The 72,089-nt window shown below is 36.4% G+C and overlaps 1 long non-coding RNA gene across 1 annotated transcript; it reads left to right on the top strand.

Moving 5' to 3' along the window:
- Positions 1–31,380: 31,380 nt before the first annotated feature.
- Positions 31,381–61,125, top strand: LOC142052931 (uncharacterized). Its single transcript, XR_012659035.1, has 4 exons — positions 31,381–31,426; positions 34,480–34,545; positions 45,952–46,258; positions 59,829–61,125. It is a non-coding gene; the product is annotated as an uncharacterized LOC142052931 (long non-coding RNA).
- The last annotated feature ends 10,964 nt before the right edge of the window (positions 61,126–72,089 follow it).

The following is a 72,089-nucleotide window of genomic DNA, read 5'->3' as shown; positions in this document are numbered from 1 at the left end:
AGAGGCTTGGCCAGCAAGTCAAGGGAGGTGATTCTCCCTCTCTGTTTTTGTGAGATGTCATCTGGAATACTGCATCCAGTTCTGGTGTCCCCAGTACAAGTAAGACATCGACCTGTGAAAGCAGGTCTAGAGGAGGGCTACAAAAATGATTGGAGGGCTGGAACACCTCTTCAATGAAGAAAGACTGGCAGAATTGAGGTTGTTCAGCCTGGAGAAAAAAGGCTCCAGAGAGACTTTATTGTTGCCTTTCATTATATAAAGGGGGCTTATAACAAAATGGGGGCAACCTCTTTAACAAGGCCTGCTGTGACAGGACAAGGGGAAATGGTTTTAAAATGCAAAAGGGTAGGTTTATGTTGGACATAAGGAAGAAATTTTTTATGGTGAGGGTGGTGAGACACTGGAACAGTGTTGCAATATAAAATGTGTTATAATATGATAGGGTCGTAATACAGACTACATCATGGAGACCAGTTCAGAGTTAATGACATCTTTCCCCTTAAACGTATATATTTCTTAATTTAGTTTCCTTAAATACATTCTTAATAGACTCAAATTTAGTTGTCGTCTTCTAAGCTCATAATGATAGGCTTAATGAATGCATCTCCTCCATAAAACCTCAATTACAAAGATAGTGCTGCTGTCAGAAGGCTTTTACCAAATGTACTCTACAGTTGTTGGACTGAGTACTCAGGTAACAAAATCATGAAGTTTTATACCTTACTTTGTTCATAGTATATTTAATCAGCAAGAATATTTTCAATTTAAAGATTAAGGTTTGGGTAGGGTTTATTTGTCTTTCTCTATTCCCCCTTACCCAAGGGAAGTTTCTATAATGTGTTGTAGATTTCAAGAGCATGCCTCTCAAGTGCTCATAGTCTGCAGAAATGGGAACCGCAACTCTGTTTAGTAGAAACCATGTAAGATAAGACAATGGCAATCTGATTGAACTACTGAAATTTGAAACAGATGCCAGAGCTGTGAGCATGCACATGCTTGTGAGTTTTGTAGCCTCTAAGAGGCAGCTTCCCACATTATTCTGTGGTAGCTCAGGTTATATAAAATGTTTTTCTTAGATTTTAAATCAGATTTAAATTTCATAAGTTTGATGTGCTTGTAGAAACATTCCCCATACCATTGCTATGGCTGAATCTAAAAAAAATCTTTTTCTGTTTTTTACTGCTTTTGTAATCAAGTGTTTTGTCCATGTTAATTGTACAGATGACTAGGGAGTGCTCTGCTAACCTGTGAAATTAGTAGCTTTCCAATAGAATCTGGTAGTTATATCTCAAAACAATGAACTTAATTTTTATTTGATGGTGTTGTGTCTCTGTATTAAAATTTGAGGAAAAGAAAATAACTTTACTGAAGTAAATAAGTGTTATCAAATGTGCTGCTTATTCCTTATGTCTCAAACCAAATACACTATGATGTTATTACACATGTTGTGGGCAATATGCTTCGCTTCTACGGATTATAATAATGGGATTTTTCTGGTTTCAATGTCTTTGTAACATTTCTTAATATTCAAACATATGTCATTCACACCTAAGAGTTTTGACTTCGCTGTCTGTAAAAATCCAAATCTGAAAAAGCTGTCCCTAAGTTAATGACATATCATTTTAGACATGTCTGATTTCTAAACCTTTATTTTGGGTATCTCTTATGTTTTGGAAAACTATGTAAAATGGAAATTAGAAGAAACATTTTTCAGAAATATCTAAATGCAGTTGCATTATGACTAGACTCTAAGATATGCAGGTCTAAAAGGAGCTGTATTGTCTTAACAGACCTGCTCTCAGGCTTCTTATCTTAAAAGCCATAAAACTAACTGGAAAAGTATAGATCAGTAGTAGAATCTGTGTTCTTGTCTGTTTAATGGGAGAGTTCAAAAGATATCTGAAACTTCAAATACCCTGCTAAAAATATTTAAAAATAACCTAAAGTAAGGACTGGTTAAAAATCACATTTTTTTTTCTTGTGAGCAGAGTTGTTGGTTTATATGAAATCTGTAGTCAACTGAGAATAAATATTTTGGAACAAAGTGAGGGTATTTAAAAGTTAATGTTGTTTTACAGATTAATGCAGGGGGAATTTTGAATGTGCATTTCTACTCCATCTATTTCTTGTACAAATAAACTCTGCAAAACCTTCTCTTGACATTCTCTTGGGGAACATTAGAGAAAACATCCTTATTACTTCTAATTCTAATCTATTTTTAGTTATGACCCTCCACATTTCCCTTTTAAAGACAGGACAGGAAAAGCAATTAATTTTCATTAATTAGTTTCAAGACATGTTAACTGATCTCTAAGGGATTTTTCAGATTTCTTGCTTGAGAAAGTAAGTTTTAATTTATGTGAATTACAGTAAGTTACACTTACTGTCTTTGCCATTCTCAAAAATTAAACCAATGTTACCTCTGACTAATTTTGACTACTCTATAACTTATTTGTTCAGCCAAAATGGTTGCTGCATACTGCTGGAAAAAATGGTCATATTTCTTGGTAATTGCTCAGGGGAAATGTTAAATTAAAAAATCAAAAGCAATTTGATAGACTTGGTGATTGTAATATTGTTTATGGGTATACTCAGCAAACACGCTACATATGTGAGAGGGTAACGAAGACTGCCAGCTAAAGGGCATGACAGTTCTGGAAAGGGGAAAAAAAAAACCTGCTTTCTTTTCCACCTATGGCAACAGCTATTCAATCTCAGCAGGAACTTTCTTCATTTAATATTTAACAAAGCAAGATGTAGTGTACCTTCAGGAAAGAGGAGGGATTGGATGTTGTTTCTTTTATTTATTTATTCATTTAATATGATGTTTGGCTCAGTGGACAAAATTTAATGGTTTTGAATTTTCTCTGAGCAGATTAATATTTGGAGACAGGTCACCCATCAGCAAACTGGCTATGAGAAAATCGTTTATGTGAATCTTCCTTCTTTAACTTTTTTAGCTTGATATTTTTGAAAATTCCTCAGAGGAAGCAGCTGATTTAGACTTGGAATGTTGGTCATTCACTTTACATATTACCTCATTGAAAGATTGCGTCCACATAAACACAGGTGTTGATAACAAGTTTTCAGTAGTTTCAGGGAAAAATTAAACTTTTGTCCTTTTAAGTCAAGTGTGTTTTTCTAAATAGTCAAGTACCTTCAGTACTTCAGTCCTTTCAGCTCTAAGAAATACCAAATATGTCAAAATGGAATTTTAGCTTATTCTTTCTAGTGAGCTAGTCCCATAGGAAGGTTTGATAATTGCTATATGCAAAAAAGAATATTAATATAGAATGTGCAAAAATATTATGTTGTGAATAACGTTTTGACTGAATGCAGGGCAGCAGTTGCATTTAAATTGATTATTTCAAATGAGGTTGTTTAAAGAATTACAAATCCAGTACTTGCACTGAAGATGGGGAAAGAGAAGGAAGTAATATAATCTGGGAACTATACCAAAATTTGCCTAACCTCAATAGGATGCAAATTTCAGATCAATTATGAAGGAAATATTGAAAACACACCAAAAAAATGCAGTACAACTTCACCAATTGAAAATCACTACATATGTGGTGAGCAAATTATTTCATTTAAAATGTCTGATCATCTGTAGCCAAAAATCTGGGGAAAAAAAAAATTAGACTTCTCTTTGGAGTTTTTGTGATGCATCTGGCATTCAGCACCACAGATGAAACTATCATGGAGGATGGGGAATAATGAAATGGTAAGAAAGATCCTCTGCTAGCAGAAGTTAACAGTGTTAAGTGTCAGATGCTGGCTCATACTCAGGCTGGCATGAGTTTATAAATGGTGAACCTGGAGGAAGAGTTTTGCAAACATTCGTGTTTCATAGTTTTGTTAATGACCGTGGCATTTAGAAAGATAAACACCCTGATTAAACTAGTTGTCGGTACAAGGAGCTAATTAGCATGACTGAGGATTGATGTAAAAGAAATGGGTTAAGATAGGATATGATAAAGCCGTTTCCTTAGAGACTAGTACTAAGAATATCTGCTGTAGGCTTAGTTTCAGAAGCAAAAAATAAGAAAAATCTGTTTGTTCAGCATAGACTGAGTGTGAGTAAACCATGAAAAAGTGATTTACACTTTACTGGATAGGACACTTCTAATAGAAATTAGGAAGACAGTAATCCCATTATTCAAGGCTGTGTAAAAGCTGTGTGCAATCTGAATGACTCCTATAGAAAATGCGTGCCATGTGAAAAAGTGGTATGGGTATACTTATTAGAATGATTAAGGGAATGGAGAGATGACTATAAAAGAACAGAGCAGGAGAACTTGGCTTGTTTGGTATGGCAAAGCTAAGGCAAAGAAGGGGGGATATATTTGTGAAGATTAGAAAAAGACTTAGTGGGGCATACACCATAAAAGAAAGATATTTAAGCTAAAGGATAGATTAGCACAAAAAGAAATAAGAAAACTGGCTACTAAGGCATTTATCTCAAAAACTTTAAAAGCAAAGAAGTCGTAACCTCATTGTAAAGCAATTAGGTTAACTCCTAATTGGAGTGACTACTTTTAATATGTGACTCAGTAACATTATGAAGGGAATTCTATAGGGCAATAATTGCAAAAGAAAGGGATTGGGCTATAAGAACTAGTAAGTCTTTTCTAGTATTGCGCTTATAATTGTGTCCAAGAAATAAGTGGTGTTCTTAGTGTGTTATGTAACACATTTTCAGTTTCCAGCATAATTCAGATTAGTGATAAAGGAAGATAGACTGATTAGGATGCCCACCCTAAGAAAGTGTTGCGGAGTTTTATGTATGCTTTAATTTTTACTTTTACTTTTTTACTTAACTCATCTATATGTATGCTTTTTCTGATTGCACCATAATCCATTTTGATATAAACCACCTTGTTTTCATTTTAAGTTGATTCTTTTTGCTAATTTTGGGAAAAAAGAATATGCGTATCTATGTGTAGGTTTGTGACAAAATAACTGAAAGAAGTATGAACCATATATGGAGTTACTTTGGTTCTTGATAAATCATAATTCAGACAAACCATAATGTTCAAAATGTCCTTGCCTGGTACCATGCTACCTCAATCAGCAGCCATCATAAATCGAAAAGATAGCAATGCCAAACTGTTTTGAAATCATTCACTTGGTATCCTACCATAACCAGATCGAAGAAAAAACCTATGGGGAAAAATGTATTGTGATCTGGGAGATTTTAGAAAGTTTCTGAAGGAAACCAAAACATTTAGCCTAAGGGAAAATATAATTTATTTTTCTTTTTTAATTACGTGTCAGAAACCAATTAGATAGCTGTAATTTTAACAAATAAGATAATCTATTTACTGCATTCAGCTTTCTATTTGTTGAAGAAACAGTTGTTCTTCAACTGATTAATGCAGTAAACTTAGTACTCTCTCAAAACTCTTCATGAGTTCTGCTTCACTAAAGGCATAATATTGACTTTACATATAGATATTCTCCCATTTCCTAGAATAATTTTAGAGAAAATTAAGCCATATCCAGATGGCTTTTGAAGATCTCCAAGAAGGGAGACTCCACCACCCCACTGGGCCTCTGTCCTCTTTGCACCCTCCACTCAGTATTTATAGACATTAATGAGATCTTCCTGAGCCTTCTCTTGTCCACACAGTCTTTCCTGAATGGAGAGATGCTCCCTTGCCTTAGTCATCTTTGTGACCCTTCACTGGATTCTCTCCAGTTTGTCCATGATTCTCTTGTACTGGGGAACCCTGAACTGGACACAGTAATCCAGGTTGTGGCCTCACCAGTGCTGGGTGGAGGAGAAGGATCACCTCCTTCAACCTGCTGGCGACACTTTGCCTAAGGCAACCCAGCATACCATTGGCCTTCTTTGCTGCAAAGATACATCACTGGCTCACGTTCAGCTTTATGTCCACCAGGACCCCCAGGTCCTTTTCTGCCAGGGAGCTTTCCAGCTGGGTGGCCCCCAGCATATACTGGTGCATAGCATTGTTCCTCCCCAGGTTGAAGAACTTTGCACTTCCCCTTATTGAACTTGTTGAGATTCCTCTTAGCCCATTTCTCCAGCCTGTTGAAGTACCTCTGGATGGCAGCATGACCCTCCCCTCTAGTGTATCAATGTCATCACGGATGTTCATATAAAAATATAAAATAAATATTTATGCTGCTTTTCTTTTGTAAGAAAGAAATTAGAAGTTATTTAAAAATAGCCTTTTCTATTGTAAAATAGTTGTCTCTCAACTCAGCTACAAATAGGCTTTATTAAATTATCATATACCATAAAGATTTGCAAAATCCTTGTGAAGGTTTGAGAGATCAGTCCACCTTGTCTAACTATAAAGGTTATTATCAAGATGAAAAATTAATTGGTCAAATATCAGGGATGGTAGATTTAGAAGCATTTCTAATAACATCAGAATGAAACTGAGGGAGTTTACAGATATGACTGATGTTTTGTCTTCTGACCTCTTAAGTAGTGTTCTTAGGTGCATTTTTGACTTGCATCAAATGTATTGAGGATACTCTTCCATCTTAGTATGTTGTGGGTGAAATAGGTTTATTTCTGATACTGTAACACACATTTACACATATCAGTATATAAAATACTTAAACTTATTTGAAAAATGCTTGTTTATGGTTAAGAATTGTCTCCTAATTATTTTATAGATGCTTAATAAAAGATCTTTAAAGCTCATTGATAAGGTTTAATGAATAGAAACTGACTTACCAAAGGCTGCAGGGAGGCTGGGTGAGCAATCTACATTAAATTTTTAAGGTGTAATGGAATTCTTCCAAAACTATTTTCAACTTCCTGCCTTTTATTTGGACTCAAAGTTGTATAGTGGCTATAGAACCTACAAACACCTGAGTTGGAGGGCCTATAACTATTATGCTGTGGTGCCCTCAATTTTCAAAGACCTGCTGTTTCCAGATTTTGACTGCAGTAATTTTTCTCCTGGAAAATAAACCTACTGTTTACTAAATTACTCCATACTGTTAGTTTTTTTGGGTATAATTTTCTTTAGTGACCCCATTGATTCTCATCTGTTCTGCCTGCTTAGCGGACTGAATTACTTAAAATCCCAATATTATTCAGGAACATGTGAACACATAGTTATATGAACAAATTAAAGAAATGTCAACTTTATTCAACACTGATAATATTTTCTCTAGACAACTGCTTCCAGGTTTTGGGAAAGTTATGCCATTTACTTTTGCAATGTCATTTAACTTTGGCAGCCATAGTTAACTTCGGGGGTGCAATGTCAGAGTTATTATTCCTTCTTTTCTTCGGGTGTATTTTGTCTATTCAGCACAAAATTTGTTTTCTTTTGTGCAAGATGATTGCTTCCTTCATTGTTGTAGAAGCATTATAGACAAATTTATTTCTGGGGGATTTCCACTTTGATAATAAGTGTTGTATTCTGGTTTTTCCCCCTTGTTTTTGGCCAATCTTATCAAGAAGCACTGTGATTCTTCCTCAGCACCAGAGACCAGTTAATGTCTTCTTTCTTTTCTTCAACACTAATCCCTTTTATGACCTTCAGTTTTACCAGTTCTCAAAATTCTATGCTGTTTTCAGCAGAACTCCCCCTCCCTTTTTTTTTATTCCCAGATGCCTTTCATCTATCTCAGTCTGTAAATTTTTCCTTGAAGGCTTAATTACTTAACCTTTATATCAGACCTTTTTTCAATTACTTATTCAAACCTTGGCTCAAGTGTTCTTTTTAGAATTATATTTTCAATGTAACTTTTTCTCAGCTGCTCTCCTTCACTTTCCTGACATTTGACCAGCATTCTGCATGTAAAACTATATATACAATCTCCTTCCTAACATGCTATCTCTTTATAATTCACAAGGAGTACAGTTCTGAATCATTTCCCCCCTCTTTTGCAAGTCATTTTTCCCCATTCTAACGCCTTGTTTTTAATTGAAAGGCTAAAAATTAATTCATTGCATGGATCTCTCTGTTGGCTTGTGGGATGCATGCTAAAATTAGAAGCAGAGACACACTAAACACCTTTGAGGGAAATTACATATTCATTCCCCTACAACACTTCAAAAAATGGAGGACTTGACTAAAACAGTCTTTCTGCTCTAGTGGAACATTAAAAAAAAAATGTTATGTGATAGACTTCTGACTTCATTTTCTTCCTCCCAGTTCCACGCATGAAGTGTAAATGGTAGGTAGATTATTCAACAGTATTCTTTAGTAGTGTCCATATTTTATACCAAAAGCTTTTTTAGTGCTTACAGCACTTCACAAGTCACATGTTAATCCCTTTATTTATGGACCATGCAATTCCACTGACCTATGATGATGTCAATAAATCCTAATCCCTCTGATTAACGTTGGATGATGTAAACTTCTGCTGGCACATTCAGTGACGTAGTAGGATGTTGAAAAATTTAGTCACCAATGAAGCAAGAGAAACTTGTTTTAATTATTCATATGTATAGATGATTTCATGAAGCCCTTGAGGATTTGCAGACTTATTGTACTGTCTCCTAACCCCACTTCAGACACAATACTTCAAATATTAGTAATCAATTAAGATTTTACTTTAGAGACAAACTTGCTTCCTACTCAATTATTCTTAGCTCATAAAAATTGTGCTGACAAGTGGCTGAGTCATATCTTTTATGAGCCTGCCAAAAGCTGTGCAGCAAGCACAGGGAAGGAAGATATAAAGTGAAACCATGTGCACTAACTCCACAATATAGTTAATTATCCAGAAAACTATTGGTATGAATATACATTGTGAAGCAGTAGGTGTCACACTATGGATATTCATGCCTTGCAAAAGGGTCTGTTAGGCTCTTGGAAGTAAAGTCAAAGGCCTGCAGTGCTGCCATGGTGACATTAAAACTGTCTGCTAGTCACTTATGGCCTTGAGGAACTTGGATTTATGTAAGAGCATTAGAATTTCTTAATAGCAGTCAGAGAAGAAGCAGGACAGGAGTCTCTGAGGTAGACCACACATAGACTGTAAGCCTGAGGAAGACCTCAGAATAGTTCATGTTGATTGGTGTGGATCAAGCCCACATAGGAAACTTGTGAGTGGCATCTTTGTGTGTTTCTTCCCAACAACGTGACTAGAAATCTGTTGCTGATGATTAAAGGGAGTGCTGTACTGGATACAGTTATTGTAGCTGCCTTCACTTTTTCTGTGCATCTGAGGAACTGTAGCTTTCCCCATGAGATCCACAGACATGGCTTGCAAATTCAGATAATCTCTGCTGCCTCAACTTTCCTCTCTCTTGATTATGCAGTTGCTCACTGCATGCAATGAATTTAGTACAAAGTTCAGGCTGGGATGGGAAATGCTATATTTAGTAACACACATTCAAACATACAGTATTCTTCTCGGTTTTGTGGTATAGCAAAATGAGTTGAGGGGTTGTCTTTTTAATAAATACTGATATAGCTTATCTCTTTGGTTAGAGAACCATCCAAATCTGCTCCAACGTTAGCCCCACTATGTTCCACCAAAAACAAGAAGTCTTGTCGCAGAGGAGATAAACTGCTTGCCATGTTTCTCATTATTAATAGTCACTCTTTCTTTGGCAGATCACAACTTCCTTTCCTTTCAAATAACCCAATCAAACAGTGTATCATAGAGAAATTGTTCTCAACATATTCCACTTTGATTTTAGAAGTTTCTATTTTTAAACATATATCTTTTATTTTTTTCCAGTTATAGCAGAATCTGTAACAGATAAGAATGCATGTAAACCTTAACTTTTACAGTTCCTTATGCTGGACTACTTGCCTATGTAACTTCAGCATCAACAGGGTTTTGGTTTTTTAGGCGAGTTGGGTGTTGAATGAATTTGTATTCCCTCTTTGCTAATAAAATGTTTGTTTTCATAAAAATGCATAATTGAAAGTGACTATATGAATGCATGTAATGGATTTGTCAACCACTCTAAATTCAACTGAGTTCACAACAAAGCTGAGGTAACTTGAGGGGGAAGCTGGTTGCTTTCTACTCTTCATAATTAGGTATAAAGTAAGATCATTAATATCTTGACTTTATTTTTAAATCAAGTTTATAGTTTTATGATTGAAAAAACCCACAATATTTGAAAATTCAGAAATTAAAGATGAGTATGAAATAAGCTTTCAATAAAATTTAGCCTTTAACAGGCTTCTATATTTTTATAAACTTTATACATATACTTCATTGCAGTTGATAACTGTTTACATATATACATATACACACACACCCCCTCAACATAAATCCATTTAAAACACTTTGGAGTCATCTTGTTCTTACCTGGTTTAGTAAAATTTCCAGGCTTAACACATATTGTACAACATAATAGCTCTGGCTATTGAAATACATCTGCAAAGAAAAGTCTGCTTCCTTTGTGGCAAAGCTTTCTCAAAGAGAATTTCGAACAAGACTGAGAGCTAATAAGCCTAACCTTGTGGTTAATGGTGGGTCTTTGTGGCTGAGTCTGGTATCTACTAAAATGCATTTATATAGGCTTTTACTGTCAATTCTTTCATGAATCATGGAACTGAATTTTAGATCTTTGAAACTAAACTTAAAAAGCCCATACAACAGTTTAAAGTATATGTTTCATTCAGCTTGAATTCTCATTGACAATTATCTCTGTCAGATAAAGGGGAAAGAGAATAAACTGAGTTTTTTCAGTGAGGTAGTCACACATACACAGCTGAGTAATACTAGGGTTGTAAAAATGAGTTTGATTTCAAATTTTTGAGCAGGGAAAACCCCTTTTAGGCATATAAAAAGCACCTTCTGCTTCACTGTTGCCGTTGTATTTTTATTTTGAATGTTTTTCTGTAAAAGACAAGGAAAGGATAATGTAAAATCACAAATTAGTCAGAGGACACCATGGACATGCTAGCATGATATCTTCAATATATCAGTCCAGGGATCATGGCTATCCTGTTTATCTCAGCCATGACATCACAATTTAAGTCATTTTTCAACCTGTTGAAATGTCAGCATACATTTCTCTTCCTAGAAAATGGCCTACTTGCTGTTCTACAAGGCACATACAAAAGAAGGTTCTGAAAACTCCTCCCTAAATATTACTCCATTTCTACTCTGTTTAAATGCTCATTTATCCATGGGTTCTTTATTTTTATTGATATTGCTGTTGTGAGATCATAGCTATAATCTGGTTTTGGGTCAGATTCAAGTTTCTTCTTCCAACCAATATCCTACGAGTGTCCCAATCATGGTTATTAAGTCACTGTTCCCCTTGCTTGCTTGCTTCCTATTCCAGTCATCAGTTAATTTTCTTTTTAGATGTTTCTGAAGAATATTAGCAATGATTTTCAGAAGAAAGAAATATACTGAATATCAGAGCAATTTATTATAATAGATTTAGTCTTTGAGGGGGGAAATACTCTTTCAGTAAAGGGAAATTTCTTTACAGATTCTTATAACTTGTAAAAAAAGTTTTAGACTAATATTCTGGAGAGGGGATATAGGAAGTCTTTGCACCCAAGGTAAGAGATGTTAATTCTAACACTTTCAGTTTTCAGACCAATTTGTTGCCCTTTTCTGATGTTTCTAGGGAAGATAGTTCTGTTTTACTAGCCCTACTGTCAATATAAATACACAAAAATTACCTTCCTTCTCTTCAATTAGACTGTCATTTTGATTTCTTCATATACCGTATACGTAAATTTAGTTTCAAATTCAATATTGTATCACCAGGTTATCAGCTCTATTGAAAATATACAAGGACATGTAATCAGTAATTGGCATCTGAAAAATTTAAGGGAAAAAAGTTCCAAAAGAATTTCTTACAGCCATAGTTATTTCTTATGATTTGTTTTATTTTTATTTCCTAAATCAATACATGAGAAAAAAAGTTTCAAATTGATTTAACAAACTAAATATTTACTAACTGCTGTTATACAGACAGATACGTATACAGTGCCATATAGGAGGTTAGTATTGCATACTCCTTCTAAAGTATATGTTTCTATAAGCCTGTTAACACAGGATTCATAACATTTTCTAAATGGCAATTTTCTTTCTGGTTTACTATTCCAAAGAACTCTGTCTATTGCAAGGTTTTAGTCATCTGTCCTTTTCTGCAGAAGGATTAGCTATTTAAATAGAAGGTTGAAAACATTTCTTATAATACTTGTTTCCTCCCACTGCCTTTCTATCTAATAGATTTATTTTTGTACTTCAAATCAAGCTGGGTAATACTTTACTTGATGATAGTACTACTGAAATGAATAGTGGCAGGCGTATTATAAACAGATTATTTGAAAGGGAATAATATTTCAGAGTATGACCCAAAAGACTGACCTTTTTATGGCTCAGCTTTGTAAAATTTCACCCATGAGCAGACACTAGGCCTGTAAAATTAGGCATGAATGCTTAATTTCATAAGAGTTAAATGCAGTTTTAATAGCTGTTTTAAAATGAAATACATAAATGAATTTAGGTAACATTTCACACTCTGGCTGCCTCAGTGGAAACAAAAAATGAGAGTATCTTTTATGTTAGAGAGCATTTTATGGTACTGAATTTTTTAAGTCCTCATTTATCCATGAAAAAAAGCTATAAGGAGCAACAACTACAATGAGGAACAAATTATACTTGAAACTTTTATTGAAAACAGACTGAGTTATTGCATAGAGTAACTTGTAATTGGATGGGTTTTCTTCGTATTTTTGTGGTATTGTGAGTACAGCTACTGTGAATATATGTCTCCCGCATGGCTGTTAGGCATGGAGCTGTGTGTAATTTCTGTATGGGACCTCAATATGTTTGATAGGCTGTCCGACTTTTTTTTAGTAAGGAAAATGCCTGTTTTATTCACACTCATGTCTATGGAAGTTTTTCAGGGCAACAATGAGTGGATTTTCATTTTTATATGTTTTTAAAAAGCAAAGAGAAAATAGAGACTATGGTAACCAACCATTGTATGTTATCTGTCATCCTAGGACTGAGAAACCCATTTTCCAGGTAGAACAGGGCTTTTAAGTTATATTTTCAGAGCTGTAGGAGAGAACTTTGGCTCTCTGTTCTTTGGCCTTTTGGGACTTCTCTTGCTTACCCTTAATAATGTTGGTCCCGTTCTGATGCTGAATGGAATAATGTTGAAATGTTCTCATTTTTGTAGACTGGTAAAACCATTTCCTGCCCACTCCTAGCCTCTAACTTTGTTCGTAGAAGTTGGTGCTCCACATGTTCTCTGTGAGGAAAGATCATTGATGTATTAAGAACAGTCTGGTAAGAACAATGTATCCCTTTAACCAGTGGCATATGCAGTTTATTGTTGTTATATTGTAAGGATTTTAACCTTTAAAACTCATTGAGTCACTGCTAGAGTGGTTGCAGATATTTCCATGATAGGCCTCAGGACTAATTTGAGCCCAGAAGAGCAGTGTGGGTAAATGCCTTATCTGCTGCCTTGTTACGTTTGTGCCACTGGAAAATCAAAACAGAAATAAGGAGGAAGCAGATAAGCTGTACAGTGCATATCCTGCATGTGCTTTTCAGCCTGGTACTGTGTGCATGCTTGACAGTTATAATCTAGAAATGTCAGTGAATTTTCTTGTGTGTTGATTTTCCCATGATGGAATGTCTTAACCTCCAAGTTTGGATTTTTGAAATATGGCCAGGAAGAAAAAAAAACAGCAAGGAAGAGAAGTAGAAGCTATTGAGTTTCTTCTATCAAGTCTTTTCTTCTGCTGTTTTGGCTTCTGCTTTGTGGCACTTCCAGTTGCTGAGCATTTCTTAAACAAATAGCATTTACACTACTGCTAGGTTCTTTATTCTTCAAAAGTGGAACTGGCCTTTGCCAAAAAAGACTTGCCCTGGTCACAGTCCAGCAAGCAAAACTTTAGTAATGTGGGAAACACATAATCCAAAAGATGCTATTAGAAAATTGACGGACTTTAGGCTCATAATTTTGAGTCTCCATTAATCTGGAAAGTTAGATTGTTGTCCATTAGGACTGGGTATGTCTTCTTTCCCGTATGAACTGAGCTTCACTGTTCACAGGTCAGTGTGAATCTTTTGGATTTTCTAGCTGTTTATTTTATGATAATTTCTTAAAACAGGATTGGTAACTATATAGACTTTTGTGCAGTTTAATCTTATGAGAAGCAGGCAACTCAACTTCACAGAGATACAGTTCACAGTATCCAAACCGTGTAAATTTAAACCCTTACTATCATCACAGAAATAGTTAGTAGAATAAATAGTTTGGCTATGCTTTGCATATCTGTGCCTGCAGCTAATGACTGGTAATTCCACTTCAGATTCATTCCCCTCTCAGCATGCCCTCCAAATCTGTGCATACTCTCTTGATTGTGTGGCTGTGTGCTGTGTTTACACCACAATATATCTGCAGTAATGATACCGTTGTTTGCTGTAAACATTAAACGATCACACAATACAGCACTTCACTCTTTCCATGTAGTTTTTATAATTTTTCTTGTGTGTGTAAAGCAAGGAGTTTTTTTCATCATGTGCTGATTTGGAGTTCTGGCATAATATACTGATATTATCCTTGCCTCACCTCTTTTTCAAGATTTCTGGTGACGCTTTGAATCTAATCCAGAACTGTTGTTTCAGGGGTTTGTCATCACGTTTTAGGAGTGCAGAATTAACAATGATATCTTTGTTCTACCACTACTGTCAGTTTCATTAGGTACTAAAAAAAAAAAAAGTCCATTATTTCTCCTTTTGTTCAGTTTTGTTAGTCACAGCTACTTAGTCTTTGTTTTAACTTTTTTTTTTCTCTCCTCATTCATCTGTCTCCTCTTTCCAGCCTAATTATTACCACATTTCTGGGAATTGAGAGGATTCAATTATTCTAGTGACATAGGACTTGAAAAACAATGCAGCTAGAACCTATTTGCATGATGACTGATTTCCAGTCTTTGTTTTAAGTTTTGGGAGCTGAAACATGCTTTATACTTACACTTGTACAGAAAGGAAGAGGCCTTCCTTCTCAATGAGTGCTTACAGGAAATGTATCCTGAATATCTTGCCCTGCCGAGAATAGGAAACAGATATAGGGATTGACTTAGTTTGGGTAGGAGAACACTGGGGGAGTAACAAATTATGACTCACCCTCATCACACATGCAGTGTGAAATGTGGCTGTGAAATGTCTCACAGTCAAGGGGGGTGATTCCAGGACAGGGATCAGAAGAACAAACACCAGCAAGAATCAAAGTTGTGTGGAGAGCAAGCAGATAGGGTTGACGATCGCTGTGATGCTGGTAGTGATTTTTTTCATGAGGGAGCAAGACAAGGGAAACCTGCACAACTACTGTTTTCACTAAATAATCAGGCTTACTGTTTCCAATTGTTAGCTATATTCTAATGTGTTGTGAAATTATACAGCACAAGCCAAATTAAATTCTGTGATTATATTCTAAAAACCAACTTTCATCTTGTGTTAGTTAAATGCATAAATACGTATACCATTTCTGTAACAGCATTTCATGGCTTTCATCTCAATGTTTTACCAGTAGAATTTAAGAGGTACATTGTGTGTGTACACTTTCTATATGTAGGTACAAATATATGGTTGAGAATTTTTTAATTAAAATTTATTTTCACTGGGAAAATGCTGATTCCTAGAAACTAGAAGTTTGGGCACATATCACCTCTGGTAAAGGGTTTTTTGGGAGGGGGGAGCAGGCAGGCAGGTGGGGAAGAGAATTCTCATTTGCAGACAGGAATGTCTGATCTCCCCTTTTATGACCTGTTCTCCCCTTTTATGACTTCGCATACACTATCATGAGCTGAGGCAGATCAGGCTTGATTGAATACACACACATACACATACATAATAATATTGACTATGATAATAATAACAATAATGATAATAAAATAAAAAGGGAAAGGGAAAAAGGGAAAAAAACCAGAAACACAAACAGTACAACTGCTCACCACCCACTGACCAATGCTGCCTGTCCCTGAGCCGTGATTTCTGCCTCCCTCCCCTGGTCAACTCCTCCCAGTTAACATACTGGGCATGACGTTACATGATACGGAATATCCCTTTGGCCAGTTTCAATCTGCTCTCTTAGCTGTGCCCCCTCCCCTCCCGGCTTCTTTTGCACCTGGCAGAGCATGGGAAGCTGGAAGAGTCCTTGACTAGTACAAGCACTACCCAGCAACAACCAAAACATCTGTGTGTTATCAACATTGTTTTCATAATAGGTCCAAAGCACAGCACTATGCCAACTGCAGTGAAGAAAATTAACTCTATCCCAGCTAAAACCATGACAATATGTAGTGCAAAGCATTATGTAGTCATGTGTAAAGCACTTCAGAAAATGGAAAAGTAGACAAGTTAATATTTAATTTGATGGAAAGTTATGTTTCAACCATTTTGATAGAAATTTTCTCTACTAATTTGGTAGAAATCCTTCACACTGAAAAATCAGTTTAGGTGCAAATGTACAGACATTTTGTTCATTTCTGGTCACGTTCTATCTACAGCCAGCAAAGTGTCTTTCATTTGTTACATAAATGGCTACTATCTACAACAGTTAAAACAATACATGAAGAACTTGTTTTGTGGGGTATTTTCCACCCAGAGCAGGGGGATAAAGGAGTTTCAGTGGGATAAACCTGTAGAAATGAAGTGTACTTTCTGTAACTATGGGATGAACCATCTGATGTGAAAACGTCCCTTTTTGTAATGCATAGCAACTAAACTTGTTCTCTTAGCATTTCAGGTTTCATTTTCTCATTGAAGAACACACCAGTTCATCTTTCCTGGCTTCCAGATTTCCATGGCATAACACATTTTGACATAGGTTTTTGACTAAGCTTTGCTGAGTGAGGTCTCAGATATTAACCCCTTCAGTCACGTGTCATCTCCCCCTAAATAAAAAGTATCTGCTTAGGGCCACTCCTCTGTGTTAAGAAAAAGCAACGACTGGGCCAGTATAGAAGACATTTTCCCCAAGTACTCTTCCAGCCTCTGACTGTTTTCACTTCTTGGAATTTCCTGATCCTGTTCTGGTTTGGTAGCTCTCACTGGAATTCCTTTCTAAGTACTTGTCTGATCTCTTCTGCAACCCATGAAAGATCTTTCAAAACCACAGTATATTCAGTTGCAGAAAATTCCACAAGTCTGCTGCCTGTTGCATGAAGAACAGCTTGATTTTTATTTGCTCTGGTGTTCTTACCTGATTTTAACCCAGACCTGTCAATACTCCTGTTGAAAGCTTGGGAGAAGGAGGAGACCATCTAGACACATAACCACTTTAGCCAGCTTTGCTGCCCAATAGGACATGTAATATAATTATGCTTTTCTGATCCAATATTAAATACTGTGAACCACATGCAAAGTTAGATGCTTGACATATCCAGGAGGCTTACTGCTTGAGCAAGGGAAAAATCATTATTACCTCCATTCAAACTTTTGATTTGGAATCGCCTATGTTTATTTAGTGGATAGATACTGAAACTGGGACTAAAGTTTTCCTGAAAACTGAACATCCTGAAAATCAGCATGAAAGCACAGATCTACAGGACACCTGAGCTTTGTCTATTTCAAAGGTAGGAAAAAATGGAGGACAACCAGAGGTACAAAGGTTGAACCATATTTCTTTAAATGTTTTGGAGAAATAACTAGTCTTGGGGTTCAGAGAAATACATGGAGTTTGATTTTTTTGTGTGTTTGTTTGTTTGTTTTGTTTTGTTTTTCTTCCCTTCAAGGCATTCATTATATAGAACATATCTTTAAAACTGGCAATATCTTTAAAAAATGACAATATCTGTTAGGGGAAATTTGGGCTGGAACCAACAGCCCAAGAGAGGCAAGGCTGCTGCTCCATGCCCCCAGGTCTAACTAGTAGTGAGACTGAGCATGTATTCCCAGTAGACGTAGACAGAGACATGTGTATACACCACATACATACACACCTGGCTACACAGATCAACATGGACAGACACAAAGAAGCACCTACATAAACAAAGACAGCACCAACAGCCTTATCCTGCTTCCCTCTCTGGATGAGCAAGATGGAGGGCCACTGTTGAGAACATATATATACATATGTACAAGGTGGATTCCCCTAGCAGCTGAGCTCAGACACAGTCTGCCCAGTAGCTGCCCCTGTATCTCAGTCTCCCTTGGTGCTGGCACATGGACATAGGAGCCCCAAGACTGCAGCCCCCCCTACAGTTGCTGGTACAGGTTCTACCACAGGGTACACACACAGGTGCAGACACAGAGCACTAGTCTGGATGCTTATGGTCGCTCAAGTAGCCAAGCTCCCTACCCATGGTCTCCAGGTAGAAACACACACACATGCAGGTCTTGTCCTTAGAGACCCCCAGACTCTATGATCTTTCCAGCTGGGGCTCTGCTGGTCACTCTGGTAACCAGCTCCTCTCGTGGTCTTTCCCCTAGATATACACAACCCCCCAGCTCCCAGGGCACTTCACCTACTCCCTGACTAGTCTGGCTGGATATTCACTAGTGCTCACAACCACACCAGCTCCAGGTGCTGCACCATGGGCACATGGGTCTCTGGCACTTGGTTTCACTCACCCCAGTGTCTTCATTTAGGGAAACCCAGGCACATAACCATTTGGTTCCTGGTGCAGTAGCTGGCACCCAGACAAATGGTCACTCTAGTTGCTGGCACCATGGACACATGGTCCCCTATGACCCAAGGTCCGGAAGATGCTCCAAGGTTGATTCATCAGGATGGATATCACATATGGACATGGGGGATGAGAGTCTCCTAGGACAGCCCTGGGAAGGACTACACAGGGTGTCCCTTCCACTGAGTTAACAGTTGGGGTTCCTGCCTGCCTTTGTGCCCTGCACTCCTCTGGCCTTGTCCAGATGGGTCTCTGATGGGCTAATGGCTCCTGTGATGGTATTATTTCGGTTCCCCCCACCCGCTGTTGCCTTTTATCACATAGCCTGACATTGTCTGTCAGGGTCTAATGCACTTTTCAGAAACTGGAATAAAATGAACAGATCATATTGTCTCTTTCAGAAAGACTACAGCTTGCTTAAAACAATATGGTGTTCTGTATATTTTCATTTATTTTCATTTTCATTTATGCTTCTTTGTGCTGACAGGTGAAGTCCACATTTGGGAAAGTTTTACCCTTTTAATCATTTTGACCTGTCCCTTAATTTTTTAGTAAAACAAAAAAACAATCCTAATGTTTTCAGTTAATCAGACTTGATCACTTCAGATTTCTCAGCCTTGCTGTCTAAAACATCAGAGTGAGGAACTGTCAGAGCTCTTGCGATTTTCAAGTTGGCCCCTGAGCCATTTTCAGACTTTTTCTCTGACTCTTCTAGGTATTATGTCAAACAGCAGAGAATGAAATTTGGCAGCTCTTTTTGTTTGCTACAGGAAATATGTAGGAAAGGAGAGAGTTAATTCAGAGAGGAAAATTTTGCAAGATGTACATGCATAAAGAGGGCCCTCTTTTAGTGATGAAAATATTTCAAACCATCCTCTACTCTCTTGTAACTAGATACAAGCAAACATTCTTTCCATCTTGTGCAGTTTAAAATACCTTCTTTAATATCCAGTGCAGGCTTCAGTTTATACAATAAAAACAGCAGTAGAGTGGGACAGTATAAACTATGCTTAAAGCTATTTTGACTTATGTAGGATTTTTTTCCTGACTATATTAGGAAAAAAAATTATCATCTATGGCATAAAATTACTTATATCAACTCTGTGACCATATTAATTTTATCTAAAGTCTGGTTCATAGCATAGGGATACAACAAGGTATTTCCGAGGGCTTCTGAAAAATATTTTGGAGGGAATAGTTTTGATTAAGCTAATGGGTATAATTTCACTTCTGTTGTTCTAATTCACCTATCTGAAGAGAAAGATGACAGAGAGGGAGCTGTCAAGGCTTAGTGATTTATATTACTGTATCTGAAGTCAGATTCTTGTCTATCAATGTTTCTTCTCTTTATAATCCCTGCTGTAGATGAGCTTTCTGTATCAATATGTAAACTATAAATCCAGGATCTTTTAAATATTATCATAGAATCATAGAACTATCAGCAACCTATCAGCAGGTTTGAATGGCAATGATGAAAAATGTGAAATGATCATGTCTGAGAGTGATGTATTTTTATCTGTGTGCGCTTTAGTTATAAGGGTTATATGAAGATATCATGGTGCTGTTTCAAGCATGATGCTGAGATTATGGAAAACTATACCATTTTCCACAGTGTAAAACCTTTCTGACTAGAAGTAATCGTATGCTTTTGTATGTGCATCCTTCTCCTCTTAGTCAAAATAAACTTGGTGAAACTGAGTTTTGCATTGCAATTCAGAACTATTGTGTGTACTATATAAAAGATGAGGGAAAATGTCTACTTTATGGTCACAACCTGTATAGAACTGATATTTATTGATTATTTGTCATTTACTGTAAAAATATTTATTTTGCAGGGTGATGTAGTCCAAACGAATAAAGTTTATCTTAATGCATTTTTAAAGGCCTCACGTGTTGAACAGCACAGCTACTCAACCCAATATGCTCCAGTGCTTCACCTTTCTTAAGGCTTTCTATCCCCTAAAGTTTAACCTAAATCTTTCTTTCTGCAGCTTAATCCCATTACTGTCTACACTTTCTACAACAGAATAAAAAAGATGGTATTTCTTACTTTTTGTAGCAGCCTCTTCTAGATTTGAAAATTATTGTCATGCAGCTACTCAGTCTCCTCTAAACTTCTTTCAGTCTTTTCTTGTCAGTTGTATTTTTGTAAAGCTCTCACCTTCCCTTCTTGCTCAGCTTTGGACTCTTAGTATCACCTGCATCTTTCTTTAAGCATGTTACACAAAATTAGACATGCTGACCAAAGTGAGGCCTTTCTATCCATCCATGTATTTAAGATGATGTTTCTCATGCTTTCTGCCTGTGAGCATTATAAAGCCTTTTATCTGTCGCCTCTGAATTGTATTCTACAATTTTCCAGACCATATCTCAAGTTAGCCCAGGTAATTTTGAATTCTATTCTGTTCTTTCAGCTTACTTAGTACCCAGACCTGAGGGTACTAATATTAAGCACACACCCAGCATTTTATTATTTGATTAATTAATGAGAATAGTAAAGTACCTAAACTAAAATCTGAAGAAGCCTGTTTGTTGGGAAGTAATACTTAGCTATTGCTCTGAATACAGATATTAATAATTTACAATATGTTCATCTAGCCTTTGCTTTTCTCAACTTGCTCATGAGCTTGTAATGAAAAATAATATCAGTCTTACAAAAATTAAGGCTTCTAACTGTAGTTGCCTCTTCTCTATTCATAAAGCTTGATAACACGTGTTACTAGGATAGTAGACTGATTTCACACTCCCTGTTCTCACAAAATGCAGTTGGCTCTTTGCATGTTTCCTTGGGGTTTCTTTTAGGTCTTGCAAAGTATCTGTTTCTTTGCCTCGGTGTTCTTCCTGAAGGTTGAAGTTGCCGCCTTCTTTACCACTTGAAAAATTAATGTTGCATAATTACTTCCTTTCCTCTTTGATGTGTTCTAGTATAGAACTGCTGATGAGTCTGAGGTTGCTTTAGTCCAGTTTACTAAATTTTATGTGGTAAATTAGGGAATACGCAGTTGACTTGGAAAATGTAAATATTTTTCCTGTTCTTGTTTGAGATCTTACTGTGAAGTCACCAACACTACATTGCATTAACTCTCTGATTTGCAATTGCTATTTTGTAAGAAGAAGAGAGAAGCAAAACCATTCACTAATTCCGGCTTTCTTAGTTATACATGACAGTTATACATGATTATATGAAACTGTCAGCACTTAATTAGAAAACACTTCTAGTGCTCATGGTTGCAAAGAAAATATTGAAAATATATCCAAACTCATGATATGGTCACATCTTTGAGCGTGAAGGCAGAAATAATAACTCCTAGAAACAGAAATCAATGTTTAATCTTGTGAGGCTGTGCACTTCTAAAATCGTTGCTGTGCTACCCAACATGACCTTGTTTGAAAATGTCATATAATAGAAAAAAAAGTATATGGAGTTTCTGTCTTTTGGGACAAGCACTGCCTTCTTCCCATTCTGTATTCTTAAAGGAAGACTGCTCTGCTGGGGAGGGGTCTCATTCTGTTACCCTTCTCAAGATCACCTATGCATTGGCCATATCACCAAATGGAGTAGTACTATGTGTTTCTACTCACTGTGTTTCTAGTGTTGAACATAAAACACAGTTTCAGTGCCTTAGAGTGCAAATGGGGAGGCAGTTATGTATTTAAATACCTGAAATACATACTCATTTTCATTTTTACTAGTTACTATTCAAAGAAATAGCAATCCTGGAAGTACCAGAAACTGGAGATGGCTTTTAAGAATATGCACATAAAAAAGGTGCATCAAAATTTAGAAATAAAAGGTGGAAGTGGGTTGCTTTTAAGGGGATTTTTTGATTCCATATGACAGATGCTTGATTTCTTCTGTGATATTGTGGGATTTTTTAGAATAGCGCAGATCAAGTAAAGAATATGAAAAGACTTACAGCAAAGAAAAGAATTTTGCTTGAGATCCATTTTTTAAAGGAAATCTTTTACCTGCAGTGTCAAAATTCATACTTGCAGACTAGGACTTTAACTGAATTATGAGAATAAAACCATACTGAACATACTTCCTGATGAAAACTTTGCGCTGTGGTTCTTGTGATATTTTCAGAGCATGGCTATGTTTTTCTGAAAGTGTTGCACTTTGAAATCTGCTGGCTAGACATATGAATCTGAGTCAATGAAATACTGAATAATGTCCTGCAGCATATAATAGTCATCCTAGCAATCTCAAACTGGAACGTACAGCTGCTCTTAATTTAAAATAGCAAAAATGCTTTCTGTTTTGTCTATTCAAAAAAATGCTGTAGCATTTATTTTACTTTGGGAATATGGTCAAGTATTTTCTCAAATGAAAATTATAGTTCTACTTTTAAAAATTGTAGTAAAATGTATTTGTTTAATTTATTTTTTAAATTTTTTTTATACTGCATAAAAACAAGGTTAGCTTAGACAAGCAAAAGGGAGCAGAAACTACAGTTCATGCCAGAAGAAGCATCAGTTTTAAACTAGATATTATTATTGTTGAGCTGAATCAAAATATTAATCAACAGTGAAGGTCTTGCTCTGAATCTGAACTTATGGCTTTGAGCCTGTGTTGCCACCTCTTCTGTATTTTCTTTCTATAAAGTTAGCTACAGTAAACTAAAGGGAAAACAAAAAAGCTCAATTGATATTCAGGTTTACATATTTAAATGACTTGGACTTCAGGACTTTGCTGAAGGAAGGGTCAGTGAACGAATCAGAAAACAAGCAGAAGGAAAAAGAAAAATAACAATGAAATGGAGGTGAAATAAAAGTGACAGCAAGAATTGGTAACTTTTCAAAATTATGTATTTTTCTTCAGTAGCATTTGCAAAATATAATGAATCAGCATTTGTTCACCATTCATTCCTCAGGCAGTGGAATCAGTGGTGTGCAACACTTAGAATGAGTCTGATTAAATTTCATGTAAGGGAATTCCTCTATGAATGTCCTTTGTGTTGCCTTCACACCTGCTGAGCTAGGAGAAACATAACAGTTCCTTTCATTGCCCCATTTAAAGCCTGTCACAAGGGTGACATCATTACTACCACAGTCATTTTAACTTCAGGCTCTGGAGCCAGCCTTTCAAACTCTTTGACAGAGATATATCTGAACATCTATAACTGATTGTGTTAATTAACTTGCCAGATTCAGTTTGCAGTTATACAGTAGGTTATACAGCTTCTTCAGGAACAGTGTCTATCAGCTAAACATTGTTAGCCATCTATTTTTTAAATAAAGATGGGTCTTTTGTGAAAAGTGACTTTATGCTAGCCTGAGCCCTAGCTGAACTTCTGCAATACCTCTGGAATTTGAGTCCCAAACATAGGGTATGCAAAGGGTTGGCTTCTTCTCAAATCCTCAAACAAAGAACTCCACAGATGGCCCTAGTGAAGCATGAGTTTTCAACTTTTTGAATAAGCAACAGAAAAAAAAAATCATTAAGGGACACTTATGAGTACAGATCAACAACAGTGTATTATTCTTGGTGCTCTCAAGACATCTTTGTTCATTGTTGCCATTGAAACTGTGAAGAATAGGAAGAAGACTATGTGTCAGAAGGAAGAAGGAGGAATTGAAGAGCAAAGTGGGGGATGGAGAAATCCATTACATCTTGTGTAAACTTCAAACTTCAGGAGAGCAAAAAATGTACTTGCTTAATTCTGGCATTTCTTGATTCATCATATTTTTGTTCGTCTGTGTGCGTGATTACCAATTCAGAGAGCTGTCATTATGACTTTTTATCATCATGAAGAATTAATTTCTGCAAAATACAAAAGTTAGATCACATGGGGAGCACGGACTTGCTTAATTACATAGCAAATAAATAAAAGCAGTACATGGATTTAACAAGAAAAGTGAACTGTGCCAGGAGAAAAGTTGGAAAAATAAAAAATCAACCAACCACTTTCCTGTGCAAAATGCCATTTATGAGTTCAGGACCATGTCTTCTCTATTTTTATAACTCATTTGTAAAATAGTCTCTTTGATAACTGGAGTTGCAGGGAGCAGTAATGATACACATACCTAGCACACAAAACAATGATAACATAAGGACATGTTTCCAGCTCATGTTTTGACTGGTGTTTGGGGGAAGGGAATATTGGCAGTGACTATAATAGAAGTTAGACCATACTTTTATTCTGCACTACAAATAAATTATAAAGTAGTCTAATAAAGTATCTTTAAATCTCTGTAAAAGTGCAATAATCTGTTGCTACTTATTGTCAGATTGAAACTACTGTATGCTTTTTACTGGATGTTCTTATGAGAGGTGAGTTCTTCTTTGGTCTCAGCTCCTAAGGGAGACAATGGGAATATTTATTCATTTTATTTAATCTGAATTAGTCATTAGTAAGCAGGAAGAAGAATCTGGTTTTATACACTGCCTTATGGGATTTGTGCATACTCATTTTCTCCATGTGTAGACAGTTATATCCAGGACTTGGTAATCTTTTTTGTAATATACTTCAATGATTTCCAGAACTAGAAGACAGGCAAAAACTATCTATGAATTTTTGTATGCTTTTGGGACCTAGAGATTTTGTGTACACTGATTTTCTTCACTGCAGATGTTTGTTTTAACCTGTCCTGCAAAACCTGTCTTGTTCCATCACACATAGCGTCATTGGAAATGGCTAAAGGGACTATACTTACTCACTTCCTGTAACTCTTACACCAAGACATGTAATAACATATATGACATCCTAATTTTGGTGCAAAAACAATCCTTGCTTTCAGGACTGATATCCAAAATACATGTTTTCCTCCCCCCAGCCCCACCCCCCCCTTAAAAAAAAATTTTATTTTTCTTTCCTAGCAGAATCAAAGCTGCTAGGGAAACATGAATAAAAAAGAAGACAGGAGAAAATTATGACTAACCTACATAGTGAACATTTCTGGTAGAAATTCTCTTCCTAGCTCCCTGCCTCTGAGAAGTTCTGAACATTTTATACTTAGCTATGCTTCTGTTAATGGAAAATATGGGTTTCTTTTTCAAATATACTGTATTCAGCATCCTCAATAAGTACACCTTATTATGGGCATTATATCAGAAATGTTCATATATACAGTCTGTAAATTGAAATAAAATCCTTTGAAATAGAAATTCTGTTTGACCAACCATTCTCTGAAAAGTACTTTTTCTCCTACTTGCTCCCATTCTGCTTCCACAGTAGCTATCGAAGTCAGATGCCAGTTTCTGTACTAAAGCATTTAAATCAATTCTGAGCATATTGGCTTTGCCTGACTGTACTGAAAACCAGTACAGTCTGGGTTTTTTCCTATGTGTGATTGGGTGTCAAAAATGTACCTAAACTCAAATTTAACCCCAATTCAGTTATTCTGAGTTTGAAAGTTGAAGTTAGAACACTTGTGAACCCAGATGATTGCATTCATATGTTTAAAATCACATTTTGCATATTCAACTGAAAAGCTTATGAGATTTTTCTTTGTGAAACTTTTATCATTTGATTACAGAAAATGGCACACACAAATAAGAGAAACACAAGATGTTGAGTATCAATGTTTTCTGAGGCTCCTGTGCAAACAAAGTATGCTAATCCTGAACAAATAGAGGTACTCACATGTTGGGCTAGACCATGATGACATTGGTCTAACCCTACCATAAATTAGTTTTAGCATTTTCACTGCTTATCTGGGTACTTTCCTGGAGTCTAATTTCAAGGCTTCTAGAAATAAATGAGTTTTCTTTAGAGGTAAAGTTAAGATTCAGAGGTAAAGATTTAGAGCCAAAGTTTGGAATCAGTTAGGAGTACAACGTCCAAAAGTGAGGGACCAGAGATTCAGTAGAAATGAGGCATACCATCCTTACAACATGGCACAAATATGAATACTTGAATGTTAATTATTTTATCACAAGAAGGAATGTAAAAGTAATAAGAAGATAAGAACTTGGTGTGAGCAGACTCATGGTATATGAAATCTATCTACATCTGCTAGCTGTTAATTGAATTAAGCTGAAAAAAGGTGAAATTTAATTCCTTAAAGTTTTGTACTAAGTGATCTGCACGTCTCTCCCAAGCTGCTCTAGGTTGGTTGCCATGCTGATACCTTAGAAGGCATAGTTTGTAGTTTTAGCAGGTCGGTGTTGGATGGGCAGCTGCTTCTAAATCTTTCCCACAAGAGGGATATCCCAAGGTCAAAAGTTTGTCATGCAGCCTTTGCTCCTGCCTGGAGCCTGGGCTCATGGGAAGCCCTGGGAGTTTGACATATGTTAAGCAATCAGCTGCCCAAGTAAGACATCAAATCTTTCTGGAGACTCATTGGAGTTGAAGAGCTAATAGAAATTTTGGATATGAAGGGAAAGTGCTATGCCTGTTGGTGGGCACTTGACGGTATGGTTGCCAAACAATAAAGCAGAGAGCAAGTGGTACATGGCCTAGTCCAGGGTGGGTTTAGTAAGCAACACTAGCCAGAGAGCCCAGAGGTGAGCAGAATCTCTAAAGTAAATCCAAACAATTAAATGCCACAAGCGACTATGCATTTCACCTCTGAACTCCTATTTCAATAGCAGCTTAAGACCTTAAATAAGGGTTACAAGTAGAAATTAGTTCTCTTAAATGCAGAAAAGTCTGGTGGATACAGTAGAACTAAAGAGTTTTATTGGAGATGGCTCTGAAATAAAGCTTCACATCCAAGCTTTTAAAACTCTGCAAACTAGATATGAACACAGGAGTTTGCCTTCTGTTTTAAATAATTCCCTCCCCCCTAAAATAAACCCCTGAAACCTGAGGTCCAATAATCTGTAACAACACAGCCCTTTGCTAGTTAACAGAAGGGTTTCCAGTGCTCCATGGACCCTTGCTGTCATGTAGTCTTAGAGCTCATGTGAGTAGAGGTGACTGTTTATTCACTACAATTGTGAGTTACTGTAAGGTTGAAATGCATCAAATGTCTTCATGTGTAGCATCAATCTTAATATATTCTTTAGAGTTCAGTGCAATTTCATAAATGAACGTAGATGTCAGTGCAAGCAAAATCTAATCAGATTATAAGGCTTGGTTTAACTGCTCCTATGGATGGTATATGTCTGTGCTCTGTTGAAATTAATGGAACAGTCTCACATATCATCAGTTCTGGGACTAAAAGAACAATTGAATTGAATGCATTAGTGGAAGGCATTAATGGCAATTAACATTTTAATATGAATGCTATAACATAAGACCATTGATTGCTAATCTGATAACTACATCATTCTAATCTGAGAGACGCTCTGCACCTGTTGATCTCAAGACAATAAAAGCCCTTAGTAATTTCAGGCTGATGCCAAAACAGAAGAACTACAGTGTATGCAAATGGCATTCAATAAAGAACAGTGGTGCTCAGCAGCAAAGCAAGTCCTTGACTTTAGAGGTGACACTCTGGTTTCAGTTGTGTAAGCAAATATGAAAAAGCATTATGGTATACTCATAGACTTGAAACTGGAGGAAGAAAATTTGTGAAGGCCATGATTATAAACCTGATATAACTGCTGCAATGGGAGTACTGGCAATGTAACTAGATTCTGGAAAACAGGGCTAACATTTTTTTCCTCTAGATTTTCCACTTCAGAGGCATTTTTTTTAACATAATGCATAAATAAATATGTGTACTTCTGCATTTCTACAGTCTAGTGCATCTGAAATGTACTGTATTGGTCAAAAAACCACTTTCTCTCATAGTGTTATTATATTTTTATTCACTGTCACTTACTCATAGTCATGTTTAACACATCTAATTTACAATGAAAGTCCAAAAAATCATCTTTGATTAAGTTTCTTTAAAAGCAAAATTGTTTTAAAAAAAATTTTAGCTAATTAAAATGAAATTTGAAATCTGCAATATTTTTCATAGAAGAAAATCCAGGTAGTACTTATTTTTTTATTTGTCTCATGAATGTGACAGATATGGTCTTTAGAATTTTAACACAATGCACCTTTTTTCAATGTTGCACATAGGTGAAATGAAAAATGAGATTCTCCTTGGCGTTTAGATCAAGCATGGGTTAGAAAAATAAGAGTGAATTTACTGCTTTGCAAAGCAGTTTGAAGTCTAGATATACAAGCACAATAAAGAATATAGGTAGAATTTGAAGTGCTTGTGGCACATAGACATACTTCAGGGTGGTGTTTAATAATAACTTTTAATATTGTTATTATTTTTCCTTTCTAGGGTAGAGGAAAACCCAGCATCTTTCTCTGTATGTACGGGCAATAACAAGAACATTCTAAATCAAATAGCTTAATCAACAAGAGTCTTTGCATTGTTAGAATTACTTTTATGAAAATTTCACATTCTGTAAACAAGTAGATAAAAACCAGTGAAAATGGACTTTGCTCGATGTTTGGCAATAATTAGTTAAATTTCCAGTTTTGGAAAAAAATGCAAAAAACATATTTAGGTCTATTTCTTTTACTCTGAGAAGCTGTTTGTTTGAAACAAAGATTGGGAGTGGATCACCATGCTTCTATTGTCCCAATTCAGTGCACATTGCCTGAGCTTTTCAGCACGTTCCATTATTTGTCTTCTTCCTTGGCATATCTGCTCAGGTCTTTTCTTTTTATTTTCCCCCTTTTTTCCCTGCTTCTGACAGTCAAAATGGCATTCAGAGCCTTTCTTCTTGCATCATTGTATGCCATGTAGCTACTTGCCATTTGTCATCTTTCTTCATTTTTGTTCACAGCTTGTCTGCCTAGAATCATGTTTCTTTGTCTGCCCTAATTCTGCACGTTCACTCAGTGTTCGTTGACTTTTCTGTATTCATTCTTAGGCACTGCATGTGAGCTAAGCATCCATAATTTTATCCTGTACGTCCTCTTGCCTTCACATCTATTCATCTGTAGTGTCCTTCCTTTTTCTATTCATTATGATTTAAATGACTCTGCTAACGTGTCCACCACCTGCTGGCAATGAGCTGCAAAGCAAGAAGGCTGAGCACATTCTTATAATTTAAGCCTGAGTAAGAGTCCAGACTTGACTGGGAATTTATCTTCCATTCAAACCACAAGACCCCCTAGTTGAAACCATAGGGCTAGACAAGAATTACACTGGCTGTCTTTTGTTTGCAGCTAATTTTAACTGTAAACAAGGCTCTTGTGAAGCAACTACCTTTCTTACATCCTGAACTAGAGGCCTGGAGGATCCTGGGCTCCAAGGAGGAATAGCATCCAATAGTAGGCTGCTGTTTCAGCTGCTAAATAGGGGAACTTTAGCCCAAGTATTACTTCAGAGGCAAAGGAAGTCAGTAGGTTTTCTGGACCAGACCCTGGATTTAGGACTTACTATGGTATTTGGAACAGAGTGTAGTAACAACCAGCCAGGTCAAATGGGTTTGAAAGGCTTACCCATTGTTATATTGGAGGATATTTAAATGCATGATCCTTGAGTCATACAAGCTGGACCTGCACTCACTAAGACATCTGTGTGTATAGTAGTCTCTTGGGTTGAACTGTTGTTGACTGTGTTAGATGCTTTGTAAGCACATATGAAAGCATGGTTCTTGTTCCTAATTAGTGGACTGAAGACCAAACAAGAACAGTGCTGTTCCAATTTGGTTTGCAAGCTTATGCAGAAAACACTGGTAAAGCAGGTGAATTCCTTCAACACATAAGACTCCATTAATTCACTGTTTTACACCCTTATTATTAAAAAAATATGGTTTAAACTCTGGTGATGTGTGTAAAACATGAAGAGAATTTATTGGTTCTTGGTTAGTTGTCAAGTATTCAGGCCTTAAAAAATAATGTTATCATGCCAAAGGTGACTTCTGAGTAAGACTTAGTGATTGGCAGTAGTTATTTCTAAAATTGCCTGTCTTTAGGACTTTGATTCAAGAAATTATTCTGGTTTTGCAGGAAGTAGTCTTGTGCTTCTACGGGATGAACATCAGCGCTGAGCAATAACATGGTTGTCTCTGGCAAGTTCTAATACATTCAGACTTACACAACAATCAACTGTATTATCTTTTAAAAAAGTTTCTCAGGGGTAATCTTTTTTATTTCTTTTTAGATGAAACTTGTACAAAGCATATTATTCACCATATAGGTAAAATCAGCAGAGGATATTCTCAAGATTTGAGATTAATTCAAAGCAAGAGTCATATGAGTTTATATAAACAACACATCAAAAGAGAAAAAACATTTTAATAAACCCCTGGGAAGTAAAAATTCTGTGGTTTGCACAGCTGTTAGCTGGGTTGCAAGTGAGGCTGAGTGGCCTAAAGCCAATCCTCAGCTGCTACTGCTCTCTTGGATAAAGAGGAATTAATCTTTTCATTATCCACCTTTGACCAGTTTTGGCCAGAGGCAGCATCATTTCCAGCTGAGTCTTTGGTTCACATTAAATTCTGAAGAGGGGTTTGGATGTAGATTTCAAATACATCTAAACTGTTACGTTTTCTACATTGATATGTCTTTTTTTATATGACACAGTTCTAATGCCATCTGGCAGGTACATAGAATACCTGCTGCTTTCTTAGGATCTCCCATGCAGCTGTCATGTGGGAAGGCCTCTTCATCTGTGGCAATGTAGTCACCAGCACAATTAATCTGCCTGGGCAAGTCTTTGCCTGTATGTCCTTTTAATCCAACATTGTATGTGACTCTTAAAAAAGGTGCATTGTGAAAAGTAACAGTGCTTTGTATGCTGTTCTGTGAAAAGAGTAAGTGAGGAAGAAGAGTAGATAATGCTGAGTGAGAAAAGTGAGGTGAGCATGATAACCTAGTAATATTATATCCAACAGCAATGAGACTAACATGAGTGTCTTGTCTTTTGGGAGTAACTGGAGAATTTTTTCTTTTGCAGGGAGATGAAAATATTTTGTTTGTTCAACTGTGGCTGCTGAATAGGTAATATAATTCTTGGCTTGGCTGTGCTTTGGAAGTTGAAGCATCACAGTCCTTGTTTATGTTTGCTCATAATACTTGATGAAGTAAGCCAGGAAGTGAGCCTCTCTCAGAAACTCTGTTTTTCACATCCCAATCCATAACCCTTGGCCTGAGGTAAAACCACTTCAGACAACTCCGTAAAGCAAGGACTGGTCCTATAAATCAAATTTCCAGAACAGACTGTCTTCATATCAACTAATTGCTTAAGTTGTACACTGATCAGTACAGCCAATAATTTTTAAGAATTCATCTCTTGTTTTTGTTGTTTCAGAAAAAGGTGGTGGTGTTTGCTTGGTTTTTTATCATTTTTAGATCCTTGGGAAGTTGATACCAGGAAGTAAAAAATGTGATGGATGAGTTTATGGCCCTTTAAAAAACATCAAGCCTCTTTGGTCCAAAAATATGCTTGTCATTCCCAGAATGCAGTTAATGTGATACTTGTGGGTAGAATAAACAATGTGGACCCCACTTTACTGACTTCTCCCTATTTTTTTTTTTTCCTGGCAGATATAGGCACCACTCATTTATTTATCTTAACTGCTAGACTCTGTCTCAAGGTTCTGACCTGCCTAGTTTGAAGATCACTACACTGTTTTATAGAATCATAGAATCAAGTAGGTTGGAAAAGACCTTTAAGATCATTGAGTCCAACTGCAAACCTAACACTGTCAAGTCACTAAACCTTGTCCCTGAATGCCACGTCTGCACATCTTTTAAATACCTCCAGGGATGGTGAATCAAGCACTTCCCTGGGCAGCCAGTTCTAATGTTTGATTAACCATTTTGGTGAAGAACTTTTTCCTAATGTCCAGTCTAAACCTCCACTGGTGCAATTAAAGACTGTTTCATCTTGTCCTATCACCTGCTGCTTGGAAAAAGAGACCAACACCCACCTTGCTACAACCTCCTTTCAGGCAGCTGTAGAGAGAGATAAGGTCTCCCCTCAGCCTCCTCTTCTCCAGGCTAAACAACGCCAGCTCCCTCAGCCGCTCCTTGTAAAATTTGTTCTCTAGACCCTTCACCAGCTTTGTTGCTTTTCTCTGGCCACGCCAGCACCTCAATGTCTTTCTTGTAGTCAGGGGCCCAAAACTGAACACAGTATTAAAGAACAAACTATTATGTCAAACAGGAAGACATTGAACGACAATAGTGCTGAGTGTCCTTGGCAGGCAGTAGAAAGCAGTTCAGATCAGAGCACAACTTATGTTCACAAGCAAGAAGTTGTTCTCCTGGTTTGTAAATTTTACTTCCAGACCTACTTTAGGCTTTACTGAGTTTTTGAAAGTGGTTTTACCTCTGGACTAGGATTATGTTTTGGGATGTGAGAAGCTGTGTGTGGATTTTTGTCACTGTATCCAGATTACATAGAAATACCTTTACGTGCTTAATCGTGTTGAGTGGGAAAGGGGAATCTGTTCAGCTCAAGACAGTATATTCAGTTGGGTACATGGGACAATATTTGATTGTAACTTGTAGGAAGAACAGACAGTTTACTGTTATTAAATTGTGAAATTTCATGGAATGATTGTGAAACTTGTGGGGGAATAGAATGTTTCAGTTTTTACAAAACTTTTGTGTTGTGCTTGCAGTAAGAAATGTTTTGTTTGTTTTTTTCCCCTGCATTCAGATACTGTAAAATAGTCTACTGAAGTTTCTACTGTGTCATGGGAGCCTTGTTTGTTTCCCACAGAGTAGCTCTCTGATGAACTGCTGTCCCCAGAGCCCATTTACTGTAGACATGCAGATTTTGTCAAATGCTTTACCAGATGTATGGAAGTGGTATACCTATGCCTGTGGATAGAATCAAGCAGTTTGTTCTTTTCATTATCCACAGAGAGGCTAAACTAAGCAGCTCTACGGACTCCCGTTGACTTTATTTAAACTATTAGTTTTGTGCATTTCTGCAGTGAAAGACAGTTTCACTTGTGCAATGGAGAAAAGGAAAGAAAGAAATTAAAATTGGGGGCAGAGGGTTGCAATTTGTATTCAAGACTACTGTCTACTACTCAGTCTCTTTATTTTTTCTCTGATATGGTTTACTGGAGAGCTATAAAATGAATCATAGTGTAACAATGCTAAAATACTACATGTGACCTAACAAGGAGATTACCTGAGTCTCAGTGGAATAAAATATGTCCAGTTTAGACTTTTTGATAATCATAATCTTCTTTTTATTAAAGTCTAAGTGAGTCTGTATCACATTGAATCTGTTTATTCCCTCAAATCTGGTGAAAAATAATTTGTAACAGAAAAGACAATTATTAAAAGAAGATCCTAGCCATTTTGTTTAGTTGATTGAACTATTATGTTTCACTGTGCAGTGGTAGTACAAATTATTTGGATTATTTTGTGTTCTAGTGGTTAACATTCAAGATAGGGAATAAATATGATTTTAAGAAATGTTAGCTTAAGGCTCAGCATCACATAGGAAGCCCATGACAGTGTGTTGGAATGTAGGTCCCAGTATAGTGACATAAGTAATAATTTACTAGTAAGTGAAAGATATGATATACCGCAACCGCAAAATGATGAGAGAACCTTGACTGAAAGAGCAAGTCAATGAAAGGGTTTCTTTTTTAAAGGAATAAGGTTTCTTTTATTAATTCATCTACATAAGCAGATAGCATATTAATCTATAAATGTAATAAAGTAGAATTCTTTGTTTTTAAGAATATATGAGATGATACTACCATATTTAATATGTTTAAAATGCCTTTGCATAGGTCACAGTTGTGATTTTGTCTGAGGGAATGGAGATAGTCATCTGAGGTAAAAATGAATGAATTTGGACAATGGTTTGGTTTTGGTACCTGAAAGGAGTGACATATGTATCCAGACTGACGCAACTGGGTATTTGCAAAGAATTATCATGCATACATATTAATTTTACTACTGCAATTAATCTCCTTTTCTAGATATTATCTGCATTTTTTAAACTCCTAAGTAATAAAGCTGAATACATTCATAGATCCATATGCAAAGGAGAAAACCAATTGATACTGCTTTTTTTTTAGGGTTAGGAAGACTTCTGTTGACCCAACTGGGAAGAAGATCCCAAGACTTATAACCGTCTAACTTTGGTGGGTATACTATAAAAATGTAACTATATAAATGGAATTGCAATGTTGTGGAATTGCTTTGAACACAAGAATTATGCCATTTTATTACAGAGGTTTTAGAGAAAATGGAAATAATTTGTCTCTTTTTTTTTTTTCCCCCCAAAATATTCAGATGAAATCCAGTGTCTGTTCTGTTCTTTCCTATAATGAGCTTTTTGGCAGCATCTGATGGGTTATAGTATGTTTTGCTTCACAGAGTTTAAATGGAAGCTTCCTGACAGCTCTACTTTTCTGTGGTATTGTTGTTGTCTTTCTGTTTATAGTCCTTTTATTAATGTATTTTTGGTTCTTTTAACTAATCAAGGTACTGGGATCTGTTAGGAATCAGATGGTCTAGTAGTGTCACTTTTATTAACTATAGCACCATTTTTCACTGCTAAAGTTCTGAGGAAGGAGTGTCTTTTGTACTTGCAAATGTATCTGGAGCTAAGGTTTGGGTCATAGGCCTGCTCCAGTAGCACCTAACTCTGGAGGAGTGTAATCTCCATTAGGGCCTCAGTTTTTAGTTTGTTTTCCTATTAAAAAAAAGTTTACATGATACATTCTTTTTCTAGTCTTTTCTTCCTGTACCCTCCTCCCTGCATGGCCAAATTCAGTATGCTTGTGAAAGTAGGAGACAATCCCTCTTCTAAAGGAAAGGTTCCATCAGAAGCTCTCCCCTTGTTAGACATGGGAGAATTCACATGGAACAGCTTTTCATGTGAGTGGGACTTTGCAACGTTTCTTCCCCACATGGATTCTTTGATCTGTAACGAAGGGTGAGGTCACACTTAGAAGAGTGCTATTAAAAAGTCATTCAACAACTTTATTGAAAGTCAGCCTCCATTTATTCTGATGTTCACACAACTGTTGTTTAACTCAGAGCTCCTCAGGCACGCAAGACTGTGCTAGAAATGTTTTTTTCTCAGGGTTGCTGGCAGCATTGTGTTTATCTTACGCTTACACACATACAAGCTTCATTGCTTTGTCAGTCTACTTAGAGAGTCTTGGTGTGGTGGTCATCCTCACACCTGTGGTCGGATTTCATGCAACTATGGTGGCAGTAAGTTTCAGTCCAAAAATTTGGAGTTTCCTATGGCAGCTTGGCTGCTAGAGTTCTCACCTGTGACAGGGAAGCATCAAGTTTGCTTTGCTGCTTGAGGGCACTCTCAAATGTAACTTGTGATAATATGCAAGCTGTTTGCTAGGGCAGGTGGAGGTTGGGAATCTGGATTTGATAGGCTGTAACTGTTATGTTCTGGTCTGTCCTACTTTGCAGTTCCTAACTTAACCGAATTCCTGAATGTCATCACACAGCTATGAGGAAAATCATCCCCTGATCTGATTGTTATTCAGGACAAGCCAAAACCAAAGCCTTGGATCTAATTTCTCCCCATTCCCTGAGTAAAGGGAAAATTCATAACCAGATGATGTGACCCACACTCATGTCTAATTGCAGCCTTTCAAACTATTTACATTTCCACCAATTATAGGTGCATAGTCACATGACGCCTTTTTTATAGGCGGGAAGAAGAAAGGAATAAAGCTTATGTCAGGAGTCTGATGCTTTGCAGAAAGCATGAGGCTAGCAGTGGGATGGTACGTAGCGCTGAAGTATTTGGGCTGTGCTGTGTTTAGGTGTATTTTTTCTCAAAATGAGCAACTAAGCTTTTGAAGTTAGAATTGTTGTTTATAAAACAGCAGTTCTAAGTAGGTGTTGCTTCCAAGGCTATGTGTGTTTGCCTGGGTGGGTGACTGTTGCTTTTTCCTTAACACTGCAGCTGCAGATGACAAAGTTATGTGCAACTGAAAACAGCACATACCACTTGCAAAGAAATTACAGGAAACATTGTTCTTTTTCTCAGAATCTCCTCCACAAAGAGGAAAAGAATACAACAAAACAAAATATCACAAGTACGTAATGGTCATATATTCCTGTTTCTTTTGCCCTTTAATACTATATTTAGAATGTTTGTTTGATATGACCATATGTCTCTTTTAAAAACAACGTCTGTATCCGCTAAGAGGAAAGGCCTTCTTTGGTGGGAGATGATCTGTGGAAACAGATTTTTCATCTCACTTTATTTCTTCTTAAATTAATGTTTTTACTGCAGGCTCAGCCTTGTTTACATCTGAAGCCAATTAAATATTAGTCATGGACTTCAATGAAAATAGGACTGAATTTCTAACAGTAGGCCTTTGAAAGAGAATCTGAACTGAATGTGTTATAACCACTACAAGAGGTACATTATTATTAGTTCCCCTGTCTTTTTTGGGTCTACCTTTAGTTCTTGAATCATGTGATAAGCATATTCCAACTATTTTTCCTAAAAGTTTCCTTCAAATATTTCCTTTTGAGAGTGTTAGAGAGTTATATGTCCCCATAAAATAAATTTAGAAGTTAGAGAAGTCAAAAGCCTTCACAGAGGGTTGTACATTTTTTGTATTTACTGGTACAAAATGTATTATTATAGAAAACCACTTATGAAAGGAATTAATCTATTTGGGGGGCAAGTCATGTGAACAAACAGCACAGAAAGAAACACAACCAATCCAACCAGATTTTCTTTTCTCTTGCATAAACATGTTGTTACAGACACATACACCTGCTTGTGCAATCACGCTTTTGTTTTCACAGCTAAGTCTACCACATGGGATTATTTGTGCTTTACAACTAGTCTTCTAGCACAGTTCATTACTGATCCACATACTGAGACTTCATGACATTTGACACAGTCATTGCTTTAATGCATGAAAAAGTTGATTTTAATTATTAGCATTAACGGTTGTTCAGAACAAGTCAGCCAGAATCAAACAGATATTGAATCTTATTTAGCTTGTCCTAAAGAGTGGAATTCTTAAAAAAAACAAAGCAATCACTTTCCACAGATAAATGCAAACCATAGCGTTTGAATGACATGAATTACAGATCAGTAAACTGAGTGTTTAAGTTCCCCTATAAACTCAGAAACTGCATGGGCATTCAGCTTCCCAGAATGCTGCCTAGCCTATGGTTCCCACTGTTATAAATTTTTTGTGCCTAATTGTAATTTTTCAAACTTTTTTTTTTTTTTTTGAGCTGGAGTTAGAATAATTAGTTAATTAGTATAATTAGTGATCAATGACCTTAAATGTGAGAATTGTATTGGCTTAAGTGGTGCTAGTGTTTTGACATCTGTTTAGCAGCTGTAATAATCAGTGGTAGTAAAGATAAAGGTGTAATGCAAAAATTGCAAGAATGAAGGTATTTTTAGGGTATCTCTGTAAGAACTGACAGTGTAGATACAAATTCAAGGTTTTTGTACATTAGCAAAGAATTTCTGTGTATGTGATTGTGTATATATACACGTGTGTATATATGCGTGATACGCATTTGAGTTTTTATATTTTGAGACCCCTTAAGAAGTATTTGTGTATGTAACTGTAGTTTGTCTGCTGGATTGTGTATAGCTCTTCAGTAAGAAGACATATGCACATCCTTTGTCAGCAATGGCCTGTGATATAAAGCAAATCTCTGATTAGTAGGCAAGTATTACAAAAGTTGTCCATTTTAATTCAAGTACTGAAATAGATGAAAAGAACTAAGTGATTATGGTGCAAGACTAACCCCTTGTTCTCAGGAAGTCCCTCTAAGGCACAGAGTAGCAGAGAGTGGTTTAATGAGGTCTATGTGCAATTTTGACCATAACTGATACAAGTGGAAAGAGGTTGCAATAGGTGCTGGATCCTCTCTGGAAAACCTATGAGGATGTTCTGAGCAGGCAGGGGGAACTAAGATGCTGTTAAGTCAGTGGCAGGTGGTCAGCATATTCTGGAAAGTTTCAGGTGCGTATCTGAAATAAGTGATTTAAAAAGTTTTAGTAACAGAAAGAAAAATATTGTTCTTAGTATTTTACCTCAGAAAGGACCTTTTTTACTAATAAAGATCCACAAACAGAAGCTTTAAATAGTGGCCTTTAAATAGTGGCCTTTGTATAGTGGCCTATCAAGTGGCCAACTTGATGAAAATTTTACTATTTTGCTCTGTGTTGTCTTCATTACAATATGCGTAGGAAAAAATAGACCTAAAATTTCAGAATTCATCTCTTTCATTTCTTTTTACTCGATGCAGCATTACTTTAGAAGTAGCAGAATGGAAGCAAACTTCTGAAAACTATGCCTCTGCGGTTTCCTAATCCTCAGAATTTGAAACATCTGTTTCTGAAACCTACTTTTCTAATATTAACTTTAGTACTACGTTTTATTGTAGCTCTAAATAAATGTTATCCTATCATCATTATCATCATCCTTGGTGCTACGTAGATGTCTCTCCTTAAATAACTGAGAAAATGGCTGGGAAAATGCCTATGTTGTTACAGTGCAAATTTAATAAACTAGCTATGTCTTGTATTTATACTTTTTCCCAGAAGAACACATGGCTTCTTGCCATATTGGCTTTGGTTCCTCAATGAATCACGCATAAAGGAAATCCAAATTGTGAAGTAATGATTTGATATTCCCTGTTTTGCTTTATTATTTTCTTTTTCAAAAGTCGTCTTGTGAATTAAAATCATACTTTTACCCCAAAGAAAAAAAAGCCAGTAATTCACCTATTTGAAACAAATATTAAGGTTAACCTTGTTTTGTAACAGAAAAACCATGTCAGGATGCTTTTGTGCACTTCAGATAGATACAAATATGGTTGTTTATAACTAGGACATCTTCTGCGGAAGATGGAGACCAGAATAATGAAGCTGTGGGAAACAGTAGGGGATTTTTTTAGTGGTAGTAAAGGTAAAGGATAGACAGTACTTCAGAATGAATCCAACTGTTTGCCAGCAAAGTTGGTAATAACACATAGGTACAGGTTCAGGATTGTTTTCAGGCCTTGCCAGGGCATCTCAATGAGATGAAATTTTTCTTCTGCTTAGTCAAAAATTTTCTTCCATGGGAAATTTTCTTCCTTTCAGTTGCAGTAATGCTCTGGGGCACTACAAATTAGTTTTATTCAATGCCTTGACTCAAGCCATCTACAGGTTTAAAACCATATTGCAAGAATATATTGTGTCTGCATTGAATTACATAGAGGGTAAATTTGCTTAGATAGAAGTCTCTCTAAAATTTGTATAAAGAAGTATTGTCTTTCTGTTGGAAATCATTTAACAATGGCTGAGCAATAGACTTTGAAAACATCTTTCTTTGCCCATCCTTGGAGCCTTAACGGAATAGTTTAGCTAAATCCTCCCAAAACTTCCTCTGTACTGGGGGGAATGCTCTGGCTTTGGCTAAGACAGGGGTCTTAAAGTATTTTTTGCTGTCAGAAGTAGTGGTTCTTTTTCAGCCAAATGGGACAAAAGTGATAACCGGGCACAGAGCTCCCCGTTCTGGTCTGAGAATGCTCAACACTGAATACAGGGAGAATAAGAGAGTAACTGAAAAGTACAAGTATAGGTATAGGGGAAGAATACATGGGAACAAAAATTCCCATCTCCTCTTCAGACTGTTTTCCCCTTTCATAATTCTTCAGGCAGGAATATAATATTACAATGCAATTAGGAATAGCAATGAGTGAATGATTGCTGGCTACTCAACTTTGAACAGGTGCAACCCAGCATGTGTGTTTGCATGTGTATATCCATATATACACCCACATATATACATCCATTTAATTTTACTTAGAAATTCTGCTATGTATGTGTTAACATCATAGATAGTTAAGAATAAACTTTTCAAAGAGTACTTCACTTCCTTCCCAAAGCCACGATATTCTTCTGTACCGGTGCTTTGTCAGACTTTTTACGTACATTGACTAATCTGTCATATCCCAAGTCCTTGAAATATAAATGACTGTAAAATACACATGTGTATGTGGACATGCACACACACATACAGACTTAATCATTTGCAACTTATCCATGTGTGGGTTGCTTGAACACAGTGGTTAAAACTATTGTAGCTTAACTTGAATAAGTTCTATCATTCTCTGGCTTTTAAAATCATAAACCACATCTTTTCACATTCAGGAAAGGTTTTCACCTAAAAGTTGTCCACAAAGGTTTCTGAGGACTTTGTGGGTTTAAGATAAATGAAATAATCTCCTATCAGTTTTCTGCTTATTCATAATATTTTTATTTCTTGATTCTTCAACATATTTTTAAGCCAAGTTCTAAGACTCATAGTCCTTCAGAAATAATGCTGTTATTACAAGGTATATATGGTCTTTGTTTTTGAAATACAGATTCTGTCATAGATGGTTTTATCTGAACAACTTTCCCCAACATGTTTCAAAATCAATGAAGAGCTGATGTATCTCTTATTAGTAGGTAATATATACACTATCCCACAAATCTTAAAACATTTTGTGTCCTCTCAGTTTTCTTTTTTGTATGTGTTGACCTTCTTCTATGGATCTTTGAATGAAATCTGCTGTATATGCACTTCTTCCTGGAATAAATCCAGCACTGAGTTTAAGTGTAAAAGATCTTATTCTAAATCACACCAATAATTCCTTTCATGTTCAGCTTCCAAACAATGATAGGCTAATTAGAAGCCAACCACCGTTAACACTTTTGAATTTCACCAGAACAACTTCCACTATACGCTCCTCTTCCAAGGATTCTACTTTGTTCCTATCTAAGCATTGCATATATCAACTCTTCAACCATTTGTTACCTTGGATTCATACTACAGAGGTCTTTCTATCTTTGTTTGGTAACTCTTCTGCTCATATCATAGACATGTTTTTAAAGGATGAAGGACTAATACGAATTCCTGTCTCATACATAGAGTAATTAAACCTGGTTTAGCAGTTTGTTTGATTAAAACAAAAGGTCTAGAAACACCTTGTCTTTTGCTGAAGAAATCAAGCCATGAAAAAGCCGCTTTCTTTCCTTCTGAGTGATACATTCTGGAAGTTTCTAATTTTCACTGCCTCAAATATGCCAAACCTTAAATTTCTCTTTTATATGTGTGCACTGAATGTCATGTTGGCTTAGGCAATTCATAATGCCTAGAGGGAAAGGGGAGACCAAAGCCAGAGCTGCATGGCAGTGCACACAGGTGCAGCCACCACTAAAGCTACCCTTATCACTGCCCTGCAGAACTGTGACTGGAATATATCTGAGTGCTGAATTTGCGTCCTTTTAACCACTACCTTTGGGCTTTTCTTGGAGAATGGTTCTGCAAGTATGTGGACATCACACATTAATCTGAGATGTGAAGACATCAAAACTAACAAATCCAAAACCAGCAGTAAGATGACCACAGGTAGGCCTGTGGATTTGTTAGCAAGCTAAGGGCATGTACTGCAATGTGCAGCACTATGCTGAAAATAAACTGCAGCAGCTTATCAGTAGCTTGGGTGTCTATCTTCCTGTGGTTTTATATGGTTTCTCATGATTGGAGCTATTCCCATAATGGTTAAGTGATTAACCGAGAAATTTAATACATTATCAGAAACTGTAAGTTTCATTCCTTAATAGATACTTAAAACTAAAGGTCTCACACCTGAGACCCTGTTTAACTTCTTTTAATCTCTTTGTTAGCTTTTTAAGATGGCTCTTTTCTTCTTTTAATTTTAGGATAATTTAGTCTCATTTTCAATGCATTATTTTGATTTGCTGCAGATGGCTAAATTGCTTGTTTCTCAACTCTGTCCTTTATAGTGTCTTTTTCATTGTTCATTCCAGGATCCCTTTATCTACATCAGCCTGTGGATTTCATTTTTCATATCTTTTTGCAGGTATATATGAACTTCAACTATAAGGGTTTCAGGGCCTTTGTCTAGAGTAGTCCATTACAAAATTGACCAAAAAATACCTATCTACCATTGTTGGAAAAAGGGTATACTTTATTTGAAAATAAATTTGATCATGACAATTTGATATGATGCATGCTAGCAGAATTCGAGTTTTGAAGCTTTTATTCAAACTGAACCTGTGGCTTAAAAGCCACAGAAGTTTATAATCACTGAAGACAATGCCTCAGTCTATTCTCTGTACCTTCTTCCACGGTTAAGCTTTAGTCAACAGCCACTCGTGACTTTTAATTAGTCTGAAATTGAATGCAGCCCCTCCTCCTTCAGTAGCTCATTTTTTTTTTCTCTCCTGTAGAAAGGCTGATGAAAAGAAGCTGAATGCATAAACCTGACTGCTCAGCACTTCTTGCTAGCCTTATTTTCTCCAGCCCTTTCAATGGCTAATCAGCCTTTAGGAATGCATCCATTTTACTTATCCTTCACTCCTTTCTGTCTCAGTGATGCCATTCTGCTTTACCTAAGCTCTCAGCTTTGTTGCACGTATTGTTACCGTACATATGGTGAGGGCCAAGAGTGCTTGCAATGTTTGCTTTGTAATGCATGAAAAAGACTTAATTGTTCATGTTGTTTCAATAGGCTTTCTGAATAGGGGTTCCTATTAACCAACTTTTAAAAAATTGGCTGGAGGCAGTGGTAGAAAAAACACCACCACCACAGAACCACAAAGGTTAAAGAAAGTTTGAGATCCACACACTAACAAATGTTTAGTTCACTTAATATAGTTTCAGGCTCAGAAGAGGAAACAAAATCTTCTATTCTACTGTGCATGCATTTTTTTTTCATAAACTTCCTGTCTATGCAACAGATTAAGCCAGTCTTGCCTGCACATGGGTATGCACACAAGAAGAGTAAAGCTATTATTAATTGCAGATGCTTGTCAGTATGTAAGATAAAAGTACTGTAAGGCACTAGCTGCGCTGCCATCCTATATTGAGTCTGGCATATATTTTGCCTGAACAAGCTTATATGTGAACATTGTATGACCTAGGAAACCCAGTAGAGGTTGCTAGTGTTGAATTTTTGTATAAATGGACATGTACAGCCATCCCTCATATGATCTGAGTACAATACTCCAAGAACTGAAGTTCTTTACATTTACTCTTAGGTATTCATGAGACTTTATTTTAAAAGGCCTGCATTCCAGGTAATTGCTAAAGCAAGTTATATATATTAGGTCAGGGAGACTAGAACTGTCTTTCCACTTTCAAAGAGAAATACGGCATTTTTTACTCTTAAAATCCCACCCCCCAATCTATCTAACAATTATTTCCTCTCTTCCTACCCATAGCATAATTCCCGTGATGACTTCTCCCAGTACAAAATTTGTGTTTCTTTCTAGACTGTAGCCAGCAACAAATATAAAAAGCATGGAAGAATGATTTGCAGTATGCCTGTGTTGGCATGTGGTAAGGAGGGTCATAAAGTGAATGTGGCATTTAAATCACTCTACTGAAGTTCTTTAAAATTGGTGAGCTGCAGTAGCTGTAAATATAGGCTGATTTTGTTTGTAAGGGATACCTACAGTTTTTAGAACTACAAATTTTCATTTCAAATCATCACGTTGTTCCTGGTTTTGTGTTGATTGAAGATTGCTTTCTTTGCTACCTAGTAGAAAATGAAACCCTTGATTATGATTTGAGGCAGGATAAATGACTCCTAGACTCTGCTGACACAGTGTGTAGTCGACAGAGTTGGCTGTGCCAAAGAAAGAAGCGGGGTAAGGATGGAGGATCCCTGTGGTGGAAGCTGGAGTTCTGCCAAGGGCAAAAAAATCACAGCAAAGCTCAGGTTGTTGTGGTGTCCTCTGAGAGAGGAGAAAAATTAACGTGAACTTTTAGGAGAAATAAAGTGAACAAGGTTAGTGGTGATGAGAGACTGTTAAAATGTTATTGCATGCAAGTCACATGTTTCTGCAGGTAGTATTTCAAACCAAATGCTGACGGTTGTGGCATCTGGGAATAATTTAATAACAAAAAGAGCTGGGAGAGGAGTGTATGAATAGAATGATAATACAACTCATATGTGTAAATCAAGAAATGACTAATTCTTTTCCAGGGTGGTACTGGATAACCACTGAGGCACTGCTAGAGATGGGTTTTGTTTAGGATGAAATTTGGTCACTAAGGGTAGTAAAATGGCTTTGTTATTCTTGAAGCAATTAACTCATCGAAACTGTGGGAACAAGAAAACTAAAGGTCAAGATTATCTTTGGTTACGAGTTCAGGTGCAGAATCTCACCATAGGAGGCAAATGTCAGGTTATGTGATAAAACCTCTTCTACACACCCTCAAAGAAGCACAGACAGCCAATGGCAAGTGGGTGGAAGCCTAAATAATACCCTGCCCTTGCTGCTTCCCAGCCCATCACAGGAGCCATCAGCCCATAAAAGGCCCATCACCACAAGCTCAGAGGAGCATAGGCTCCCAGGGCTGTCCCAGGAGACTGTCATCCCCAGGTCCAGGTGTGACACACATCATGATGAGTCAATGCTGGAGCACCTCTTGGACTGATGCAGGTTGCTGCCTAGAGGTGTGAAGCACATTATGGGATGCAGGGAAAGAGCATTTTGGGCTTGCACAGGACTTATTATGAGATGTTTAGGGGAGGAACCAAGGATAAGGAAAAGGATGGATCTAGTTGTCAAGGTGATTAGGTGAAAGGGATGGATTTCACAGAATCACAGAATCACAGAATGGTAGGGGTTCAAAGGGATCTTTGGAGATCATCTTGTCCAACCCCCCTGCTTGAGCAGGTACATCTACAGCAGGGGGCACAGGACCTCATCCAGGCAGGTTTTGAATGTCTCCAGGGAAGGAGACTCCACAACCTCTCTGGGCAGCCTGTTCCACTGCTCTGGCACCCGCACAGGAAAGAAGTATTTTTCTCATGTTTAGCTGGAACTTCCGGTGTCCCAAATTCTGCCCATTGCCCCTTGTGTTGTCATTGGGCACTATTGTAAAGAGTCTAGTCCCATCCTCCTGACACCCACCCTTTAGATATTTATGAGCATTGATAAGATCCCCCCTCAGTCTTCTCTTCTCCAGGCTAAACAACCCCAAGACTCTCAGCCTTTCCTCATACGGGAGATGCTCCTGTCCCCTGATCATCTTGGTAGCTCTCCACTGGACTTGCTCGAGCAGTTCCCTGTCCTTCTTAAACTGGGGGGCCCAAAACTGGACACAGTACTCCAAATGTGGTCTCACTAGAGCAGAGTAGAGGGGGAGGATAACCTCCCTCGACCTGCTGGCCACACTCCTTTTAATGCATCCCAGGATACCACTGGCCTTCTTGGCTACACAGGCACATTGCAGGCTCATAGTCAACTTGCTGACCACCAGCACTCCCAGGTCCGTCTCAACAGAGCTGCTTTCCAGCAGTTCAGACACCAGCCTGTACAGGTGCAGGGTGTTGTTCCTCCCCAGGTGCAGGACCTTGCACTTGCTCTTGTTGAATTTCATTGAGTTCCCCTCAGCCCAGCTCTCCAGCCTGTCCAGGTCTTGTTGGATGACACAGCCTTCTGGTTTATCAGCAACTCTTCCCAGCTTGGTATCATCAGCAAACTTGCTGAGGTTACACTCTATCTCATCATCCAGGCCACTGATGAATATATTGAACAGGACTGGACCCCACACAGATCCCTTGGGAACACCACTAGTGAGAGGCCTCCATCCAGACTCTGCTTCATTGATCACAACCTTCTGAGTTCTGTTGTTGAGCCAGTTCTCCATCCACCTCATTGTCCACTCATCCAACCCACACTTCCTTATCTTGCCTGTGAGGATGCTATGGGAGACAGCGTTGAATGCCCTACTGAAGTCAAGAGAGACAACATCCTCTGCTCTCCCTTCATTAACCCAGCCAGTCACACAATCACGCGTTTGTTTATGTGACAAGCTTCAGGTATGTTAGCATATATTTGTTTAATACAGTGTTAATGCCTTAACTGAATGGTTTTTTTTAATAAAAGAGCTTTGGTCTTCAAGTTGATTAAAAGTTAAATCTATACTGTCTGTGCTGTTTGCAGACCATGTTGTATTTCTGCTATAAAATAAGTACATCGTGTGATAAAGTTACAGATCTTTGAAAATAGTTGCTATACATTTGTGTTTTTTCCTATTTCTTTTCTATTTCATCCGTCGGTACAGAGTTTTATAAATAATTTTTGAAGTTTAACAGCTAATTAAAAGTAAGCTAAACAACCTTTGTGAGGAGTTCTTGGCATTTCATAACTAGATCAGAGGTTAAAGTTTTGCTTAACGGTATTTTTGGAAGAGTTAGTAAATCAGTAGCATTTATTTTTTCCTAGAGAGAGGAGAAGAGGAGTACAGTCAGGAGATAAGAGAAACACACAGAATGAAATTAATAGTCTGCTAAGAAGAAAAAGGAGATGATGCCTTATCCATGTGCCTCAAATATAGAAATAGAATAGCAATTGGGCAATAACAAGAATTTGTTTCTCAGAGTTCAAATCTGTAAAGGAACTAGCCCATAATATGAGTCTGAGGTATAATTTAATGTTGGTGTTCATGTTCATAATTTAATATTGGTTGTTTAATGTTCCATTTAAACCACCTGAAGAACTTAGGCACTTTGAGGTCCATAGACACATAAGCTTTTCCTTTTTAAGTGCTTGGTGGGCCTACAATCCTATCTCTGGATGTATGCAGGACTGACACCTGGACAGGACCGAGCACACATTGTGTTAAGACTTCAGAGGAGATAGAATTTTCCACTTAGATTATCTGAAGGTCTAATATGGCAATTGTGTTTTCAGACTCTTGTCATATTAACCCTTGGATCAGCAGAACACAACAGCTTTATTCACTATGATTTAAAAACAGAGTTGCAGGAGGTGGGTGCTGCATGCATTTATGATAATATTTGTAAACAGATAGGAAAAAATTATATAATTATGTTCCAGAACACCTGTCTGAAGCAGCAAGTAAAGTTTCCACTCCTTTGAAAGTGATACAATGAAGATAAGGGCCTATGTTTTCTTAGTCTAAGAGTTGTCATGCACAAAATTACGTCTCGGAGCCCCATAGTTAGGTTGTTCAGCTGGTATAGAAGTATAGGATGGTTTGGGTTGAAAGGACTTTTAAAGGTGATCGAGCTCAACCCCCTGCCATGGAGAAGAACATCTTTCACTGGATCAGGTTGTTCAAAGCCCTGCTGAACATGACCTTGAACACTTCCAGTGGTGGCACATCCACAACTTCTCTGGGCAACTTGTTCTAGTGTCTCACCACCCTTATAATAACAAGTTTCTTCTTTTTGCCCACTCTAAGTTTACTGTCTTTCAGTTTAAAACTGTTATGCCTTGCCTTGTCACTACAGGCCTTGGTACAGTCTTTTCCTGTCTTTCTTTTAAGACTCCTTTATATACTGGGAAATAGACGCTGGTCCCTGTTTCTAAGGTTGTTTATGCTATTCATATTCTGTGGTAATTGGAGAAGAGAAAGAGCGACTAAGAGTGAATGAGTTAGTGAGTGAGTAGAGTGAATTGGGTATCCTCAGTTATTATACCTCTGCTACTCCTTTATAAGGTTTGATGTAGATATTAATAGTTTTAAGCAGCTGACTCAAGGAGATACAGTGAGTCTTTAACTTGAATCTGAGAGAAAACATTAGGACTTAAGATCCACATTGTGCTTCCGCATTTTATATTGAGTACTTGGTATGCTGGCTCTAATGAATCGTATTCTAGGAACACTCTGTTCTTCGCCATATATTGCATAAAGGCTTGGGAGGCTCACCTTGGCAGCACTCAAGTCTGGTTCTTGGTCTGGGCAATAAACTTCAAGTAGCTTCCTTTCCCGCTTCCCCCAGTCATAAAAAATAAAATATGTCACTTGATATTTTTCTTTGTTTTTAATAAACTGCATTCAGTAGTATTTTTTAAAAGTTAGTAGCTTGTATTTCTTTTGTAGTTGGTATTTAATCTTTAAGTGTCCTATATGCTAAAGGAAACAGGGAAAGTCTAATATGTGAAAAATATGCGAATTCTGACTCTTAACTGAATAAGGATGACTGATGAGCAAGTGAAGTTTCATAATACCTTGAATAAATTAACCACATATTGATACAATTAAAATTGAGTAGATTTTTTTTGTCTTGAATTTGCTGAATTGTTGAAATTAAATTTTACCCAAACTGAATAACCAAGATGAAATAATTAGGTTGATATACTATTTTTCTGATAAAACAGTTAAAAAAAAGAGAACTTTTAAAAAAGTATTGAAGAATAAGATGAACATTTTGCAGAATATTATAGATAACGTTCTTGATAGTGTTCTAATAATACAGCTGAAAAAAACACTGAAAAAAATTAAACCAGGTATAAAAAAGAATACTTTCCTTCTGACACCATTCTTGAATAGGATCTATTTTTTATGACAAAAAGGGAGTGGGAGTGGCAGAAAAATGCACATTCATACACATCCTCAGAGTTGTCTGATGTTATACTGGACATTATTCCAGTTATTGTATAGAAAATGAGACTCTATCCCCTCCTTATTGTGCTCTTGATCCTTGATGCACACTGTTCAGTGCAGTCTGAGTTCTCTAATTGGGTCTGACCAGAATTCAGAGTTCGAAAATTCCAGCATTGGAGGAAAACTTGGTTAGTGAATAAAGATGTATGTGATTTGTTTCACTTGCTTTTAAAATTAAAGTAATTTTTATCCTCTTCCTGCTATAAAATTTTATGGGCTTGGATGCTTGGTCTGACTTTAATCCACCTTCATCTATTATTATTTCTTGCAATTCATAATCATTTGATGAAAGCTCACATTTATAAGATTTAATTTTAAATAGAGAATTTGACAGTTTCTTAGGATACGTAGAGTTTTGCTCTTTGAACTGATCATTTCACACCGTCCTATGCCTGGGGATACCTGTTACTAGTTATATGAGAGGGAAATATTTTCATCAAGTAGACTGTAAAAAGTTTTGGGACGATATAATCAATTGTATCTAGTGGGGTTTTGTTTGTTTGATTGATTTATATCTGTGCTGCTTTGACATTTCTGAAGAATGAAGTACTCTTTATTTAGTTCCATAATCTGAATTTATGTCAGTCCAGCCCAGAGGCCTTTATGTTAATGTACCAGATCTTGACAGCTGAGTTCCCTTGCTGTTGAAGGGCTGCAGTTACGAACATCTCCATGTGTTTTATTTTCAAAATTTCTCTGTTTAACCTGTAAATCAAATGCTTACAGTCATACTACTTCAACCATTTGTTGTGGTGACCATAAGTGGCAGTGACTCTTACAAGAATATGAAGAACACTTGATTGCAGCTTCACCTACTTGAGTGCCTATCAAAGAAATATTTCTGTTTCTGGAAAATTAATATTATTGCTTGGCCCATTTGCTTACAAGGTGGACCCATGTTTTCTAAAGCCCTGGCTCTTCTTCTTTCAGCAAAATAATTACTCATTAATTTAGTAGGTTCTAGATGTATTAAGTTAACTTAGCAATTTGAAATGCAAAGGAAATAAATGAACCATTAAATTTAAGTGTCTTCCTAAGATATGTGTGAAAGTTGCTGTTTTGGGTAGAAAACTCTCCTAACATTTGAACTGAATTGACACTAATATGACTAGAATAGCACAGAGAATGGCAACTGACAACAGCTCAAACTTTTCTTCTGGAGCCTAATAGTTTAAAGAAAACAAATGCAAAACTGTAAAATAACCAACTGTGGACAAAATGAAAAAAACACTCCAATAAATTTAAAAAACCCACCAAAAATATAAATTACTTAAAGCACAGAGAATAGAAAATAAATTATTGCCTACACTGAGGCAAAACTTGCAGTACAGCTGTAGAAAAGTTTGTCTTTATAAACATAGATTGCTTTTTCACTCTGTTTTTCCAAGAGGCACTACAGAATTGAATCAATAGCCATACTAATACAAGACAATCAATGTATTAAATAGTGTGGATAAGCCTAGATTTTTCAAAAATAGCTTTCTCATGGTGTATCCTGAATTTACGTTTGTTGATTCATTAGCTCTCAGCTAGCATGAGCTTCAGCTTTTACTTTTAAGGGGTATAATGACTGACTGATGCAGCTTTAAAAGACAAGGTACCTATCTAATTTCTTCTTCTTTTTTTAAGCATTGAGAAATTGTTAAATCCAATACTTTCCTTCTTGTGCAGTCTAAACTGTTCATATTAATCAGTTCCCTCCATCCCTGCCCCCATCCTCTTTTAGAATTAGGGTTTTTCAGCCTTCTTTCTTGGAGCTATGCCATAGAATGAATTCTCTCTCCTGGCAGTTTTCCCAGAGTAGGTTTGAAGTTTTGGTTTGTTTTGTTTTTTCTTTTTGTGTCCTAGTCATCTAGCCACACCCTTAATCAGACCCATGTGAGTTTTATAATGCTTAACAGTTGCCTGGCAGATAGAGTTTTGTTGCCTAGACAGGACAGTAGTTCCTCCTATAGAAGAGAGAGTGATTTGGGTTAATTGTAGCATCTTCGCTAAGATACTGGTAGGTCTTTGGAGTTGCTTCTTCTTTTGATAGCTGTTTCAAGTATTTCTTCAATCTCTCTTTCTGTAGTTGTGCTATGCCAATTTCTTCCTGTGAAATAAGGAAATAATAAGTTGTTTCCATAGGTGACCAGGACGTTGGTCACAATGTAGAAGCATTGAAAAAGTCCTTAAAGGGTGAAAGAGTAAGGCCTTGTAGCTGAAATTATGGGCTCAGAGATACCAGAAATGGAATTGCCCTATGTTTGTTAGGCAATGAATACAGGTTTAACAGAGAAAGACCAAAGGACATAAAAGGAGAAAGCAAGGAAGGAAGAAACTTTTTTAGTCTTTCTGGGAAGTTGTTGAAAAGTTTAGTTGTACTACAAACAGTTTCTCTTTGCTGACATCTAGCAATCTTTGGAGATGTTGTGGAACAGCCCAAGTGAAAAGAGTGCTTTTAAAACAGTGTTGGTCTTCATCTAGTAACAATTTCTTTTCTATGCTCAATCTTCTCATAATTTTGCTCTTTTGTTTTTCACTGTTTTGTAGTGTTTTGTACAGGTCTCTTGCTCAGCAACCGTAACTTCATACAGATGCTTAGTTTTTTCATGCAGTCCAGAAGGAAAATTCAACTTGCAAAAACAGAACAGCAGGAGAGGAAGAGACATGAGTCACAACCTGTCTTTTCCTTCTGGATGTCACACCATAATGTATGTTAGCCTGCCAGGCAGCACAGCGTAAAGTTGTTGGGAGGTATGATGTGAATTCTTTGCATGTATCGGCATGTGACAGAACAGGAAGATTAAAAACAAGCAATGGAAAGTTCAGCAGAAGTAATAACACTAGCACTAATAAATATTATACCAGGAAATGTCTAATGGTTTGAGGGGGTCTTTTTTTGATAGTGAGAACATAAAAAAGCAGGAAAATTATTAATTTAAAAATAATGGTAACAGCCAGCCTTACGCTACAGGATTGCACAGAATTTTTGAACTTTCCTTCATCAGGCATTCTCTCCTTTTCCTACCTCCTACACATTCTCATTCTATAATCTCCCCTTTGAACATATTCTTTGTGGCATGCTCACTTCGTGGTAGCCAACTCAGCAAGTTGACTCGTATTTTCATGCACAGAATAGATGTTGATATTTCTTCATTAGCTTCAAGACAGTTTCAGTACCAAGGTGTGCATTCTTCAGTAATGGCATTCAGGATTTTTGCCAGATGTGCTCATAATGTAGAGTTTGCCTCTTAAAAACTAGTAATCATCTGTGTTTCTTCCTGGTTTTGTAAGATTCAGTATTAAGCTTTTTTTCTTTTTTTTTTTTTAAATTTTCATGGAACAATGTATTTTTCCATTCAGTCTAATTCAGAAGCTGTTGTCAGGGACATCTCTTCTGCTGTACGTTGCATACACAGTATTTATAATACCTTAAATACAACCCCAGCATACTGCAGTCAAAAAGCTGTTGCTACACCAGGAAGGAATTCAAGATGGAAATGGCTAACAAAGAGAAGGGACAGACAGGAGGCTCACTGCTCTTCTTTTTTCAGATCATACTTTAAGACTTTTCATTCAGAATCAGTGATTTCCTATTATTAATTTCTCTACTTTGAGGATCTTTTATGCTTCTCTTCTCTTTAAAATGATAGTCTGTGCACCTCAAAAAAGAAATGTTTTAAAACACCACATCTAATAATGTGACATCATGTCGGCGGTTGCAGGCACCACAAATCTTTTGTCTTAGAATGACCCAGGCAAACCTCTGAGGAAGATTTATGAGTTTGAGAACTCTGCCTAAGGCACTTTTGACTTTTACAAATAGTGATTACATGCATTTTATCATGTTATATACTTGTTTCTTGTCTCTTATTAAGTGCCTATAAATACTTAGACTCAATTTATCTATTCTCATTTATCAATGAGTGCAAAATGCCTATTCTATTGAATGTTAGAATTATTTTTGGAGGGGTATTATTAAATGTGTATATTTATTTGTTTAATGAAAACCATGACCTAAATCAGCATTCAGGTCTCTGAATTTTAAAGTTAAAAACAGATTAGAAAAATAAAGCTGGGACACTGAAGAGGAGCTTTCAGAAATATTTTTGCACATGGAAGATTTCTGTAGTCCCGCATTATTGTAGTTTAGTGAGCATTGAAAATGAAGCTAGTAGTAGTCTCCTACTGATTTTTTTTTTGTGTGTCCTGAATGGGCATAAGAAGAAGAGATATTTTTTTTCAATTTCTGAATTTTGATCTGAATCCAGAAAAGACATCGAGGCCAGGCTGAACAGTCTGCCTCAAGGATAGGACAAAGGGCATAGAAAGTCCTTTTCCATGTAGCACTCAGCTAGTACTTCTCTATAATGTTGGACAGCTGTAGGTATAGTGACCCAAAATATCTTTTGTTGATGTTTTACTGTTAATCTTTGCTAGACTAAGGAATTGTCAGATTGTGTGTATATATGTTTGTGTCTATATGCAGATCATTAATTGCCATATTCATTATTAGAGTAAAGAAAACCTCACTGTATGTCAGAAGCTGTAATTTTTGTCTCTCTTGCTTATTATTTTGAATTTAAATTTTGCAAAGAAAAAAATGACAATACCAAGAGTAAGTTTAGCATAGTTAATGAACACATTTGTGTCCACTGACATTAGTCAACTTTGTGTATAGTGCAAGCTTCAACATCTAGTGCTTCACTAAATGAATAAAAGGCAGAACAACTCTATTAATTATGGTTCTAAGAAAAGCTTTTTCACTAACACTTGCAGCTGTGGCTACCAATTATCTTGGCTCTCCCCCTCCTGCAGTGTGTGCAGAAAGGTTCCTTTAGCTAAGATATGTGACCAGTGACAAAAGACTCTGCTTGACATTATGGAATGCAGAAAACCAGAATCTGTGTTCTGTTCCCCTTTACCAGCACGATGATGACACTTCACGTACAGATGGGAGGGAGAAATGTATTTGGTCCCTATAGAGACTTAGACCAAGGTTTTTAAAATACTTAGGCAGTTGACTTCCTTTGACGTCATTCTCCTTTGAGATTACCTTAGTCCTGAAAGCGATATAGGACTTACTATTTGTACTTTAAACAAATAGCAAGCAAATATCACTTTAGCTCCTGGACAGAGGGTGGAGAACAGCAGGTTAAAAAAAAAAAGAAAGAGGTCTAATCTAGGAAAGCTAAAACTAGCTCCTTACAGCACTCAATGATGAATGATGGCACTAGAATCCTTCTACTAGAAAAATCCATCAGTCCCACCAGAATAAAAGATGTAAATAGTTTGCAAAGAGGTATATTTTCAGTGCAAAAGTAAGGAATAATTCACTTTGAGTTTAAAAGTAAGGGTCAGCTGTAATCTGTTTATTTTAGATCACGTAAGTGCTTGAACAGTTAAGGAATTGACCTCTTCTCATTTCTGCTATTGGAGGTACCTAATGTATTTCCAACAGTTGTGGATGTGATAAAATGTCCTTACTGTCCTTTGACCTAAGCTACCAACAAGGTAGCTAGTGATGTAGTAGTAAAATTATTTCCTTGATTTAGAAGAAGATTAAAATATAACAACATGTTAAAATATAACAACAGATACCCTTCTGGTATAAACTGGTATAGTCAGCATTTGAACTTAAGCAAACAGGCAGTTTGCATCAGCAAAGATATTTTTACTTCCTCCTAAGAATAGGCATTTTGCTTGTGAAACTTAGGATAGGAACATCCTGCACATTTTTGGGGTGTCGCAATGTCTGTGACTGGGCAGAAGTGTCTGTTTACAATAAAGCGTGTGTTTACAGGATTCTTAGGAAACAATAGGCTTTGGTGGAAGAGTTTGAGAAGCAGGGAACCAAGCAGATATGAAAAAAAAGTTCAACTCGAATCGTATAGTGCTCTAAGTGATCTCAGTCACACATTTCCCCTTACAATTCTTCCTGTTTCATCTATGTTTGCTCTAGCTCTGTCCTGCAGTATCAGTGCTCACCTATACACAGGACATGCTCACACACTGCTCTTCTGATTTAGTTCTGATTAAGTTATACCAGGTTTGTAGTAGAATATGTAGCTGGGAAGAAGATACTGAAGCAGCTCTCTCTCTCTGTTCTTTCCTCTTGTTCTTGTAGAGAGTGAAACTGTCTTGTAATTTCCTCTGTATCTTTTCTATATATAGAATGTTTTGCATACATTGGATACACATTCTTTGTTCCCTTGATAACCACCTATAGTCAGCTCTTAAAGTTTCGTCCCTTTAGTGCTCTGTAATTGGCCATTTATGATTTGTACTTATACTGCCAGTGTGATATACTTATATCAGTGGTTGCTTGTGTTATTGTTGTCTCAGTTATCATCCTATGCATGTGCTCTTGGGATCCTCTTCTAACAGTGTGGGACCACCAACTTCTAGTTACAATGGTGGCATTTTTCTTAATGACAAGCAGAAAAAAATTTTGTAAGAAGCAGTTGAAGGTCATCTTGTAGAAAATATCCAGTCCTACATATGACATCAGAGGATATAATTCTGTAGCTTGCTATACCAGAAGCAAAAGAAGATGACACCAATGAACTCAATAGATCGTTTTGATATACCTAACTTCCTGGACAGTGAGAAAACCAGTATTTAAAACCATTTAACTGCATGAATCTGGGGCTTTGGTGTTATTTTAAGATAATTGTAGTATGGAATTTGTTTCCACAAGATGTAACAAGACAATTACATTAGTAAGCTTTTAATTAATATAAGTGATTCTGGAGCAGCAACTACAGTTATGTAGTGTGTGGTCCTGCCTTCCTTCAGATATCAGTTGAAGCTTTGAGGTCTCTCCATTCCAGGATTATTAGCTGCATGGTGTGTCCACTGCAATACCGAACAGTCTCTGCCAGGCTGTGGCGGGCTTTTGAAAGTCATATTCATTTGGTTTCTTTCCCTATTATTCTATGTAAAGTTTCTCTAACTTATGTTTCCCCTGATTTTTCAGTGATTACAATGGCTTTCTGTTACAGAAGATGGTTTTGATGGTTTTTGTTAGATGCTTGCATTACCTCTGCTTTATTCTGTGCTTCCTTTGAGGCAAAAGTAGAGGCAGCTATTATGGGACATGGTAAAAGAAACAAATTTCTAGTTTCTTGTTTGGTGGAAGGCAAAAGATACAGTGCTAATATTGAGATTGAGAAACACACAGAAAAATCATTCCAGGTGTTGAGCCAGCAGTATGAAAGACTTTGGGAAAGTATCATGACCAGCACTTACAAAATGCCAGCTTAGTCGTTCGCTGATAATGATAAGGAGAAAAGCCCCACTTACCCCTTAAAATCAATGACTGACTGTAGGGGAATAGACAGGGATCGGCGACCGGAAGATCACGGGTTGTGACGGAAAGATAGACTCCTCCCCATAGGAGTAGCAGGAACAGGAAGCGCAAGAGCTATATAAGCGTGTGACGCAGCTAAATAAACAGACATTTTGTATCCATCATATTGATGTCTGTGCATCACTGTCCCCAGGGTGGGTAGAGCCCTGTATCCTGGAGATATGCGGCCCAAGATAAGATCTCCCACAGAAGCGTACAGCAACAACTGACTTTGTGCTTTAGGCTTAATTAAGTCACTAAGTATATTGTATAACTTGCAAAGTTACAAAGTTGTTGAAAACAAAACATTTCTTTTACAAAATTCACCATTCATTAGTGAAATATTCTTTTTATAGGGAGGAATCAATGTATTTTATTTCTATATATTTTTGTTTGTAATTTGATTGCCAGTCCCCCTGTTCATCTCTGGTAAGAAACCATAAATAGATCAGCAACCCTGCAATTATTTTTTTAAAGATTTGATATCATAATTAAGCCAATTTCTGTTTCTCTTCTTTTTCAGAACTTTTTCTTTTATAATTCTAAGTTATCAGTCTGAGTGTGATTTTATTTAAGCAAAGTTTTCTGTTGTTTTTCTGTGAAAGCTTACATCTTGATAGGTATCAGCATGGTAAAGACAGCCTCAAGTGTTTACTTAAAGATATTATGTTTCAGATGGGAGATTTCTAGGAAGGTATAGAAAAGATGCCTTTGAAGTAATCAGACTTAAAAACCTTGAACTGTAAAAAGTTATTTTATTATAACTCTTCATGGCTATAATGTGTATATTTTATTATAACCTTTAAGGATCCTCCATTCTCTTTTTCATCATTTTTGGGTCCTTTCCTGATAAAGACCTGTCTAGTCTATAAAATTTGCACTTGAAGTTACAAAGAAGAAAGTGGCAAACACTCTGACTGGGAGCAGAGACCTGAAACATCTTTTCTTTCATATTCAGCACAAGTCTAGGCTATTTCTTGCATTTGGATAAACATTTACCATTGATTTTTAGTTGTTTTAGTTTTGATAGCTGTATATTCAGCATGCAAGAGACACTGTCCGCCTGAGGACAGTGGGCAAGCTAAATATTGGGGACGTGAGACTGCTGGGTTCAAGTCTGGTTGCTTTACTATCCTACATGAGTATGTGAGATCCTTAGGCTCTTTATCATGCGCTTGTTCTCCCTAGCATTTTCTGCGCCTTCTGCCCATCTCCCTAATTTTTAAACGTGAAACCTAATCTTGGCTCTAAAAAACATTTGTCAAGAGAAATGCTGGTATTTTCCAGAGACGATGGGGAATTTGTTTTGCCAAATACATTTTGAAATTATAAAAAAGCTTTGTTGGGAGAATGCCTTAGCAGCTTTCATTTGCAACTTAATTCTTGTTTGCATTTACAAGAAAAGGAAATGTGTATTACAGGGAAGCAGAGCATCCTGTCTCCCTTCTTTTGCACTAGCTGCAGAACCAAAACTGTGAGAATAGCAGCTGTGTCTTTCTTCAATTTTGTGGTTCTTCCCGTTCATGTTTTCTGTTGTGGTCCCCTATGGAAAAATAATAAAATACAACTGAAAAAAAAGCCTTTCACTCTAATGTGGTTAAACTGGTCTTCTTTGCCTATTAGCTTCCTTTAAAGTGTGGTCTCCATGCAAAACATCAACAAATAGTATAAGGATTTATTTTAGATTAAGCTCAGTGAAACAATGCATTTTCTCCAATAGATAGAATTCTTATTTCTCAACTACAGTTTGGCCTACGGTGGTCAAGGCTGTAATATTTTAGGCCAAAAGTGCAACATACTTCCATATAAGACCTCAATTTTTTTCCAGATCTCATGCCAAATTCACTTTTCTTGAAGTATAGTATCCAGAACACAGAATTGTTATTAAGAGCATATTGAATTTGAATATAAAGAACAGCATTCTGGCCCCTTATTTCGCACTGCTTTCATGTTTAACTGAAGTATCTTAGTTTTATTTATTCATTTTATGAATGATAATTCTTGATTTTAGGCACTACTGTAATACTTTTCCACCTTGAAAGAAACACAAAAGGAAAAACCCAAAACATACTGATGTGTTCCAGAATCTAGAATTACAAAGGTATCGCCAGATTATTCCTCAGTACCTGTGTCTTATATATGTAAGAAGAATGTTTGCTTTGATATTTGTCAATGTAGAATGCAAGCCTTGGAAAGTAAAATTAAAGAGTTTCTGAATCAGTTTATGATATCAGAACTCACTGAAATCTATAAACTACTGAGAATTGATACTACACTGCTAACACTTTTCTAAGATTACAGAGTACCTTTTCCCATCCTGAAACAGAAAACAATTGTTTAGTTTGTTTGTTTTTTATGATCCCCACCTTAGGGTTCTCTACCTTTTGAATGAGAATAAAAGATCAGGAGGAATTCATTTTAGCTAACTACTTTGCACAGAAATAGTGTGCTTGTTATATTATTGAAGTTGTTAAAAGGAAGACTGTATTTAGAGTTGAAAACACTGTCATGAAACAATGGAAATCTACTCCTTAATTCCTAGTGACAGTTTTCCTTGATGACTTTCAAAAATTGACTGGATATCTCTCTATTAGCCCTTCCACATTTGTTCTTTTTTAAATTTAGTTCTGTTTTGTTTCTGCAGATTATCTCAGACTAGTTTTTCCAATGTAGTTAACAGCACAAACATGAAAATATTTTTTCTGCTCAAGAGAGGAATGGTAGGGAGACAAAGTGAATGACAGCACTGTTTTTCAAAAAACAGTCTCCTGAGACTACAGTCGGAGAATCTCTATCACTGATCCACATCTCTAAAAGGTCAATATATCTCACTTTTCATTCAGGATATAAACTGTTGTGTATTGCATCAAGACCAATGGATTTTCATTCTTTCAGATTTCACAGTAACAGAAATAATAATTAGTAGGATGTGTTGTCTGTTTTTGAGTATTTTTTGTGATGGTGATATTTGAAAACTGTCTATAAAATAGAGTTTGTATTACCCCTTCTGGGAAAATAATTAATTGAAAGTTCGTAGGCAACAAAGTCATTTAGACATCATAATGGTGAAGACAAGACTTAGACAAATGTATTTCAAAAGTATCAGATGAAGACCGAAAATGATCATTCTTTTTTTTAAGAAAGTAGTTTTGGAGTAGAACAATCACCCTTTGTATCTGGGTGTACCTATCCTCAGAACTCTAGGCTGCTTCTTGCTGGTATTTAGTATAAAGGTATGTAGTTAAATACTTCAGCAAGATTGGGTGTCAGCTATGTCCAAGATGGTAACTATTTTGCTCAAATAAGCTGAATTGCTTCAATTAGAAGTGTATCTATATATATAAAAAAATCTAATTATATTTCATTCAATAGCTAAATGCCACTTTATTCTCATTCTTAGAAGGATGGCTGCCAACTGTACTAGTTTGTACAGCATTCTAGGGATGTAGTTCCTCCCAGCACTCACAGGATCCCAGTTCTTCCCAGCACTCTATGGATGCCGTTCTTCAAAGAAGAGGCAGAGCTAGACGTGCACTTGAAGTTGGTTTTAAGCTCATCCAAGAAAAGATTTTTTTTCCTTAGTATTAAATGAATCTTTCTTTAATTTTATAATTTGCAATTGTTTTATTTTTTTCTATAACAGATGTAAATGACCTCATTGATCTAACAGTCACTATAAAAAACCCTGTCTCTGAGGTCAAGAGGACACTTCCATGTTGATGGACAGTGGATTTCTTCTGATTAGAAAGTTCCCAAAAGTCCTGAAATGCTATCATCATCATCATCACCAAGATAACAATAAACATTTGTTGGAGACCAGAATTACTTCAAGAGGCTTAATTTTGCAATAATAATATGTGTCCACGTTTTGAGAAATTAAGCGTGAAGACCAGCCCACAGAATTGTTGATCTCATGAATTTACAATACTAATTCAGTGCATGCACAAATCAAATGTTAAAAAATATCAGCAGTTTTATTCTGTTATTTTTCTATGGCATGATTTGCATGATGAAGAATAGATTTTAGAGGCTTGTTGGGAGCTGCTAACAAAAGGTGTAGCTGAAAAACTGTATCTAGTTTGTAAAATAAAATACTTTTCCACAAGTAATCTGTGAGGAAGCTTTCTCTTTATCTTCCTTGCACAGATATTAAAAACACAGTAGAGTACTTTATAAGCTTGATGCTCATTTACTCCATACTGTGTATTTTTTTAAAAAATTTTAGACTGAAAGTATGGGCATTCTGATTCATTCAGGGTTGGTATCATAGGTCTTCAAATGGCCTGTGGGGAAAGAGAACTTGCCATGGTTTTGGTGCATTTCTTCTTTCAGCTCAAAGATGTTATAATTATAGGGACAAATATATTCACTTGATGATTTTTTATAGTGTATATGCTACACATAATTTGAGTGAGTTGACATTGCCATGAAGGAAGTTTCTTGCAACAGAGTATCACTGTATAGAAAAGTGGAACTTGTAACTGCTACTATTGTGCAATAGCAACAAAAATATGCTCTAAAAATATGCTCTGTGAAATAGCATTGGAAGTGTGAGTGGTCTGTTTTATTACAAAATGCCTTAAAAATATTAAATTGTTTATACTAACTTTGTAGATTTTAAGAACATTCCTTTTTTTTTTTTCGCCTGCTGAAGTTATTTACTCCCTACGTTTATATTATCAATTAATAAAGCAAATATAAGGCAGAATAATTGACTTGTCTGTAACAGAAAATACTTCTTATGTGTTTAAATGCTGTGTACTTCAGTTGAAAAACTACATGAAGGTTTTGCAATGTAATTAATAAATAATATTTTTTAATATGCTATTTAATAGACTTTTACTTCTGTAAGGCTTTTCTTCCATGGTTCTCACTAGGTTTAGAATTCTGCTCCTAAATGCATGCCTTCACTTCCTAGCACTGGAAAAATAAAAATTGGTTTTATCAATAGAAGAGTATTTTCTTGTTGTCATGGCAACTGAATTTCACACTTTACCTGAAGAAGCGTAGCCAGACATGAATTGCATTAAATTTCAAATATTTAGAGGCTAAAAGCTGAGACTTTTCATTAGAAAGAACTTCAAACTATAAAGTCTTTATAAAGGATTATTTGCTGTTTCTTAAGGTTAAAAAGTTAGCATTTCCAGTAATAAATATTTCTAAGAGAAGTTATCTCTATTTTTAGGTCATTATAAGTTACTGAAAACAAAGTGCACCACAGATACATGTTTTTGTGTTTTTAATAAGACAAACAGGAACAAATGTTTATTTGGACCATTTGTAAAATTTAGCAATGCACCACTGACATGAAAATGTAGTAATCTGGCACTGAGTTTGAACAGTCTCTGCTGGAGGCTGAAGGAGCCCAGTGCATGACCAAGAATTCCCTCAGTCATTTTGGTCAGTCTGTGGTACTAAATGTAATAATACTACTGACTGCCTTTAGAGGAGAAACACTGTTCAGACGTTCAGAGGAAATCTAGGTCAACTTCACTTGTGGTCCCTACAGGGATGAGGTGGAGGGAGGAAGTTGGAAGAGGACATGTATACACATTCAAGTGTCTGGGATTCAGGAGATTAATTCCTGAGTCACTCTTGGGGGAAAAAGAATTAATGAAGTTTTCCAAATCCTTTTTAGTTTCTTTTTAAGGATCTGTGGCAGATGGCAGTTATGTACTTGGTTCCTATTCAGTAGGTATTTGAGCCCATAGCTCATAGAAACTTTTTGAGAATCCAGGACTACCTTAATAAGAAAAAAGATTATTGCTGATAGAAGTATAAGCTGGTTTTTCTTCTTTAATCATAATTTTTCTAGGGACTTTTTCTGCCATATGACTCAACCACAGTTAATCCACATCCAAAAATCTCACTATAGGCACGGACTAAAAGTTGTCACTTGGTCCTATGTATGATTCTGAAAAGAATTCTGATGCTGCAATCATTGGCTGACTTAAATTTTGTTTCCCTTTTTTTTTTTAGTTATCATTAACAGAGGGACTCCTTCCAGCATTTGCAACTAGATACCATTTGATGTACAATTGTATTGCTAGACAGACAATCACTATTTAAGTTGAAATTTATCAATTAATGGTGTGATATCAGCTGTAGAATTGCTATGTCACACAAAGATTTTTTTTTTTAATATGTTCAGCTGTTAAAATTAGGTGTATTCAGATGCCTTGTATGTTTGCATTCCTTCCTACGGACATATTTTTCAAACAAACCCTTTTCCTGACATCAGTTTGACCTAAGTCAAAGAAAAAATTTAGGAAAACAGATTACCCTCATCTATGCAGGGTATCTTTGTAAACTGAAATTAAGTAGTGTTTATATATGTAGATGCACTATTTTGTATGCATTTTTCAGATTGTCTAAACTTTGTTAATTGAGAGTATTGTTACTTAGACCAATATCAGAGATAAAATGATGTTCTTATCCCTTTGGATTGCAATATAGTGTAAGAATAAAGCTTAGCTAACCTGGTCAAACTGGATAATGTCCTTAAGTCCACACTGTACAACCATTTTATTCCTACACCCTGAAGTTGTCTTGCTGGTAAGAGATTGGTGTTTACCTCAAAATTTTGCAATTTGCTCATGCTGTGAAACCAGGTCCCTGTTTTTGTAGCTGGGAAGCTGTACTATTAAATTAGCTATTTGTTATTTATTGTCATTTAGGTGTAGTCTGGTAAAAAGACTTGAATTAGTATGGACCCACAGAATCTGAACATTTATCTCCTGGGAACTTCTAGTTATGTGTTTCTTTATCAGCCAAAACCCAATTTGTTGCTATTCCAATATAAAATTTAAGAAAATTTCCTACAACAACCTTTAAATAAAATAAAAATATCAAGGAGTCATCCCTAGGTTGGAAAATTAACAAGAATTAAGGCACTTCGACATTTGGGAATTCAAGTAGGCATATTAAGATTGCTTATCTCTTCCTCCCCTTTTCACCTTTTTCTTACAGAAGGCACCTGCTCTATGAAAATCAGATAGATGTGTTTAAATAAACATGCCTAAAATCAGTAATAACATTTGAAAGCCTTTTGGTTTGGTTTTTTGTTTTTGTTTTTGTTTTTTTTTTTTTAATAGTAAAATTTGAGTATCCAACTCTTCACACGTAAATTGAATAAAAGTTGCTCAGCTACTCAGTACTAACCCAAAGTGTGTTATTTATATGGTGGATTATTACAACGTTGGCATTCTGCAATTTCATCTTACTGTTTTTATATATCTGGACTTTTTTCCTTTTTTTTTTTTTTGTTTAAGCAGTTATCTTTGGTGTTTATACTTTCTGCTCTGTCGCTACAAACTGATCAACAAAGGACTGTGGCTTGGATCTAGCTTCCTTCTGGCCTTTTCCTATGAAACACTGAAGAGATAAAGATGTTTAATATATTTTTATGCTTCTGTTCATGATCACTGTGATAGAGTTCCTTTAAAGCTGCCAGTTAATTAAGTTCATAGTAAGGTTCTGTGTATACTCCCTGTGCTTTCTTGTTTGTTTAGGGTGTGAAACACCACAGTGGGACATGCTGTGTGTTTTTTATCAGTGTGAAATGAAGTTATCATACCTTTCAGTATAGCTTTTATTGTCAAAGAAATGCGAGAAACAAATTCTGCAAGCATCACTGTTCAAGTACTGGCATGTTCCATTAAAAAAAGCCAGTGAGTTTCTACAAAAGTAATGGAACTCAAAAGAGTTCATAGGGCAATTTAATTATGAGTCAAGTAACAAAATATTGGTGTCTTCATAAACATAAGAATCTAGATTTTGACTGAAAATCCAGTGTGTGTCCGAGTGCTAAATATGTGTGAGCAAATTAAAGCCTGGATTTTGATGTCTGTGGTACAGAATGTCAAAGTACACTTGTGAGATTCAGTTTAACCTAATGGATTTTTGGGGGAGATGGCTGTTTACACAAACATCCTTTTCAACTTTTAATACTCTGAACAAAGTTCACAATTATTTTTATTGTGTGAGAAGAGCATATATTCACCTATATAAGACTAAAGGTTATTTCTTCTCTTATCGTGAGATGCACAAACTGGAGAGGATTAGAGAAACAGATAAAGGCAAGGAGTTAGTTTTTTAGTGATTCTTGAGCCTGATCACTTTTAATTTTTTTATTAATGACCATGCTGTCACAGTAGGTTGATGAGTTGCCTACTGAAATTATTAATGACAAAGCTGGGAGGCTTTATCAGGAAGAGAAATATCTTTGAGGAATAACTAGAGGCACTGACAACTGGAATAATGGAAAGGAATTAATTGTAATGGGATGACATTTCAGGCTTCATTAGGGATTGTTACCAAGGGCTTCTGATACCAGCTGCATGTTTATCAGTTGAGAATCACAGGTGAGAAGAAATGTACTTGTTTACAGGATGATAAATGCCAACAACATGATGTGGCAGTGAAAAAGACAAATTTGATGCTAGAAGACATCAGGCCAGACATTGTTTGTCAGAGAGAAGTTACACTTCTGTGAAATATTGTGTACAATTTTGCTCATCAGGTTTAAGAAGGATGAATTCACTTTGAAGAATTACACAGTAATGGTAAGTATACTACTGTAAGAATAAGAACATACTATACTAGTATGATACTATAAGAATAAGAAATGCTATGATAAGAATAAACCCAAGAATATTAGCTTCATTCCTGAAATATACACGATTGCCATCTGCATTAAAAAAAAAAAAAAAAGAAAAGCTTGCTAGTTATCCAGGTCTGTTTTAGTCTTGTTTGTATAGCAGCCATGCAAGCTGCTGTGTGAATATCAGTGAAAATATCAGTTTTTATATAAATACAGCCTAGGTGATAGAATATGAAAAAAGAATTCTGTTCAGGGTAGGTTAAGCAACAAATATCAGAAACAAAATGTTTTCCCTTATTATTAAACTTGTTTGCTTTGAATATAGCACCCAGAGTTAAAAGGATCTGAATGACCTTACTAATAACTTTAGTTTTGAATATATACAAGTAACTGAAAAAATATGAATACTGTAATATCTGTTTCCATATGTTTATTCAAATGGATAAAGAGTTTTCTATGTGAAACTATGTCTTATCTTCCTACAGTTAACAGTATGTTTTCTCTTAGCCTTACGCAAGTGTTTGTGAACATCCTTCTACAGCTTTCATAGAAAAAGTAAATTGACTTTTGTTATTTCAGAGTATAAGGTCAGAAGTATAACTGCAATCATTTTCTATGGCATGGTTGCCACATCATGGCAAAGTGTTGTACACACACTGGTATGTATGGCAAAAACCCCACAGCTGTAAGCATTCCATAGGTCTTTAACTGTAGTGATAACCCTGGTGTTAACATACCTGCCTAAATCAACTGATTAATCTGGATTTCTGTCCATATACATCACCAGTTGGAGGTCTGCAGTGGTTAGATAATATGTATAGCACAGGAGAAAATCTTCAAAAAAATCTTTGTTGAAGGGTAGGAAGAATTAAGAGTATTCATACAAATATATCTCTTTGATACAGGATTTTCAGTTTATCTTTTCAAATTAGGTGAGTTCATTTTTAAATGGTACACATTTTACTGTATTTCATAACATATTCTGACAATGTGGTACAAATAGATTTTGATGGAGTCAAAGTCTACCACTTGTTCTACTTGGAAGAATTTTTCATGATCATAATCTTCAGTATGCTAATTATTACTGAAAACTTGGTATTATTTATTCCAGGATTCCTTCTGAAGGTGAGACCTAGATAGAAGTAATAAGAAAACATTATATTTCTCAGATTGCATTTCAAAGAGTTCTCAGGTTGTAAATTTTCTTATTAATTCTTTTCCTGCTTGGCCTTAAGTTCTAGCTCCAGAAGAGTATAGTCACCTGTAGGTCTGTGTTATGTCTGTTAGCCCCATCCATATGTTTCTGATAGCCTAGGAAAGTCCTTTGGCTCCCAGAGATATTTCTACTTAGACAATCGAATCCTGTTCCTTCTGTTTGAAACAAAGAAAAAATATGGTGGAAGTGTGATACCACCAGGGTGGTTGGTGAGAGGATGCAGGAGGCCAGGTCTCCAGAGCGCAGCTCTGGGGAAGTCCCATTAAGGTAGGATGAATGTCCTTGACTTAGTATAGTGTGCTCTCCAGGCTATGTTTAATCTGCTAAACAATAACAACTCAGGAACAGTTTTGGTTTCTGGGAACAGTGACAGAGTGGTCCATCTGTATTGTGTGGCACTTGGCCTTACACCTGTGTTGCTTCCCAGTGGTTTCAGTGAAAGCATATCTGAGTGTGAGAGATGGCGGAAATTTATTTTGCCCTTCAGAGTGTCTGAAATAATGTAAGGACTGTGATCTAGTTTAACAAAGTAACATTTTCACAGCATGAAACTGAGTGGGATATTTTGCCTACTCTAGGATGTAGAAAAAGGGCTACTTAGAGTTGTAAAGACTTCTTGGACTGTCACTGGAGAGACTGCAAGGTTGCTGTGTCTTGTCCATATTGTCTAAAGGGAGTGGTCCTTGGTATGTGCTATGAATTGTGACCGGGCCCTGCCATGGGAACAGCTATTCAAAATGGTCAAAACTGCACCCAGGAGTGCACTGATGGGCCTATGGCTTTTCAGCAGTCTTATGCTCAACCGTACTCCATTGTCACTGTAGCATAGAGGTAGTGACAGAGTCTGAGATTCTGACTCCAGCACAGAAATCACTGCAGTCCTGTTGCTTGAGCAGGACCATTGATGGGTTGAGAAGTCACTGCACCCTGACTGGCTTTGATTCTCCCAGAGACTCCCAAGGCTGCCTATCTCTTTTAAGGGCAAGTGATTGGTCTCTTTTGTTTTGGTAAAAATCTTCTCTCCTCACCTCCAAGTCAACATTAAAAAAACCCACTATTTCCACTGGAAGAAGTTTGGATAGAACTTTTTTTGAAAGGTCAGAACTTCCCACTAAACAGAACACCCCTGTCTGAATCCGTGCATGCAGTATAAATCCCTTTGAACAGATCTCATTATTTATCTTTGATAATTCAGTCTTCCTTTTAGGATTTTTTTTTTTTTTTTTCAAGAAAAAATGTGAGGCATGAACCGGTGAAGTAAAAAGAGAAGATTTCGTGTTAGGGCATTGCAGAAAGAGAAATTGTCTCAGGTCTTCTGAGAGACTTGTTTACAGGCTTAGTGCATGATACTTAAAAGGGTCTTATAAGAAAGATTGGGTCAGAGTTTTTAGTAGAACTCATTGTGATAAGGCAAGGGGTAATGGTTTTAAACTAAAAGAGGGTAGATTCACGCTAGATATTAGGAAGAAATTTTTTATGATGAGGGTGGTGACACACTGGAACAGGTTGCCCAGAGAGTCAGTAGATGCCCCATCCCTGGAAATATTCAAGGTCAGGCTGGACGGAGCTCTGAGCAACCTGATCTAGTTGAAGAAGTCTCTGCTCATTGCTGGGGGGTTGGACTAAATTATCTTTAAAAGTCCCTTCAAATGGTCCCAGACCATTCTATGAATCTATGATTCTATGATCATATCAAAACACCTCAAATTTTCCTTTGCCTGGTTAACAGATCTTATGTTGCCCTATTATATGAAGTAGGAGTCTGTGGTCTACAATTTTTGCTGCAGCATTTGTATTCTTGATGACAGTGCCAAAACCCAGCCAAATCTTTTGTAATTTTTCATTAAACTCAGTGCTTGAGTATGCACATTATCTTTTGGAAAAAACATTATTTCATTTCCAAGTTAAACAAGTTGGATATAGATGTCTTTTCTAGACAATAAATGAGACCCCCAATGCTGTATTTTACTGTGTTTTTTTCCTGGGAACCACATGGTAATTGAATGAAAACTGATTATTACATCAGGAAATGAATCTTAGGATAAAGTTCCTGGGGAACAGGATGTTCTACCAATTTCAGTCCTCTGACAGTTTGCTCATTTTCAGAATCAGAATAGATTCAGTAAATATATAAAAGAATGAATACTATTTTTTTTTTTTTACTTTTACATATGTATTATCAGTTTTCTAGTTTTGTTTTTCTGAATCTGAGTTGTTGTTGAAAGTATCAAGAATAAATGGGAAAAACTTGAAAGGAGACCAAGTTTACAAAAGCTTAGAAAAATAAATCATAATTTGCATGGATGAGGAAAAGAAAAATTACAGCTGCAACTATATAATCATGTCTGTGTGACTGCCTCTGGGAATACCTGCAGGTACACCATTCACCCAGTGGACTGTACTTTTTATGTCTTTCGTATGCTGCTCATATTGCTGTATTACTTTGAGGCACTTAGTTCCATAGGTAAGTTTATACTGAGTGAAGGATGTTAAGATCTTGCCTTTCACTTTCACTAAATTATGTGTGTTTAAAAATTTCTTTCCCATGTGTTTTTCACATATAAACCACTGTCAGTAGTGATTTCACCTTTTGAATTTATTCCTCTGATTTTTCTAACACCTCTTTAGGGCCCCTGTGGGTGTGTTTCATTACTACCTTAATACCAGAATCTGGTCTCAAATTGCAGCCTCCTTCTACTTCTGAAACATGCTCTGCACAGTGGGCTTGTTTAACCAGCAAGATTTTGCCTCAAATAATCCCTTGAATATTTCTTTTTATTCCATTTTGCAACATTATGGTGGTGAAGGCACTCAGACTCACCATCCAAAGTCTCCACAGTAAGAACTGTTAAGTGTGGTTTATTGCAGTTTTGTGGTTTGGTTTTTCTGGTTCTGGTTTTCCTTTGTTTACAGGTGGTTTTTCTTTTTTGTTGTTGTTGTTTTTTTTTTTTTTAGGAGTACTGATGTGAGTATATGAACTTTTTGAACTTAACTTCAGAGATGCTGCCCTTATTTTTCCACCTTACCCCTAATCTAAATTGAGAGAGAATAATGTTTATATTTTATAGAGTGTTTTGAGTTAGTAACATAGTGCAAAAGAGTAGAAACCTGTGTTTATGTTTGGAAGTTACTTCCCTATTGGAAAACTGATCTTAAAAAGGGAAATCTAGCCTATAAGATGCCATTACCTATTTGACCATATTTTCTGCTTGTCCCATGCTCTTGATTAAGATGGCCAGCTGTTTCTCCACCTTGGGTATGACTATACCCGAAAAAGACTTTTTTTTACCTGACAGTAGTGGAACAGGAAAGGGCATTTTACTCTGGTTACCTTATTGAAAACAGGTGTTGTTCAGGTTTGTGCAGTAATTCTGTTGTGGAAACATAACACACTTGATTTCATGATGACATCTTGCTTGGTTTAGGAAGGATGTATGCCTCTTTCACTGGAGTATGAGAAAGCATAAGGAATTTTCTGATGTCAGAGTGATAAAGGGCCTTCTTACAAGAAGTTTTTTTTCTGATAACCTTATGGTATCCTGCATAAATTGTGTCTTATAAGCACCATTCCTTCAGTACATTTTCTACATCTTTATTAAATACCTCTTTTGGGGTTTTTTTTTTAGTGAGAGGGAGACAAATCTTAGGCTGCTTTTGGCAGTAATTGTCATGCACATACAATTGGATTAGAACATACTAGGAATGTTTATTTGTTATATTTCTCTATGTTTTTATTATCTTGTTCTGCATCTGTAGGAAATTGAAAATCAGTCAATAAGTATTAATTTATTTAAGAACTTGTGGCTGCAGGTGCCATATGGATCCCTCTATGGTAAGCAAGCAGAAGCCATAAGAATTATCTTACAATCTAATTGGAAAAAAAATCTGTAAGTGTATTCAGCATGTTCAATTTGGACAAGAAGCAATGGACAGAAGTTGGAACATAGGAAATTCTTTTTAGATATGAGGAAATTAAAAATTCATTAGAGTGGTTAAATACTGCCACAGATTGCCTAGAGAGCATGTGGGATCTCCATCCCTGGAGAAGTTCAAGTCTTGACTGGACATTGAACTAAACAATCTGATTTAATTAAACCTGCTGTGAACAGGAGGTTGAACTAGCTAACCTCATGAGCTTCCTTCCAGCAAACATTATTCCAAAACAGCTGGTGTTAGAAACCAAACCGGTATGCTTCTTTTTAGTATCCATAAACTTGATGGTTTTCTTCCAAGTACAGTTCTTTAATTTTAAGGTTAACTGGTATAGAAGAGACAGCTGAAGTGTGCATTAATATATAAATCTTTTACTCAAACAATATATTTAGCAATTACAAGGACTAAACCATATACAGACACTACACAGGAAAATCGCTTGCATTGTCTGCCCACAGAGTTACTCACAACATCATCCTGTACATAACTATGTTATACACCTGTTAGTTTATGCTTCTGCCATGTCCTCCTTATGCATGCTGCAAGGAAAGCCTCAAAACAGTTCATGTGAAAAGAAAATGAGAAGAAGTACTATCCCTTATGGGGAGTTGAAACAGAAAGAGATTAAACAAAAAATCTATATGTGGCAGAAAGCATGTGTGAAAGCAAGTATATGAAAGCATGTTTCCACTGCTTAAACCATCGAACTCCCCATTGTCTCTGCGGCTACCTTCTCAAATGAAGATGTAGTCAAGAGTCAGTTTGGAAGGTACTGCATATCTTAATACAGTTGTAAAGTTTTTATAATAACAGATAGCCATAACCTTACCTCAGTATTGGAGTTATTTGTGGCATAGTAAAAAATACTCTGAATCAGTACTGTGGCTTAGAAAAAGGTACACAAAAGAAAGATAAAAGTAAAAAACCGATTTCCTCTCACAACCATGTTTGGAATTTAGTTACAAGATACTGTTGTACTACTATGTCTCTCCATGAATTTGCAGCTACTGTAAATAAATACCACACATTTTAAAAGTGCCAGAATATCACCTGAGAATCTATAAAGCTTAAAAATCCCACCAAACAGATAGCCCACATAACAGTCTCTTCCAGAAATCCATTTCAGTACACAGGGAACAACTAGTTTCTCTGAAATCAAATCACTAAACTTAACCATCAAACAACAAACCCAGAGAATCTGCTACTAAGCAAAATATAAGGTTTGTATTAACCTATTATAAGCAATATTGATGTCTGCAGAAAGAGTTTTGTGGATTTTGGATGAAGAACTCTAAATTCCTAATGTTTCATGAATGTTACAGAAACAAGCTTTAGACTATTTAAAACAAGTATATTTGTATTAATCTATTTGATGTTAAAATAAAGAATATTTTGCTTACACTAGTAAAATTCATTTTTATCTTTAGGCTTTTAATTATAGATGATAAGATACAGAGGATAAGATTTACCCTCAGGCTTATTTTCAGGTACATATCTTGGGGAGGGGAAGCAAGGACACTTCTAGTTAACTTGGGAGATATGTTTTATGTCAATAACTCCACAGAAAATGAGACTTATGAACATGATTTTGTGGGGTTAAAGCACAAAAAGACTATCAAACCCAGGTTTTTTACTGAGCTGCAAAATGGCACATAGAATAAAAAAAAGGCTAAAAGCACGTGTATGTTAAAATCACAGTAAAAATATCAACATTAAAATTCCTTCACTAACTTAAGTCAGTATGATTTATCAAAACTAATTTCATTTTGCTGATATATGACAGTTTGAATCAACTTTTCCATTTTCTACATACAAACCTTCTTGCAGTTTAACTCACTTTTTGTCCTAACCCTGTGTAACAGGAGATAACAGAGATAACAGGAAATAACAGTTCAAAAAGAGCTTTTCATCCATGGGCTCTTCAGTTTGCTTTATGCCGTAACTTCCTAGAATAATAAAACTAAACCCACCCAAGCAAGTAAATCATGCCTCAAATATTGCCAGGATATAGAGGCAGTAAACAGTTATTTAGAGCACTGAAACACTCTTCCTTCCTATCAACACATGATTTTCAGATTTGGTTGTAACTCAATGTAAAACCTACAAGAGATACCTCAACATACTGCCATACCATATTAATGGTGAATCACATG

This window comes from Phalacrocorax aristotelis, chromosome 2, assembly GCF_949628215.1.
Source record: "Phalacrocorax aristotelis chromosome 2, bGulAri2.1, whole genome shotgun sequence".
NCBI lineage: Eukaryota > Metazoa > Chordata > Aves > Suliformes > Phalacrocoracidae > Phalacrocorax > Phalacrocorax aristotelis.
The sequence above is the reverse complement of the archived record's forward strand: the minus strand, read 5'-3'. Positions and strand labels throughout refer to the sequence as shown.